Consider the following 70,638-nt stretch of genomic DNA (forward strand, 5'->3'; position numbering starts at 1 on the left):
TGTCGTAATAACGAATTGGCACGTTTTGTGGAAAGTTGACAAACCTCAGTAATTGGCTGTGTCGAGTGCTGGTGGGTTAACGACGCATTTATATTTACATTATCTAACCCCGAACAACCTTTACTCAGAACACGTGTATTAGTTTATTCGTGCCGACACGTGGTACACCATGCTCCGTGTAACCCGGCTGAAGCGACCTCCACTCACTCTCCCAAAGCCGAGTTATTTCTAAGCCATCGCGCCACGATTCCACTCGCGAAGGATGGAGATCGATGTCGAGTAGTGGGGGTGGCCGTGTACGGCGGTCACGCTCAGCGCGAGCCACCAACACAGCACGAGCGGGCGCAGTTGCGATCCGTTACGGTGGTCGCACGAGTTCATGAAGTTTGTGATGCTGGTAGCTTTGGACATTCTGGGTCCGTTGCCAACATCCGCGATGGGGATACAGTAAGTACATCCAAGTAGCGATGGAATCGCTTGACGAGGTGGCCCGTAACTTATGTCCTGTCAGATCAAATAGCCAAAACGATTGCAGATGCATCCATCAAGGGCCATGTGTTTTTTTGTTTTAACCGATCGTGGCGCAAACCTTCAATGTGCATTACTCAATGAGAGAGACGACCATTGCCCGATGGGGATGGCGAGCCCCCCCACGCCTCTGCTGACAACCCCCTTCTCCTGGTCGAGAAGAAGGGAGCCAGCGAGGAGGAGGAGGAGGCGAAGCGACGAGCTGGAAGTCAGGTAGGGAGGAGGGGACTGCGAGATGCAGCAGCAGCAGCAGCGGCGGTGGTGGTGGACACTGTGGTCTGGTCAGGGAGCACCGGTCGTCTGGACGGGCAGTTAGACAATTACTGTAGGTGTGAGGGAGTGTAAGTGTGAGGGAGTGTAAGTGTGCGGGAGTGTAAGGGTGAGGAAGTGTAGGTGTGAGGGAGTGTAAGTGTGAGGGAGTGTAGGTGTGAGGGAGTGTAGGTGTGAGGGAGTGTAAGTGTGAGGGAGTGTAGGTGTGAGGGAGTGTAGGTGTGAGGGAGTGTGAGTGTGAGTGAGTGTAAGTGTGAGGGAGTATAGGTGTGAGAGAGTGTAGGTGTGAGGGAGTGTAAGTGTGAGTGAGTGTAGGTGTGAGGAAGTGTAGGTGTGAGGGAGTGTAGGTGTGAGGGAGTGTAAGTGTGAGGGAGTGTAGGTGTGAGAGAGTGTAGGTGTGCGGGAGTGTAAGTGTGAGTGAGTGTAGGTGTGAGGAAGTGTAGGTGTGAGGGAGTGTAGGTGTGAGGGAGTGTGAGTGTGAGTGAGTGTAAGTGTGAGGGAGTGTAGGTGTGAGGGAGTGTAAGTGTGAGGGAGTGTAAGTGTGAGGGAGTGTACGTGTGAGGGAGTGTAGGTGTGAGGGAGTGTAGGTGTGAGGGAGTGTGAGTGAGTGTAGGTGTGAGGGAGTGTAGGTGTGAGGGAGTGTAAGTGTGAGGGAGTGTAAGGGTGAGGGAGTGTAGGTGTGAGGGAGTGTAGGTGTGAGGGAGTGTAGGTGTGAGGGAGTGTAAGTGTGAGGGAGTGTAGGTGTGAGGGAGTGTAGGTGTGAGGGAGTGTAGGTGTGAGGGAGTGTAAGTGTGAGGGAGTGTAGGTTTGAGGGAGTGTAGGTGTGAGGGAGTGTAGGTGTGAGGAAGTGTAGGTGTGAGTGTGTGAGGGAGTGTAAGTGTGAGGGTGTGTACGTGTGAGGGAGTGTAGGTGTGAGGGAGTGTAGGTGTGAGGGAGTGTGAGTGAGTGTAAGTGTGAGGGAGTGTAGGTGTGAGGGAGTGTAGGTGTGAGGGAGTGTAAGTGTGAGTGAGTGTAGGTGTGAGGAAGAGTCAGTGTGAGGGAGTGCAGGTGTGAGGGAGTGTAAGTGTGAGGGAGTGTAAGTGTGAGGAAGTGTAGGTGTGAGGAAGTGTAAGTGTGAGGGAGTGTAGGTGTGAGGGAGTGTAAGTGTGAGGGAGTGTAAGTGTGAGGGAGTGTAGGTGTGAGGGAGTGTAAGTGTGAGGGCGTGTGAGTGTGAGTGAGTGTAAGTGTGAGGGAGTGTAGGTGTGAGGGAGTGTAAGTGTGAGGAAGTGTAAGTTTGAGGGAGTGTAGGTGTGAGGGAGTGTATGTTTGAGGGCGTGTAGGTCAGGGAGTGTAAGTGTGAGGGAGTGTAGGTGTGAAGGAGTGTAAGTGTGAGGGAGTGTGAGTGTGAGTGAGTGTAGGTGTGAGGAAGTGTAAGTGTGAGGGAGTGTAGGTGTGAGGGAGTGTAAGTGTGAGGGAGTGTAAGTGTGAGGGAGTGTAGGTGTGAGGGAGTGTAAGTGTGAGGGAGTGGAAGTGTGAGGGAGTGTAGGTGTGAGGGAGTGTAAGTGTGAGGGCGTGTAGGTGAGGGAGTGAAAGTGTGAGGGAGTGTAAGTGTGAGGGCGTGTAGGTGAGGGACTGGAAGTGTGAGGGAGTGTAGGTGTGAGGGAGTGTAGGTGTGAGGGAGTGTAGGTGTGAGTGTGTGAGGGAGTGTAAGTGTGAGGGAGTGTAGGTGTGAGGGAGTTTAAGTGTGAGAGAGTGTAGGTGTGAGGGAGTGTAGGTGTGAGGGAGTGTAGGTGTGAGGGGGTGTAGGTGTGAGTGTGTGAGGGAGTGTAGGTGTGAGGGAGTGTAAGTGTGAGGGAGCGTAAGTGTGAGGGAGTGTAGGTGTGAGGGAGTGTAAGTGTGAGGGCGTGTAGGTGAGGGAGTGTAAGTGTGAGGGAGTGTAGGTGTGAGGGAGTGTAGGTGTGAGGGAGTGTAAGTGTGAGGGAGTGTAGGTGTGAGGGAGTGTAGGTGTGAGGGAGTGTAAGTGTGAGGGAGTGTAAGTGTGAGGGAGTGTAAGGGTGAGGGAGTGTAGGTGTGAGGGAGTGTAAGTGTGAGGGAGTGTAGGTGTGAGGGAGTGTAGGTGTGAGGGAGTGTAGGTGTGAGGGAGTGTAAGTGTGAGGGAGTGTAGGTGTGAGGGAGTGTAGGTGTGAGGGAGTGTAGGTGTGAGGAAGTGTAGGTGTGAGTGTGTGAGGGAGTGTAAGTGTGAGGGTGTGTACGTGTGAGGGAGTGTAGGTGTGAGGGAGTGTAGGTGTGAGGGAGTGTAAGTGTGAGTGAGTGTAGGTGTGGGGAAGTGTCAGTGTGAGGGAGTGCAGGTGTGAGGGAGTGTAAGTGTGAGGGAGTGTAAGTGTGAGGAAGTGTAGGTGTGAGGAAGTGTAAGTGTGAGGGAGTGTAGGTGTGAGGGAGTGTAAGTGTGAGGGAGTGTAAGTGTGAGGGAGTGTAGGTGTGAGGGAGTGTAAGTGTGAGGGCGTGTGAGTGTGAGTGAGTGTAAGTGTGAGGGAGTGTAGGTGTGAGGGAGTGTAAGTGTGAGGAAGGGTAAGTTTGAGGGAGTGTAGGTGTGAGGGAGTGTATGTTTGAGGGCGTGTAGGTCAGGAAGTGTAAGTGTGAGGGAGTGTAGGTGTGAGGGAGTGTAAGTGTGAGGGAGTGTAAGTGTGAGGGAGTGTAGGTGTGAGGGAGTGTAAGTGTGAGGGAGTGGAAGTGTGAGGGAGTGTAGGTGTGAGGGAGTGTAAGTGTGAGGGCGTGTAGGTGAGGGAGTGAAAGTGTGAGGGAGTGTAAGTGTGAGGGCGTGTAGGTGAGGGACTGGAAGTGTGAGGGAGTGTAGGTGTGAGGGAGTGTAGGTGTGAGGGAGTGTAGGTGTGAGTGTGTGAGGGAGTGTAAGTGTGAGGGAGTGTAGGTGTGAGGGAGTTTAAGTGTGAGAGAGTGTAGGTGTGAGGGAGTGTAGGTGTGAGGGAGTGTAGGTGTGAGGGGGTGTAGGTGTGAGTGTGTGAGGGAGTGTAGGTGTGAGGGAGTGTAAGTGTGAGAGAGCGTAAGTGTGAGGGAGTGTAGGTGTGAGGGAGTGTAAGTGTGAGGGCGTGTAGGTGAGGGAGTGTAAGTGTGAGGGAGTGTAGGTGTGAGGGAGTGTAGGTGTGAAGGAGTGTAAGTTTGAGGGAGTGTAGGTGTGAGGGAGTGTAGGTGTGAGGGCGTGTAGGTGAGGGAGTGTAGGTGTGAGGGAGTGTAAGTGTGAGGGAGTGTAAGTGTGAGGGAGTGTAGGTGTGAGGGAGTGTAAGTGTGAGGGAGTGGAAGTGTGAGGGAGTGTAGGTGTGAGGGAGTGTAAGTGTGAGGGCGTGTAGGTGAGGGAGTGAAAGTGTGAGGGAGTGTAAGTGTGAGGGCGTGCAGGTGAGGGACTGGAAGTGTGAGGGAGTGTAGGTGTGAGGGAGTGTAGGTGTGAGGGAGTGTAGGTGTGAGTGTGTGAGGGAGTGTAAGTGTGATGGAGTGTAGGTGTGAGGGAGTTTAAGTGTGAGAGAGTGTAGGTGTGAGGGAGTGTAGGTGTGAGGGAGTGTAGGTGTGAGGGGGTGTAGGTGTGAGTGTGTGAGGGAGTGTAGGTGTGAGGGAGTGTAAGTGTGAGGGAGCGTAAGTGTGAGGGAGTGTAGGTGTGAGGGAGTGTAAGTGTGAGGGCGTGTAGGTGAGGGAGTGTAAGTGTGAGGGAGTGTAGGTGTGAGGGAGTGTAGGTGTGAGGGAGTGTAAGTTTGAGGGAGTGTAAGTGTGAGGGAGTGTAGGTTCCAGTGTGCAGGTTCCAGTGTGCAGGTTCCAGTGTGCAGGTTCTAGTGTAAATGGTCCAGTGTACAAGGTTGAGTTCCGAATGGCAATGTCATGCATCAACATCACGGCACAATCAGCACACAGAACACGAGGCGAGATGAACACAATATGTAAATAACTTAAAGTGTGCAAAGAAGAGCACGTACACTTGAAGGGATTGGAGGTCCAAAAGTGATTTAGAGTAGGACAAGTGTGGTAAAGTGTTGTTCCCAAACGTTGCTCGGCTATTTCTAAGATCATGGGTTGCCATACGGAACAGGGGGTGGGAGGGGGGGGGACTGAGCACGAAGAGCGAGGAGCTGCTACGGAAGTGTGCACGGGGATTGTGGTCCTCGTGCTCGGGGATTGTGGTCCTCGTGCACGGGGATTGTGGTCCTCGTGCACGGTGATTGCGGTCCCCCCGTGCACGGGGATTGTGGTCCTCGTGCACGGTGATTGCGGTCCCCCCGTGCACGGGGATTGTGGTCCTCGTGCACGGGGATTGTGGTCCCCGCTGTCAAAGGGACGAGCCACTGGTCTGGACAACAACGGCCATTGCTTAGAAACAGACGCCTAATGTTTACATTCCATTGAAGACGGTGTCATTGACGATTGTATTGAGTCGTGTTTGTCATTAGTTGTCCTTGCTCTCCACTGTCAACGCAGCACGTACAAATAATCTGTTGGAACAGATTTGTGAACAAGAAGGCATCATGTGCAGGTGTACTGCATTGTAACATCAACAGGGTCAGCTGTTGAGCCATGGCACTGCTGCATGGAGTTTTGCACTCAACTCGGACCCATATCTGACAGAGTGGGGCCTTGCTTGTAACATCTGGCACTTTACAAGCATTGATACAAGCGATGAGACTGAGGGTCAAAAAAAATATTTCAAATATAAAATAAATAAAAACAAAAAATTGAAAAAATATATTTTGAAAAAATTAAATAAAAAATAAATATATAAAAGAGGGTCGAAACCTGTCCAGAGAATTACTTGTTGTTCAACCAATGCTGCTGATAGAATCCATTCTTAGAAGGTTGTGTGGCTGATGGGATGCATAAAGCACTTGAATCGTTTATGTGCAGAGACAAATATGTATCGGCTCGTGTCTGCTTCGGTACCTCGTTATTTTATTAATGTATCTGTTGTAGCTTTGTATTTGTCCTGAAGTGGGCGTCACGTGAGCGTGTACCGTGCAGTACTGCACCGGGACTCCAAAGATGTCCCCCAGAGGGCGACTTATAGCCAAACCACTCATCTCTAACCTTCACCTCTAAACCCTTAACCCTAATGACTGTAACCCTTGACCCTAAACCCGAACGATGACCACTAAACGGTGAGTATATAAGAGAGTATTGAATATTTCGATTTAAAGCTTTCGTGACTGCAATGATTCATCTTCTTTGGTTCTTTCGGTAAAGTCACGTAGAATGAGAATAAAATAATAAATTGATAAAATAAAATAACACAATAATATTCTCACGACGTTTCGGCCACAACACAAGCGGCCTTCATCAGGTGAAGGGGGCGAGACTGTCTGGTAGGACAGCGCTGGAGTGAGAGAGCCACGTTCAGATCACGGCTTTTAAGCTGTGTGAGAGGAACAAAGAGCCTTGACAAAGGAATTAGCATAAAATTTAGCATTGAAATGGCTGAATGATTAGCTTGTGACTGGTCACAGAAATAGCTATGTTAAAAGTTAAAGCATACACATCCGCAGAGGCACCCATTGTTAAAAGGAATTAGCATATAATTTAGCATTGAAATAGCTAAGTTAAGGCATACACATCCGCAGAGGCACCCCTTGACAATGGAATTAGCATAGAATTTAGCATTGAAATAGCTGAGTGATTCGCTTGTAACTGCTACAGAAATAGCTACGTTGAAGTCAGAGCATACACATTCACCGAGGCACTTAGTACAAATCAAACAGGAGAATTTTGCATTGAAATAACTAGGCGAATTTAGCATTGAAATAACTGAGTGATTTGCTAGTGACTGGTCACAGAAATGACTACACATCTGAGCTATTCACAGTACTATATAGTGAACCAATAAAAACTAAAATATACATTACCTTCATGTTATCAATAAACTCTATATTCTCCAATCAGCTAAGCTACCAACAATAAGTCGTTATATATCACAATGCTATATGGCGAAAAAATGTGTGGATTCTTACCCTCAAATTTCCGCACCACGGATAGCTACGGGCCCCGTTCAGACGGACGAGTTCGTCCATGGTCGGAACAGAGGAGGGGGAGAGAGACAGCTGCGAGGCCCTAGTATACTCCATGTTGTAAACCATACCATTAACCGTGGTGTGAGAGGTATTAAGAGGCAATGCTGGCGAAAGAGCTGTGGTCTGAAGGTCATCGTAAAAATACAATTAATTAAGAACAGAAATGATTTAACACATCTTTCCAGTGGTTACTAAGCCTGAATCCATCTTCTCGGTTGAAATTGTCTCTGTGCTTGTATATGTGAATGGCCTCATGAACGAATCTCTCATGGTAGCCGGTTGGTTTGCAAAGAACCTCCGTCTTGGAGAAGTCAATGTCATGTGAGCCCACTGAATTGTAACAATGATCTGCCACGGCAGAGGAGTTCGTCCTACCGTGTTTCAAGTCTGCTTTATGTTCGCGGATGCGGTCCGAGATATGTCTTTTGGTTTCTCCAATGTAGCTACTACCACAGAGGCACTTTAGTTTGTAAACGCCCGGGTACTGTATGTCTGGAAGAGCATCTTTTACAGATGGAACTAAATCACGGATTTTGTGTACTGTGTTGAATCGGACCTGGATCTTGTGTTTATTCAGGATTTTGGAGATCTTTTTAGTGAACCCTGCAATGTAGGGTAAGGTGATGGTTTTGAGTGGCTCCACAAGAGGATCCTTCTTCATGACTGGAGTGATGGCTTTGCGGATTGTGTAATCGGAGTAGCCATTAGCCCTGAGAGCCTGGTGTACGTGCTTGAGTTCACTGGTAATGTGTTCCTGGTCGGAAATGCATTGGGCTCTATGGTATAGAGTCTTGATGAGGGAGTTCTTCTGGGATGGATGGTGGTGGGAATCCGGTTTCAAGTAAGCATCTGTATGGGTAGCTTTCCTGTAGACAGAGTGGCTCATTGAACCATCATGTCTCCTTTTAATTAAGACATCCAAAAAGGGTAGTTTGCCATCTTTTTCGACCTCCATGGTAAATCTGATGGCTGGGTGTATGGAATTGATGTGGTCGCGGAATTGGTCTAGAGCAGGCTGGCCATGTGGCCAGATGACAAAGGTGTCATCAACGTACCTCTTCCATAAGGTCGGGCGTAGAGTGGCAGTCTGGATGGCGTCAGTTTCAAATTTTTCCATGAATACGTTGGCTACAACCGGAGATAGGGGGGAGCCCATTGGGGTGCCCTCAGTTTGTTTGTAGAAAGTTCCATTCCAGGTGAAGTATGTGTTGGTTAAGCAATGTCTCACCAGGGGGGGTACATCAGTATGCAGTCCTTGATAAACCAGGTCTTCAATGATAGCGATGGTGTCAGGTACCGGGACTTTGGTGAACAAGGACACCACATCAAAACTGACAAGCAGGTCGTTTGGGGACAGGGAAATGTCTTTGATTGTCGATATCAAGGACTGCATACTGATGTACCCCCCCTGGTGAGACATTGCTTAACCAACACATACTTCACCTGGAATGGAACTTTCTACAAACAAACTGAGGGCACCCCAATGGGCTCCCCCCTATCTCCGGTTGTAGCCAACGTATTCATGGAAACATTTGAAACTGACGCCATCCAGACTGCCACTCTACGCCCGACCTTATGGAAGAGGTACGTTGATGACACCTTTGTCATCTGGCCACATGGCCAGCCTGCTCTAGACCAATTCCGCGACCACATCAATTCCATACACCCAGCCATCAGATTTACCATGGAGGTCGAAAAAGATGGCAAACTACCCTTTTTGGATGTCTTAATTAAAAGGAGACATGATGGTTCAATGAGCCACTCTGTCTACAGGAAAGCTACCCATACAGATGCTTACTTGAAACCGGATTCCCACCACCATCCATCCCAGAAGAACTCCCTCATCAAGACTCTATACCATAGAGCCCAATGCATTTCCGACCAGGAACACATTACCAGTGAACTCAAGCACGTACACCAGGCTCTCAGGGCTAATGGCTACTCCGACTACACAATCCGCAAAGCCATCACTCCAGTCATGAAGAAGGATCCTTTTGTGGAGCCACTCAAAACCATCACCTTACCCTACATTGCAGGGGTCACTAAAAAGATCTCCAAAATCCTGAATAAACACAAGATCCAGGTCCGATTCAACACAGTACACAAAATCCGTGATTTAGTTCCATCTGTAAAAGATGCTCTTCCAGACATACAGTACCCGGGCGTTTACAAACTAAAGTGCCTCTGTGGTAGTAGCTACATTGGAGAAACCAAAAGACATATCTCGGACCGCATCCGCGAACATAAAGCAGACTTGAAACACGGTAGGACGAACTCCTCTGCCGTGGCAGATCATTGTTACAATTCAGTGGGCTCACATGACATTGACTTCTCCAAGACGGAGGTTCTTTGCAAACCAACCGGCTACCATGAGAGATTCGTTCATGAGGCCATTCACATATACAAGCACAGAGACAATTTCAACCGAGAAGATGGATTCAGGCTTAGTAACCACTGGAAAGATGTGTTAAATCATTTCTGTTCTTAATTAATTGTATTTTTACGATGACCTTCAGACCACAGCTCTTTCGCCAGCATTGCCTCTTAATACCTCTCACACCACGGTTAATGGTATGGTTTACAACATGGAGTATACTAGGGCCTCGCAGCTGTCTCTCTCCCCCTCCTCTGTTCCGACCATGGACGAACTCGTCCGTCTGAACGGGGCCCGTAGCTATCCGTGGTGCGGAAATTTGAGGGTAAGAATCCACACATTTTTTCGCCATATAGCATTGTGATATATAACGACTTATTGTTGGTAGCTTAGCTGATTGGAGAATATAGAGTTTATTGATAACATGAAGGTAATTTATATTTTAGTTTTTATTGGTATACTATATAGTACTGTGAATAGCTCAGATGTGTAGTCATTTCTGTGACCAGTCACTAGCAAATCACTCAGTTATTTCAATGCTAAATTCGCCTAGTTATTTCAATGCAAAATTCTCCTGTTTGATTTGTACTAAGTGCCTCGGTGAATGTGTATGCTCTGACTTCAACGTAGCTATTTCTGTAGCAGTTGCAAGCGAATCACTCAGCGATTTCAATGCTAAATTCTATGCTAATTCCATTGTCAAGGGGTGCCTCTGCGGATGTGTATGCCTTAACTTAGCTATTTCAATGCTAAATTATATGCTAATTCCTTTTAACAATGGGTGCCTCTGCGGATGTGTATGCTTTAACTTTTAACATAGCTATTTCTGTGACCAGTCACAAGCTAATCATTCAGCCATTTCAATGCTAAATTTTATGCTAATTCCTTTGTCAAGGCTCTTTGTTCCTCTCACACAGCTTAAAAGCCGTGATCTGAACGTGGCTCTCTCACTCCAGCGCTGTCCTACCAGACAGTCTCGTCCCCTTCACCTGATGAAGGCCGCTTGTGTTGTGGCCGAAACGTCGTGAGAATAATATTGTGTTATTTTATTTTATCAATTTATTATTTTATTCTCATTCTACGTGACTTTACCGAAAGAACCAAAGAAGAGTACTGAATATGTCCACGAGAGGGTGACAGGTAACCACAGCGAACTCCGACCCCTCACCACCGTCATATAAACTTACTCGTTGGTAACTCAACCACAACCACACCACTACCCCCCCAAACCCCTGACCCTAACACCCCTGATATAAACGTTACTCGTGGGCTTGTGGCCACATCTGCGTCATTACATGTTGTTGCCTGCTGCCGGTCTTGTTTGATTCTCCGCTTTAATGTCCCCAAGTCGACACAAGTATATGGTTGAAGCATCACCCTCCTCTCTAGGCCCCTCCTCGTCAATGCACGATAATAATTTACTTATCTATCTATCCAGGAGAGCCACACTGAGAGGGTCCTCCTACATTGGGTTCATATTTTGAAGTTTTATTTTAATAATCCTTACATGAATCATACATTATTATCCCCACTTTTAATTATATTCGTCGGTTTCGCGACTAATATTATTCATCATAAATATTTTTTGACTTAGATCCTATAAATATATCGTTAACCCACCAATACCCGACACACCCATAATTATGGCAAATCGCCTGATGAAGCTGGTTATAATCACCAGCGAAACATCGTACTCAAATTGTCAATGTTGTGGGTTTACTCTCCAACACACAACCTGTTAGTGATGTCGTAGTAACTAATTGGCACGTTTTATGAAGGTGACAAACCTCAGTAATTGGCTGTGTCGAGTGCTGGTGGGTTAACGACGCATTTATATTTACATTATCTAACCCCGAACAACCTTTACTCAGAACACGTGTATTAGTTTATTCGTGCACGAAGACCCTTTGCCGACACGTGGTACACCATGCTCCGTGTAACCCGGCTGAAGCGACCTCCACTCACTCTCCCAAAGCCGAGTTATTTCTAAGCCATCGCGCCACGATTCCACTCGCGAAGGATGGAGATCGATCTCGAGCAGTGGGGGTGGCCGTGAACGGCGGTCACGCTCAGCGCGAGCCACCAACACAGCACGAGCGGGCGCAGTTGCGATCCGTTATGGTGGTCGCACGAGTTCATGAAGTTTGTGATGCTGGTAGCTTTGGACATTCTGGGTCCGTTGCCAGCATCCGCGATGGGGATACAGTAAGTACATCCAAGTAGCAATGGAATCACTTGACGAGGCGGCCCATAACTTGCCTCCTGTCAGATCAAATAGCCAAAACGAATGCAGATGCATCCATCAAGGGCTATGTTTTTTTTATGTAAGTGCCGCAGCAGCTTCTAACCGATCGTGGCACAAACCTTAAATGTGCATTACTTAATGAGAGAGACGACCATTGCCCGATGGGGATGGCGAGCCCCCCCACGCCTCTGCTGACAACCCCCTTCTCCTGGTCGAGAAGAAGGGAGCCAGCGAGGAGGAGGAGGCGAAGCGACGAGCTGGAAGTCAGGTAGGGAGGAGGGGACTGCGAGATGCAGCAGCAGCAGCAGCGGTGGTGGTGGACACTGTGGTCTGGTCAGGGAGCACCGGTCGTCTGGACGGGCAGTTAGACAATTACTGTAGGTGTGAGGGAGTGTAAGTGTGAGGGAGTGTAAGTGTGAGGGAGTGTAATTGTGAGGGAGTGTAAGTGTGAGGGAGTGTAGGTGTGAGGGAGTTTAAGTGTGAGAGAGTGTAGGTGTGAGGGAGTGTAGGTGTGAGGGAGTGTAAGTGTGAGGGAGTGTAGGTGTGAGGGTGTGTAGGTGTGAGTGTGTGAGGGAGTGTAAGTGTGAGGGAGTGTAGGTGTGAGGGAGTGTAGGTGTGAGGGAGTGTAAGTGTGAGGAAGTGTAAGTGTGAGGGAGTGTAAGTGTGAGGGAGTGTAGGTGTGAGGGAGTGTAGGTGTGAGGGAGTGTAAGTGTGAGGGAGTGTAAGTGTGAGGGAGTGTAGGTGTGAGGGAGTGTAAGTGTGAGGGAGTGTAAGTGTGAGGAAGTGTAAGTGTGAGGAAGTGTAAGTGTGAGGGAGTGTAAGTGTGAGGGAGTGTAGGTGTGAGGGAGTGTAGGTGTGAGGGAGTGTAGGTGTTAGGGAGTGTAAGTGTGAGGGAATGTAGGTGTTAGGGAGTGTAAGTGTGAGGGAGTGTAGGTGTGAGGAAGTGTAAGTGTGAGGGAGTGTAGGTGTGAGGGAGTGTAGGTGTTAGGGAGTGTAAGTGTGAGTGAATGTAGGTGTGAGGAAGTGTAAGTGTGAGGGAGTGTAGGTGTGAGGGAGTGTAGGTGTGAGGGAGTGTAAGTATGACGGCGTGTAGGTGAGGGAGTGTAAGTGTGAGGGAGTATAGGTGTGATGGAGTGTAGGTGTGAGTGAGTGTAAGTGTGAGTGAGTGTAGGTGTGAGGGAGTGTAGGTGTGAGGGAGTGTAGGTGTGTGTGAGGGAGTGTAAGTGTGAGGGAGTGTAGGTGTGAGGGAGTGTAAGTGTGAGGGAGTGTAGGTGTGAGGGCGTGTAGGTGAGGGAGTGTAAGTGTGAGGGAGTGTAGGTCTGAGGGAGTGTAGGTGTGAGGGCGTGTGGGTGAGGGAGTGTAAGTGTGAGGGAGTGTAGGTGTGAGAGAGTGTAGGTGTGAGGGAGTGTAGGTGTGAGGAAGTGTAAGTGTGAGGGAGTGTATGTGTGAGGGAGTGTATGTGTGAGGGAGTGTAAGTGTGAGGGAGTGTAGGTGTGAGGGAATGTAAGTGTGAGGGAGTGTAGGTGTGAGGGAGTGTAGGTGTGAGGGAGTGTGAGTGTGAGTGAGTGTAAGTGTGAGGGAGTGTAGGTGTGAGGGAGTGTAGGTGTGAGGGAGTGTAAGTGTGAGATAGTGTAGGTGTGAGGGAGTGTAAGTGTGAGGGAGTGTAGGTGTGAGGGAGTGTAGGTGTGAGGGAGTGTAGGTGTGAGGGAGTTTAAGTGTGAGGGAGTGTAGGTGTGAGGGAGTGTAGATGTGAGGGAGTGTAAATGTGAGTGAGTGTAGGTGTGAGGAAGTGTAGGTGTGAGGAAGTGTAGGTGTGAGGGCGTGTAGGTGAGAGAGTGTAAGTTTGAGGGAGTGTAGGTGTGAGGGAGTGTAGGTGTGAGGGCGTGTAGGTGAGGGAGTGTAGGTGTGAGGGAGTGTAAGTGTGAGGAGGTGTAAGTGCGAGGGAGTGTAGGTGTGAGGGAGTGTAGGTGTGAGGGAGTGTAGGTGTTAGGGAGTGTAAGTGTGAGGGAATGTAGGTGTTAGGGAGTGTAAGTGTGAGGGAGTGTAGGTGTGAGGAAGTGTAAGTGTGAGGGAGTGTAGGTGTGAGGGAGTGTAGGTGTTAGGGAGTGTAAGTGTGAGTGAATGTAGGTGTGAGGAAGTGTAAGTGTGAGGGAGTGTAGGTGTGAGGGAGTGTAAGTATGAGGGCGTGTAGGTGAGGGAGTGTAAGTGTGAGGGAGTATAGGTGTGATGGAGTGTAGGTGTGAGTGAGTGTAAGTGTGAGTGAGTGTAGGTGTGAGGGAGTGTAGGTGTGAGGGAGTGTAGGTGTGTGTGAGGGAGTGTAAGTGTGAGGGAGTGTAGGTGTGAGGGAGTGTAAGTGTGAGGGAGTGTAGGTGTGAGGGCGTGTAGGTGAGGGAGTGTAAGTGTGAGGGAGTGTAGGTCTGAGGGAGTGTAGGTGTGAGGGCGTGTGGGTGAGGGAGTGTAAGTGTGAGGGAGTGTAGGTGTGAGAGAGTGTAGGTGTGAGGGAGTGTAGGTGTGAGGAAGTGTAAGTGTGAGGGAGTGTATGTGTGAGGGAGTGTATGTGTGAGGGAGTGTAAGTGTGAGGGAGTGTAGGTGTGAGGGAGTGTAAGTGTGAGGGAGTGTAGGTGTGAGGGAGTGTAGGTGTGAGGGAGTGTGAGTGAGTGCAAGTGTGAGGGAGTGTAGGTGTGAGGAAGTGTAAGTGTGAGGGAGTGTAGGTGTGAGGGAGTGTAAGTGTGAGATAGTGTAGGTGTGAGGGAGTGTAAGTGTGAGGGAGTGTAGGTGTGAGGGAGTGTAGGTGTGAGGGAGTGTAAGTGTGAGGGAGTGTAGGTGTGAGGGAGTTTAAGTGTGAGGGAGTGTAGGTGTGAGGGAGTGTAGATGTGAGGGAGTGTAAATGTGAGTGAGTGTAAGTGTGAGGAAGTGTAGGTGTGAGGAAGTGTAGGTGTGAGGGCGTGTAGGTGAGGGAGTGTAAGTTTGAGGGAGTGTAGGTGTGAGGGAGTGTAGGTGTGAGGGCGTGTAGGTGAGGGAGTGTAGGTGTGAGGGAGTGTAAATGTGAGGGAGTGTAGGTGTGAGGAAGTGTAGGTGTGAGGGCGTCTAGGTGAGGGAGTGTAAGTGTGAGGGAGTGTAGGTGTGAGGGAGTGTAGGTGTGAGGGAGTGTAGGTGTGAGGGAGTGTAGGTTCCAGTGTGGAGGTTCCGTGTACAGGTTCCAGTGTGCAGGTTCCAGTGTGCAGGTTCCAGTGTGCAGGTTCCAGTGTGCAGGTTCCAGTGTGCAGGTTCCAGTGTACAGGTTCTAGTGTACAGGTTCCAGTGTACAAGGTTTAGTTCCGAATGGCAATGTCATGCATCAACATCACGCGCAATCAGCACACAGAGCACGAGGCGAGATGAACACAATATGTAAGTAAATAACTTAAAGTGTGCAAAGAAGAGCACGTACACTTGAAGGGATTGGAGGTCCAAAAGTGATTTAGAGTAGGACAAGTGTGGTAAAGTGTTGATCCCAAACGTTGCTCGGCTATTTCTAAGATCATGGGTTGCCATACGGAACAGGGGGTGGGAGGGGGGGGACTGAGCACGAAGAGCGAGGAGCTGCTACGGAAGTGTGCACGGGGATTGTGGCCCCCGTGCATGGGGATTGTGGCCCCCGTGCACGGGGATTGTGGTCCTCGTGCACGGGGATTGTGGTCCTCGTGCACGGGGATTGTGGCCACCGTGCACGGGGATTGTGGTCCTCGTGCACGGGGATTGTGGTCCCCGTGCACGGGGATTGTGGTCCTCGTGCACGGGGATTGTGGTCCTCGTGCACGGAGATTGTGGTCCTCGTGCACGGGGATTGTGGTCCTCGTGCACGGGGATTGTGGTCCTCGTGCACGGGGATTTTGGTCCCCGCTGTCAAAGGGACCAGCCACTGGTCTGGACAACAACGGCCATTGCTTAGAAACAGACGCCTAATGTTTACATTCCTTTGAAGACGGTGTCATTGACGATTGTGTTGAGTCGTGTTTGTTGTTAATTGTCCTTGCTCTCCACTGTAAACGCAGCACGTACAAATACTCTGTTGGAACAGATTTGTGAACAAGAAGGCATCATGTGCAGGTGTACTGCATTGTAACATCAACAGGGTCAGGTGTTGAGCCATGGCACTGCTGCATCGAGTTTTGCAATCAACTCGGACCCATATCTGACAGAGTGGGGCGTTGCTTGTAACATCTGGCAGTTTACAAGCATTGATACAAGCGATGAGACTGAGAGTCCAAATTTTCTTGAAATATAAAATAAATAAAAACAAAAATTGAGAAAATTTTATTTTTTTAAAAAATAAAAAAATATATATTTAAAAGAGGGTCAAAATCTGTCCAGAGAATTGCTTGTTGTTCAACCAATGCTGCTGATAGAATGCATTCTTAGAAGGTTGTGTGGCTGATGGGACGCATAAAGCACTTGAATCGTTTATGTGCAGGGACAAATATGTAGCGGCTCGTGTCTGCTTCGGTACTTCGTTATTTTATTAATGTATCTGTTGTAGCTTTCTATTTATCCTGAAGTGGGCGTCACGTGACCGTGTACCGTGCAGTACTGCACCGGGACTCCAAAGATGTCCCCCAGAGGGCGACTTATAGCCAAACCACTCATCTCCAACCTTCACCTCTAAACCCTTAACCCTAATGACTGTAACCCTTGACCCTAAACCCGAACGATGACCACTAAACGGTGAGTATATAAGAGAGTACTAAATATGTCCACGAGAGGGTGACAGGTAACCACAGCGAACTCCGACCCCTCACCACCGTCATATAAACTTACTCGTTGGTAATTCAACCACAACCACACCACTAACCCCCCAAACCCCTGACCCTAACACCCCTGATATAAACGTTACTCGTGGGCTTGTGGCCACATCTGCGTCATTACATGTTGTTGCCTGCTGCCGGTCTTGTTTGATTCTCCGCTTTAATGTCCCCAAGTCGACACAAGTATATGGTTGAAGAATCACCCTCCTCTCTAGGCCCCTCCTCGTCAATGCACGATAATAATTTACTTATTTATCTATCTAGGAGAGCCACACTGAGAGGGTCCTCCTACATTGGGTTCATATTTTGAAGTTTTATTTTAATAATCCTTACATGAATCATACATTATTATCCCCACTTTTAATTATTTTCGTCGGTTTCGCGACTAATATTATTCATCATAAATATTTTTTGACTTAGATCCAATAAATATATCGTTAACCCACCACTACCCGACACACCCATAATTATGGCAAATCGCCTGATGAAGCTGGTTATAATCACCAGCGAAACATCGTACTCAAATTGTCAATGTTGTGGGTTTACTCTCCAACACACAACCTGTTAGTGATGTCGTTGTAACTAATTGGCGCGTTTTATGAAGGTGACAAACCTCAGTAATTGGCTGTGTCGAGTGCTGGTGGGTTAACGACGCATTTATATTTACATTATCTAACCCCGAACAACCTTTACTCAGAACACGTGTATTAGTTTATTCGTGCCGACACGTGGTACACCAATCTCCGTTTAACCCGGCTGAAGCGACCTCCACTCACTCTCCCAAAGCCGAGTTATTTCTAAGCCATCGCGCCACGATTCCACTCGCGAAGGATGGAGATCGATGTCGAGCAGTGGGGGTGGCCGTGTACGGCGGTCACGCTCAGCGCGAGCCACCAACACAGCACGAGCGGGCGCAGTTGCGATCCGTTACGGTGGTCGCACGAGTTCATGAAGTTTGTGATGCTGGTAGCTTTGGACATTCTGGGTCCGTTGCCAACATCCGCGATGGGGATACAGTAAGTACATCCAAGTAGCAATGGAATCACTTGACGAGGTGGCCCGTAACTTATGTCCTGTCAGATCAAATAGCCAAAACGATTGCAGATGCATCCATCAAGGGCTATGTTTTTTTAATGTAACTGCCGCAGCAGCTTCTAACCGATCGTGGCACAAACCTTAAATGTGCATTACTTAATGAGAGAGACGACCATTGCCCGATGGGGATGGCGAGCCCCCCCACGCCTCTGCTGACAACCCCCTTCTCCTGGTCGAGAAGAAGGAAGCCAGCGAGGAGGAGGCGAAGCGACGAGCTGGAAGTCAGGTAGGGAGGAGGGGACTGCGAGATGCAGCAGCAGCAGCAGCGGTGGTGGTGGTGGTGGACACTGTGGTCTGGTCAGGGAGCACGGGTCGTCTGGACAGGCAGTTAGACAATTACTGTAGGTGTGAGGGAGTGTAAGTGTGAGGGAGTGTAAGTGTGAGGGAGTGTAAGTGTGAGGGAGTGTAAGGGTGAGGGAGTGTAGGTGTGAAGGAGTGTAAGTGTGAGGGAGTGTAAGTGTGAGGGAGTGTAAGTGTGAGGGAGTGTAAGGGTGAGGGAGTGTAGGTGTGAGGGAGTGTAAGTGTGAGGGAGTGTAGGTGTGAGCGCGTGTAAGTGTGAGGGAGTGTAAGGGTAAGGGAGTGTAGGTGTGAGGGAGTGTAAGTGTGAGGGAGTGTAGGTGTGAAGGAGTGTAGGTGAGGGAGTGTAAGTGTTAGGGAGTGTAGGTGTGAGGGAGTGTAGGTGTGAGGGAGTGTAGGTGTGAGGGAGTGTAAGTTTGAGGGAGTGTAAGTGTGAAGGAGTGAAGGTGAGGGAGTGTAAGTGTGAGGGAGTGTAGGTGTGAGGGAGTGTAGGTGTGAGGGAGTGTAAGTGTGAGGGAGTGTAAGTGTGAGGGAGTGTAAGTGTGAGGGAGTGTAAGGGTGAGGGAGTGTAGGTGTGAGGGAGTGTAAGTGTGAGGGAGTGTAGGTGTGAGCGCGTGTAAGTGTGAGGGAGTGTAAGGGTGAGGGAGTGTAGGTGTGAGGGAGTGTAAGTGTGAGGGAGTGTAGGTGTGAGGGAGTGTAGGTGAGGGAGTGTAAGTGTTAGGGAGTGTAGGTGTGAGGGAGTGTAGGTGTGAGGGAGTGTAGGTGTGAGGGAGTGTAAGTTTGAGGGAGTGTAAGTGTGAAGGAGTGAAGGTGAGGGAGTGTAAGTGTGAGGGAGTGTAGGTGTGAGGGAGTGTAGGTGTGAGGGAGTGTAGGTGTGAGGGAGTGTAGGCGTGAGGGAGTGTAAGTGTGAGGGAGTGTAGGTGTGAGGGAGTGTAAGTGTGAGGGCGTGTAGGTGTGAGGAAGTGTAAGTGTGAGGGAGTGTAGGTGTGAGGGAGTGTAAGTGTGAGGGAGTGTAAGTGTGAGGGAGTGTAAGTGTGAGGGAGTGTAGGTGTGAGGGAGTGTAAGTGTGAGGGCGTGTGAGTGAGTGTAAGTGTGAGGGAGTGTAGGTGTGAGGGAGTGTAAGTGTGAGGGAGTGTAGGTGTGAGGGAGTGTAAGTGTGAGGGAGTGTAAGTGTGAGGGAGTGTAGGTGTGAAGGAGTGTAGGTGTGAGGGAGTGTAAGTGTGAGGGAGTGTAAGTGTGAGGGAGTGTAAGTGTGAGGGAGTGTAAGTGTGAGGGCGTGTAGGTCAGGGAGTGTAATTGTTAGGGAGTGTAGGTGTGAAGGAGTGTAGGTGTGAGGGAGTGTAGGTGTGAGGGAGTGTAGGTGTGAGGGAGTGTAAGTGTGAGTGAGTGTAGGTGTGAGGAAGTGTAAGTGTGAGGGAGTGTAGGTGTGAGGGAGTGTAAGTGTGAGGGAGTGTAAGTGTGAGGGAGTGTAAGTGTGAGGGAGTGTAAGTGTGAGGGAGTGTAGGTGTGAGGAAGTGTAAGTGTGAGGGCGTGTAGGTGAGGGAGTGTAAGTGTGAGGGAGTGTAGGTGTGAGGGAGTGTAGGTGTGAGGGAGTGTAGGTGTGAGGGAGTGTAGGTGTGAGTGTGTGAGGGAGTGTAAGTGTGAGGGAGTGTAGGTGTGAGGGAGTTTAAGTGTGAGAGAGTGTAGGTGTGAGGGAGTGTAGGTGTGAGGGAGTGTAAGTGTGAGGGAGTGTAGGTGTGAGGGGGTGTAGGTGTGAGTGTGTGAGGGAGTGTAAGTGTGAGGGAGTGTAGGTGTGAGGGAGTGTAGGTGTGAGGGAGTGTAGGTGTGAGGGAGTGTAGGTTTGAGGGAGTGTAAGTGTGAGGGAGTGTAGGTGTGAGGGAGTGTAGGTGTGAGGGAGTGTAAGTGTGAGGAAGTGTAGGTGTGAGGAAGTGTAAGTGTGAGGGGAGTGTAGGTGTGAGGGAGTGTAAGTGTGAGGGAGTGTAATTGTGAGGGAGTGTAGGTGTGAGGGAGTGTAAGTGTGAGGGCGTGTAGGTGAGGGAGTGTAAGTGTGAGGGAGTGTAGGTGTGAGGGAGTGTAAGTGTGAGGGCGTGTAGGTGAGGGAGTGTAAGTTTGAGGGAGTGTAAGTGTGAGGGAGTGTAGGTTCCAGTGTGCAGGTTCTAGTGTAAATGGTCCAGTGTACAAGGTTGAGTTCCGAATGGCAATGTCATGCATCAAGATCACGCGCAATCAGCACACAGAACACGAGGCGAGATGAACACAATATGTAAGTAAATAACTTAAAGTGTGCAAAGAAGAGCACGTACACTTGAAGGGATTGGAGGTCCAAAAGTGATTTAGAGTAGGACAAGTGTGGTAAAGTGTTGTTCCCAAACGTTGCTCGGCTATTTCTAAGATCATGGGTTGCCCTACGGAACAGGGGGTGGGAGGGGGGGGGACTGAGCACGAAAAGCGAGGAGCTGCTACGGAAGTGTGCACGGGGATTGTGGCCCCCGTGCATGGGGATTGTGGCCCCCGTGCACGGGGATTGTGGTCCTCCTGCACGGGGATTGTGGTCCTCGTGCACGGGGATTGTGGTCCTCGTGCACGGGGATTTTGGTCCCCGCTGTCAAAGGGGCCAGCCACTGGTCTGGACAACAACGGCCATTGCTTAGAAACAGACGCTTAATGTTTATATTCCATTGAAGACGGTGTCATTGACGATTGTGTTGAGTCGTGTTTGTTGTTAATTGTCCTTGCTCTCCATTGTAAACGCAGCACGTACAAATAATCTGTTGGAATAGATTTGTGAACAAGAAGGCATCATGTGCAGGTGTACTGCATTGTAACATCAACAGGGTCAGGTGTTGAGCCATGGCACTGCTGCATGGAGTTTTGCACTCAACTCGGACCCATATCTGACAGAGTGGGGCCTTGCTTGTGTAGTGATTGTAGAATCACTACTGTGTACACACGCACAAGCGTGACGTCACTATGCGGGGGAGCGTCATGACCACGCGGGTCTACACACACGCATGACGTCATCCCGGCTGGAGGCGGGAATGACGTCAGGGCCGGTTCTGGGCTCCGGGAGGCCACGAGGGTGGTGTGAGGCCGTGGCACTCTCTGTGACCCCGGCTGGACACGTGACTGGACCCCAGTGGGGGCTGGGGGCCTAGGGGGCACCTCGGAGGGCACGTGGATAGCAGGGGGGCTTCGAGAGGGTTTTCGAAGGGAGGCGTGGCCGGGGTGGGGCCCGGGCACGCCGAGGCCCATATAAGCAGCCTCCTCACAAGGTTCGAGGCTGCCCGTATCAAGAACGAAGATGCATCGTGAAGACGCCAAGAAGAGTCAAGCCTCCAGTCAGCGGACCTGGCAGTAGCCCACCTGGCTGGGTCACGCTAGAGTATTTGATAAGTATGTGTTAGCTAGAGTAGGTTGGTGGTCACCACCTTATGTGCAGTGTTATATTACTTACCGTTCTAATAAATCAGCGTTGCCTCCCAAGGAGTCGTGTGTGCACCTAATTCGAACCCACTACACTTGTAACATCTGGCACTTTACAAGCATTGATACAAGCGATGAGACTGAGGTAAAAAAAAATTAAATATAAAATAAATAAATAAAAACAAAAATTGAAAAATATCTTTTGTAAAAATATGAAAATTGAAAAATAAATATATAAATAGAGGGTCAAAACCTGTCCAGAGTATTGCTTGTTGTTCAACCAATGCTGCTGATAGAATGCATTCTTAGAAGGTTGTGTGGCTGATGGGATGCATAAAGCACTTGAATCGTTTATGTGCAGGGACAAATATGTAGCGGATCGTGTCTGCTTCGGTACTTCGTTATTTTATTAATGTATCTGTTGTAGCTTTGTATTTGTCCTGAAGTGGGCGTCACGTGACCGTGTACCGTGCAGTACTGCACCGGGACTCCAAAGATGTCCCCCAGAGGGCGACTTATAGCCAAACCACTCATCTCTAACCTTCACCTCTAAACCCTTAACCCTAATGACTGTAACCCTTGACCCTAAACCCGAACGATGACCACTAAACGGTGAGTATATAAGAGAGTACTGAATATGTCCACGAGAGGGTGACAGGTAACCACAGCGAACTCCGACCCCTCACCACCGTCATATAAACTTACTCGTTGGTAACTCAACCACAACCACACCACTAACCCCCCAAACCCCTGACCATAACACCCCTGATATAAACGTTACTCGTGGGCTTGTGGCCACATCTGCGTCATTACATGTTGTTGCGTGCTGCCGGTCTTGTTTGATTCTCCGCTTTAATATCCTTAAGTCGACACAAGTATACGGTTGAAGCATCACCCTCCTCTCTAGGCCCCTCCTCGTCAATGCACGATAATAATTTACTTATTTATCTATCTAGGAGAGCCACACTGAGAGGGTCCTCCTACATTGGGTTCATATTTTGAAGTTTTATTTTAATAATCCTTACATGAATCATACATTATTATCCCCACTTTTAATTATATTCGTCGGTTTCGCGACTAATATTATTCATCATAAATATTTTTTGACTTAGATCCTATAAATATATCGTTAACCCACCACTACCCGACACACCCATAATTATGGCAAATCACCTGATGAAGCTGGTTATAATCACCAGCGAAACATCGTACTCAAATTGTCAATGTTGTGTGTTTACTCTCCAACACACAACCGGTTAGTGATGTCGTAATAACGAATTGGTACGTTTTGTGGAAGGTTGACAAACCTCAGTAATTGGCTGTGTCGAGTGCTGGTGGGTTAACGACGCATTTATATTTACATTATCTTACCCCGAACAACCTTTACTCAGAACACGTGTATTAGTTTATTCGTGCCGACACGTGGTACACCATGCTCCGTGTAACCCGGCTGAAGCGACCTCCACTCACTCTCCCAAAGCCGAGTTATTTCTAAGCCATCGCGCCACGATTCCACTCGCGAAGGATGGAGATCGATGTCGAGCAGTGGGGGTGGCCGTGAACGGCGGTCACGCTCAGCGCGAGCCACCAACACAGCACGAGCGGGCGCAGTTGCGATCCGTTACGGTGGTCGCACGAGTTCATGAAGTTTGTGATGCTGGTAACTTTGGACATTCTGGGTCCGTTGCCAACATCCGCGATGGAGATACAGTAAGTACATCCACGTAGCAATGGAATCACTTGACGAGGTGGCCCATAACTTGCCTCCTGTCAGATCAAATAGCCAAAACGAATGCAGATGCATCCATCAAGGGCCATGTTTTTTAATGTAACTGCCGCAGCAGCTTCTAACCGATCGTGGCACAAACCTTCAATGTGCATTACTCAATGAGAGAGACGACCATTGCCCGATGGGGATGGCGAGCCCCCCCCACGCCTCTGCTGACAACCCCCTTCTGGTCGAGAAGAAGGGAGCCAGCGAGGAGGAGGAGGAGGCGAAGCGACGAGCTGGAAGTCAGGTAGGGAGGAGGGGACTGCGAGATGCAGCAGCAGCAGCGGCGGTGGTGGTGGTGGACACTGTGGTCTGGTCAGGGAGCACCGGTCGTCTGGACAGGCAGTTAGACAATTACTGTAGGTGTGAGGGAGTGTAAGTGTGAGGGAGTGTAAGTGTGAGGGAGTGTAAGTGTGAGGGAGTGTAAGGGTGAGGGAGTGTAGGTGTGAAGGAGTGTAAGTGTGAGGGAGTGTAAGTGTGAGGGAGTGTAAGTGTGAGGGAGTGTAAGGGTGAGGGAGTGTAGGTGTGAGGGAGTGTAAGTGTGAGGGAGTGTAGGTGTGAGCGCGTGTAAGTGTGAGGGAGTGTAAGGGTGAGGGAGTGTAGGTGTGAGGGAGTGTAAGTGTGAGGGAGTGTAGGTGTGAGGGAGTGTAGGTGTGAGGGAGTGTAGGTGTGAGGGAATGTAGGTGTGAGGGAGTGTAGGTGTGAGGGAGTGTAGGTGTGAGGGAGTGTAGGTGTGAGTGTGTGAGGGAGTGTAAGTGTGAGAGAGTGTAGGTGTGAGGGAGTGTAGGTGTGAGGGAGTGTAGGTGTGAGGGACTGTAGGTGTGAGGGAGTGTAAGTGTGAGGCAGTGTAGGTGTGAGGGAGTGTAGGTGTGAGTGAGTGTAAGTGTGAGTGAGTGTAGGTGTCAGGGAGTGTAGGTGTGAGGGAGTGTAGGTGTGAGTGAGTGTAAGTGTGAGGGAGTGTAGGTGTGAGGGAGTGTAGGTGTGAGGGAGTGTAGGTGTGAGTGTGAGGGAGTGTAGGTGTGAGGGAGTGTAGGTGTGAGGAAGTGTAAGTGTGAGGGAGTGTAGGTGTGAGGGAGTGTAAGTGTGAGGGCGTGTAGGTGAGGGAGTGTAAGTGTGAGGGAGTGTAGGTGTGAGGGAGTGTAGGTGTGAGGGAGTGTAAGTGTGAGGGAGTGTAGGTGTGAGGGAGTGTAGGTGTGAGGGAGTGTGAGTGTGAGTGAGTGTAAGTGTGAGGGAGTGTAGGTGTGAGGGAGTGTAGGTGTGAGGGAGTGTAAGTGTGAGGGAGTGTAGGTGTGAGGGAGTGTAAGTGTGAGGGAGTGTAAGTGTGAGGGAGTGTAAGTGTGAAGAAGTGTAGGTGTGAGGGAGTGTAAGTGTGAGGGAGTGTAAGTGTGAGGGAGTGTAGGTGTGAGGGAGTGTAGGTGTGAGGGAGTGTGAGTGTGAGTGAGTGTAAGTGTGAGGGAGTGTAGGTGTGAGGGAGTGTAAGTGTGAGTGAGTGTAGGTGTGAGGGAGTGTAGGTGTGAGGAAGTGTAAGTGTGAGGTTGTGTAGGTGTGAGGGAGTGTAAGTGTGAGGGAGTGTAGGTGTGAGGGAGTGTAAGTGTGAGGGCGTGTAGGTGAGGGAGTGTAAGTGTGTGGGAGTGTAGGTGTGAGGGAGTGTAGGTGTGAGGGAGTGTTGGTGTGAGGGAGTGTCAGTGTGAGGGAGTGTAGGTGTGAGGGAGTGTAGGTGTGAGGGAGTGTGAGTGTGATGGAGTGTAGGTGTGAGGGAGTGTAGGTGTGAGGGAGTGTAAGTGTGAGTGAGTGTAGGTGTGAGGAAGTGTAGGTGTGAGTGAGTGTTGGTGTGAGTGAGTGTAGGTGTGAGGGAGTGTAGGTGTGAGGGAGTGTAGGTGTGAGGGAGTGTAAGTTTGAGGGAGTGTGAGTGTGAGGGAGTGTATGTGTGAGGGAGTGTGGGTGTGAGGGAGCGTAAGTGTGAGGGCGTGTAGGTGAGGGAGTGTAAGTGTGAGGGAGTGTAAGTGTGAGGGAGTGTAGGTGTGAGGGAGTGTAGGTGTGAGGGAGTGTGAGTGTGAGTGAGTGTAAGTGTGAGTGAGTGTAGGTGTGAGGAAGTGTTGGTGTGAGGAAGTGTAAGTGTGAGGGCGTGTAAGTGTGAGGGAGTGTAAGTGTGAGGGAGTGTAAGTGTGAGGGAGTGTAGGTGTGAGGGAGTGTAGGTGTGAGGAAGTGTAAGTGTGAGGTTGTGTAGGTGTGAGGGAGTGTAAGTGTGAGGGAGTGTAAGTGTGAGGGAGTGTAGGTGTGAGGGAGTGTAAGTGTGAGGGCGTGTAGGTGAGGGAGTGTAAGTGTGTGGGAGTGTAGGTGTGAGGAAGTGTAGGTGTGAGGGAGTGTTGGTGTGAGGGAGTGTCAGTGTGAGGGAGTGTAGGTGTGAGGGAGTGTAGGTGTGAGGGAGTGTGAGTGTGAGTGAGTGTAAGTGTGATGGAGTGTAGGTGTGAGGGAGTGTAGGTGTGAGGGAGTGTAAGTGTGAGTGAGTGTAGGTGTGAGGAAGTGTAAGTGTGAGGGAGTGTTAGATAATGTAAATATAAATGCGTCGTTAACCCACCAGCACTCGACACAGCCAATTACTGAGGTTTGTCAACCTTCCACGAAACGTGCCAATTAGTTACTACGACATCACTAACAGGTTGTGTGTTGGAGAGTAAACCCACAACATTGACAATTTGAGTACGATGTTTCACTGGTGATTATAACCAGCTTCATCAGGCGATTTGCCAGAATTATGGGTGTGTCGGGTAGTGGTGGGTTAACGATATATTTATAGGATCTAAGTCAAAAAATATTTATGATGAATAATATTAGTCGCGAAACCGACGAATATAATTAAAAGTGGGGATAATAATGTATGATTCATGTAAGGATTATTAAAATAAAACTTCAAAATATGAACCCAATGTAGGAGGACCCTCTCATTGTGGCTCTCCTGGATAGATAAATAAGTAAATTATTATCGTGCATTGACGAGGAGGGGTCTAGAGAGGAGGGTGATGCTTCAACCATATACTTGTGTCGACTTAGGGACATTATAGCGGAGAATCAAACAAGACCGGCAGCAGGCAACAACATGTAATGACGCAGATGTGGCCACAAGCCCACGAGTAACGTTTATATCAGGGGTGTTAGGGTCAGGGGTTTGGGGGGTTAGTGTTGTGGTTGTGGTTGAGTTACCAACGAGTAAGTTTATATGACGGTGGTGAGGGGTCGGAGTTCGCTTTGGTTACCTGTCACCCTCTCGTGGACATATTCAGTACTCTCTTACATACTCACCGTTTAGTGGTCATCGTTCGGGTTTAGGGTCAAGGGTTACAGTCATTAGGGTTAAGGGTTTAGAGGTGAAGGTTAGAGATGAGTGGTTTGGCTATAAGTCGCCCTCTGGGGGACATCTTTGGAGTCCCGATGCAGTACTGCACGGTACACGCTCACGTGACGCCCACTTCAGGACAAATACAAAGCTACAACAGATACATTAATAAAATAACGAAGTACCGAAGCAGACACGAGCCGCTACATATTTGTATCTGCACATAAACGATGCAAGTGCTTTACGCATCCCATCAGCCCCACAACCTTCTAAGAGTGCATTCTATCAGCAGCATTGGTTGAACAACAAGCAATACTCTGGACAGGTTTTGACCCTCTTTTTATATATATTTTTATTTATTTTTTAAAATATATTTTATTTTTTTAGTTTTCCAATTAGTGTTTATTTATTTATTTTTTATTTTTAATATCTTTTTTTGGCCCTCAGTCTCATCGCTTGTATCAATGCTTGTAAAGTGCCAGATGTTACAAGCAAGGCCCCACTGTCAGATATGGGTCCGAGTTGAGTGCAACACTCCATGCAGCAGTGCCATGGCTCAACACCTGACCCTGTTGATGTTACAATGCAGTACACCTGCACATGATGCCTTCTTGTTCACAAATCTGTTCCAACAGATTATTTGTACGTGCTGCGTTGACGGTGGTGAACAAGGACAATTAACAACAAACACGACTCAACACACTCGTCAATGACACCGTCTTCAATGGAATATAAACATTAGGCGTCTGTTTCTAAGCAATGGCCGTTGTTGTCCAGACCAGTGGCTGGTCCCTTTGACAGCGGGGACCACAATCCCCGTGCACGAGGACCACAATCCCCGTGCACGAGGACCACAATCCCCGTGCACGGGGGCCATAATCCCCGTGCACGAGGACCACAATCCCCGTGCACGGGGACCACAATCCCCTTGCACGAGGATCACAATCCCCGTGCACGGGGGCCACAATCCCCGTGCACGAGGACCACAATCCCCGTGCAGGGGGACCACAATCCCCGTGCACGGGGGCCACAATCCCCATGCACGAGGACCACAATCCCCGTGCACGGGGGCCACAATCCCCGTGCAGGGGGACCACAATCCCCGTGCACGGGGGCCACAATCCCCGTGCACGCTTCCGTAGCAGCTCCTCGCTCTTCATGCTCAGTCCCCCCCCTCCCACCCCCTGTTCCGTATGGCAACCCATGATCTTAGAAATAGCCGAGCAACGTTTGGGATCAACACTTTACCACACTTGTCCTACTCTAAATCACTTTTGGACCTCCAATCCCTTCAAGTGTACGTGCTCTTCTTTGCACACTTTAAGTTTTTTACTTACATATTGTGTTCATCTCGCCTCGTGTTCTGTGTGCTGATTGTGCCGTGATGTTGATGCATGACCTTGCCATTCGGAACTCAACCTTGTACACTGGACCATTTACACTAGAACCTGCACACTGGAACCTGCACACTGCACTCTGTACACTGGAACCTGCACAGTGGACCCTGTATACTGGAACCTGCACACTGGAACCTGCACACGGAACCCTGTACACTGGAACCTGCACATTGGACCCTGCACACTGGACCCTGCACACTGGAACCTGTACACTGGAACCTGCACACTGCACTCTGTACACTGGACCCTGCATACTGGAACCTGCACACTGGACCCTGTACACTGGAACCTGTACACTGGAACTTGTACACTGGACCCTGTACACTGGACTCTGCACACTGGAACCTGCACACTGGAACCTGCACACTGGACCCTGTACACTGGAACCTGCACACTGGAACCTGCACACTGGAACCTGCACACTGGAACCTGCACACTGGACCCTGTACACTGGAACCTGTACACTGGAACCTGTACACTGGACCTGCACATTGGACCCTGTACACTGGAACCTGTACACTGGAACCTGCACACGGAACCCTGTACACTGGAACTTGCACACGGAACCCTGTACACTGGAACCTACACACTGGACCTTGTACACTCGACCCTGCACATTGGACCCTGTACACTGGAACCTGTACACTGGAACCTGCACACTGGAACCTGCACACGGAACCCTGTACACTGGAACTTGCACACGGAACCCTGTACACTGGAACCTACACACTGGACCCTGTACACTGGAACCTTTACACTGGAACCTGCACACTGGAACCTGTACACGTGTTTATGGATGGTTTTGTTCGCGTTCTGTTTGCGGCAGTGAGCAGGTGTCTACGGTACAACCAGATCCCCATCGAAAGCGAGCATTTATTGCACATTGGGTTTTACAGGAGCCAAAATAAACCGGTCGCTTGGCGTCACTGCCACTTAGTTGTGAACGGCGGTCATTGGTGGAGGTGGTGGTAGAGTGGAGGTCTGATGGAGGTGGTGGTTTGGTGGAGGTGGGGGTCTGGTGGAGGTGGCGGTGTCTTGAGTGTGGCGGTGTGGTGATGGTAAAGGTGGTAGTGTTGTGGGGATGATGATGTGGTGGAGGTGGTGGCGTGCTGGAGGTGGTGGTGTTTTGTGGAGGTGGTGGTGTAGTGGAGGTGGTGGTGGAGGTGGTGGTGGAGATTGTGGGTGGTGGTGTAGTGGAGGTGTTGGTGGTCGGACGCTGCTAGACTTCTGTGCAGCTCATGGCCTGGTAATCACCAACATTTTGTTCCAGCATCGGCGTAGACACCAGGACCTACCGTGGAGTGTATCTGACTGTTAGCTCGTCATCTGTACGATGCGCTCGCCATTGTTCCACTGCGGTGGTGGCTGACCATCTCGGACCCCATTCAAAGACACAGTCGCCTGGTCTCAGCTCGCTGGTACAAGTTGCAAGCGATCATTTAATCATTGCCAGCAGCTGGGGTTGGCATCCTTCCCCCCCTCATCCTAATGCCGAGGGGGAATGGTTGAGCTTTAGACCTGTGGCTCATGCAGCTGCAATGGCTGCTTTGGTTACGCGTTCCACACTTCCCCAGAGACCCTGGCTGACGGAGGAGGTTCTCTAGCTGGCTGAGAAAACACGAAATGCCCCCTCCCACTGTCTACAGCGTCCCACGTCGACATGAAAACACGAAACGCCCCCTCCCACTGTCTACAGCGTCCCCACGTCGAAATGAGGAGGCTTACTCGTGGTCGCAGGTTGCTGATAAGATGGAGCTGCCTTAGACCCCGGGATTACAAATCACTATTTAATTCCATCAAAAAAGTAACTTGCAACGGCACAGAATTCACAATCCTTACAGGAAAGAAAGGTGATCCGATCTCTAACCCCCAAGGACAGGTGTGCAGGTTTGTTAAACATTTCTGAGGTCTTAGGGAAAGGGAAATCCCTCAACCCAGACAACATCATGGGGGAAAGTGGGGATACCCCTGCTGAGGCTGCCGTGCCTCAAATCTCGGAAGAAGGAGTCGCACCTTGTGAGTGGTTGGCTGTTTCTCTCTCCCACCTGAAGACGATTGCTTGTGGCGATCGAAACGTCGTGATCTAGTATTATTTTTTCTACCTACGTGACTTGACCGAAAGAACCAAAGAGTATGGATTCCTGCAGTCACGAAATCTTCAAATCATGTTTATAGGCAAGGACCCTCTCTGTTAGACGTGGGTCTCAGTTCACGTAACGTGTCACGGTGGCTTACGGCAGTTGTTGTTGGTTGTGGTGACGGTGGTGCTGTTGCTGGGTGGTGGTTTCTGGTATTGGGTAGCGACTGGGGCCTGGATAGCCAGGCGGACAGGGCCGGACACGTCCGACGTTTTGTGATTTGTGCTGAACGCGCGCTCGTGGCCGATAGGTGCCGATGACGACTGATGGTGGAACAGTTTTTGTAAAAATCCGTGCGGTGTGCGGTGTCAAAGCCGTGCCTGAGGGGTGGTGGGGGGGATTCTGCCCCACAAGAAGCCAAACTATTTTTGTTTTTATAATCATTTTTGTGACATAGACGAAAATGTATCTGCAAATATCACTGCGTATCATCTCAACGCAAAGTATTGTCATCTTAAGCATGGAAACTTTTGTATCCGTAGAATCCGAAATAAAAAGTGATAAAGGTGTGACGTGACCGCTGTTGTGTTCTTGGAGTCTGGGCCTAGTAACGTTCTGTGCACTGTAACCCCAACCCATGGCATCAACCGTGGCGAAGGCGACGTTATCTCCCTCGCCTGGCATGGAGGATGTCGTGGGTTCGGTGCTGGAACCTGGCGTTGCCTGTTGTATATTTTGAGCTTGCGTGTTCTATCTCCGTGTGGTGATCACGTGGATTTTTCTCTGGGTCCTCCAGCGTTGCTGATAGATTAGTGAGGCCTATGATCAGTGGGCAGAGTATATTAACGGTTGTTAGTGTAAGCATGGCTATGTAAAGTAGGAGGGGGACAGATAGAGGGGCGACCAATTCACCATGTGTCCTGGTTGAGCCATCCAAACATTTGGTAGCCTTCAGCAAATGACGATGAACACATCGTGGTTAATGCCGCTGTCTCTTCCCATATAAAGGCCCGGTTGGTGTGTCATGCCCAGTGAGTTTTTGTTTTGCTATTCATCTTCGTGTGTATTTGTGCATGTTTTGCAGTTATTTTTTGCTGTTTACACACCAGGAACACACCACTGTAGATATTGCATACAAGCAACCATGACACAATGTAGCAATTCAGGGTTTTTATTTCATTTACGAATAAATGATTTACTGTTTAACACGTAAGCTTTCGCGACTGACGTCATCCATAATACAGGTTTTTTTTGTTAGATCGCGTAAATATGTGTCAAAAAACCCGCCACCACCCGACACTGCCAATTAGTAATGTTTATAATGTAAACAGAACGTGCCAATTCGTTACTAGTAGAGCACACTGCTGTGTTGGTGAGCAAAGCCACAACATTTACAATCTGAGTACGACGTTTCGCCAGTAATAACGAGCTTCATCAGGTGACAGCCAGATTGGTGGAGAAATCCTCCTGTTTTGTTAAATAGAGGGGTAGATGTGATGACATCACTTGTGTGCCGTTCTTGCGCGAAGTGGGGGAGGGATGAATTAATGCATATAAATTACTGTGGGTATCCGTTGCCGTTTGAGTTATATATATATGGTAATCAATGTACATTATGCATGCGCATTATGCAAGGCCATTGTTATTGTACCTGCTGCTGATTGTGTATACTAAAATAGCCATACCAACGGTAATCACTATTGAAGCATGCTGACCTGCATTTAAACATTTTATTATTTGATGGTTGGCTTACAAAGCAGCAATTAGATACATTATTTAAATACATAAATTATATACATTCATTATATACATTATTTATATGCATTATTTATATACATTATTTATATAGATTAATTATATACATTAATTATTTACATTAATTAATTCCCCCCCCACCACGGCACAAGAAGAACACACAAGTGTTGTCATCACATCTACTACCCCTCTAGTTAAGGAACGAAACAGGATTTCTCCACAAATCTGGCTGCAGCCTGAAGAAGCTCATTGTCATTACTGGCGAAACATCGTACACAGATTGTAAATGTTGTGGCTTTGCTCTCCAACAAAGCGGTGTACTGTACTAGTGACGAATTGGCATATTCTGTTTACGTGACAAACCTTACTCATTGCCTGTGTCGGGTGGTGGCGGGGTTAACGACACATTTGTACACTTACGCGATCTAACCTAGAAAACCTGTATTATGGGAGTTACTTGCATAAAACACATATTTACATAATGTACAGGTGTGAAGGGTGATCTTATTAAGCCTTCCAAAATTCTTCTGAGAGATGCCCGCTTGGCAAAGGAATCTCCCGATTAACAAAACAGTCCTGCAGGCAAACACAACATACACAAACACAACACACACAAACACAACACACACAAACAGGGATTAATGTGGATACTCGAGTCCGGGCAGCCCAGCAGCTCCACATGGGTTTTGAAGGGCCAACCAGTGGCAGCGTGCCAATAGAATGCCTCGCTCTGGTGTCTGGAGTGCTGTTAAGGTGAATATTTAATAAGTTATTTTAATGTAGCTGCTGTTTCTTGTGCAGGAAGCGATGCACGCCGGTCAGAGGCTTTTTCAGCCCAAAGCGCACTTTGTGGAGAAGTTCTAGACGCGTACTTGGTTGTGCTATTTGTATGTTTATTGAACAGTCCGACACACGCGTTAAGAGTTTCCTGGCAAATGTCCCGATCCACCATCGAGCTTTTCCCTCAACCCTTCCCTGCCTTTCCCCTTCAACCCTCCTGGCCAATCACCTTTCAACCCATCCTCCTGCTCCTCCCATTCAGGTGTGAGGTAGATGATCCCAATTACCTAACCCACCATCCCTGGTGTAATGCGGTAGGGAATGATGTCATTTGTGAGTTATACACAATCATGGGGTAGGACTGCCGCACATGTCTGATGATGTACTAGAAACCCTGTGTGAAGGGGAGACCTGGTGATTCAGGCAATTGACTATTAACCGTCCCTTCGTGTGTACGCATGCCGGAATGAGAGGAGAATTACTAATTTATTTCTGGGAAGTGTTTCCCAACTTCCCGACACGTAAAAAATTACATTAAGTGACAAAGTGAATACGGGGCTAATTATGTGTTCGAGTGCAAAGCCAGCACCACTCAGATCTTGGGTTTGAATTGAGGTTTCAGCCATCTGTGATTAAACCGGAGTCTCAAGTGTAGCGAGTTTAAGGTATTATCCTGGGCACAGATTACTTCACGAAAAAATACCTTTGTTCAACTCAAATTTTCATCTAATTTGGATTTTCTAACTCTTAATATTTACGATTTCATTGACATGTACTTACAAATGCTTTGACAATAATTACACCCACACACATGGTACTAACTATGCCCCTAATGAATGTAACTTTGGCCGCATTGAGTGTTAACACTCTACTTCAGGATGGCCCTGTATTGGGATGTTTGGCGAATTCCGTAAAGGCAAGTTTGGCGATTGGGAAGAATCCAGAATACCCGGGGAAAAGCCACAACACATTCGGATAAAACACAGCTCTGCACAGTTACGTTCACTCCGCTGCTGTACTGACGTCTCCTGACCAGCTCGCAATGTGCCCACTAAGGATGGCGATTGCTGCGAGCATGGATAAAGGGAGCTACTGAGTGACTTCAGATATCATTATGTGATGTCACCTTCCGCGGCTGTTATGACTTAAGGTAATGCTACACACATTGCTGTGCGGGTTATGACAATGGCACTGGAATAAATGTGTGTGTGTCAAAGTTGTGTCGTCAAAGCCGGTACCTCGAGGAACAGCCTCAGTCTGACCACAGTTCCCATCTGCTGCGGGATGGATACTTTCTCGATTCTGCAGGACAAGAAGAGACGCAGCGAGTTTAGTTGTGCATCCATCGATTCTTACAAACTTCCGGCTCCAGTCCTTAACCGGTGACCATCACCAACCACAGCTTGAAGCTCGTTCAGAGACACACTGTAACGGGAGCCTGCTGTCGACAGCTGACTTCACAGTCACGTCGATCGCATCGCTACCGCCTCCCTGCCAATTGCTGTGGGTGGAAAACTGGGCTGGTCAAGAGTCTTCCAAGAGCCAAAGTTTACGATCCGCAGGGGAAAATTATGGCGGTGCAAGGACCTTTCTGTATGTACAAGTGCAATGTTACTTTGATATTAGCTGGTTACTTGACAAGGTGATTCAGTCTATTGCCACAACATAAAAACAGTAGAAAGCAAATCGACTTCAGGCGTCAATGCAAGGAACACGTGCAAATATAAATGGCTTCGTGAAGGTGAGATGGAGACGAGACTGCCACCGGGCGAGAGGTACCTTGGGATGTATTCTTTCCTTAACCCATCGAGCAGCTCCCAGAGCTGATCGCCGTATGCAATCGCCATTGCATTACCTGCCACCTGCTCACACACACCAGGAGCATGTGAACAAGTCACAGGGCAGCCTCGTCTCTATCACAATGCTTGTGCGCTGTGTTCCCGTGTGTGTACCCGTGTGTTCCTGTGCACGCGCTGTGTGCTCATGCCCGTGTGCTCTCGTGCGTACCTCCAGAAAGCTGAAGAGCACCGTGGGGGTGACATTGGCCATGGGTTCCATATCCAGGACCTGCATGAGCCAGGTCCAGCCGTGACTCATGCCGTGGGGGTGGCTCTGCGATTCACGCACACGGCACGCGTGGGGTAGGGTGGCAGGTGTGGGAGAGATTCGTCAATTTAAAATCCCATTATCGTACTTGCGCTACACAGAGCCAGTGGCTTACGATTTAAGCAGATCGCATGCAAACAATGTTACACGTACACTAGCAGAGCGAACCAAACTGTACGTGACGGAGAGAGTGAGATCCGATTCTTGATGGAGATCGTGACCCCGGATTGGCGGTGCTACCTTGTTGCCACTGGAGGGGGGCACGGGCGCGGAGATGATGGCCGCGTACATGCGCGCCATGCCCGACATTCTCTGGAGAAACAAGTCTTCGTTCTCTACTCTCCCATCCTCGAAGCGGTAACCGAGGATCCTGCGGGTGATGGGGGGAGACACGGGCGTCAAGCACACGCCACACGCACGCACAGCTCTCACCGCTCACTCCTCACCCCCCAACTACCACCGCCCCCCAAGCCAGGTCCCTAGTGCCCTCACCTGAAAGCGTCCTCCTGGCTCTGCCCAGGCGTGGGACGAGGGAAGACGGGGCCCATGTAGGGGCACTTGCTGAGCAGGTGAGCAAGCAGGAGCTCCCCGAGGGCTGGGTGGCGGTGCCACAGTTCCACGGTGACAGCCGCGATGGGGAACACCGCCGCGTGGTTCCACCCCACCTCCTCCTCGCTCTGCTTCTGTAGTGGCAGAGACGCAGGAGGAGAGAGGGTGAGGTGAAGAAACCGGAACCGAAGACAACCAATTTGCTGTACTTATTTAGTTTGTCATAAATAACCTATCTCATTTATCTTTCCCAATTAAACGGGCAATTATGAACTTCACAAACATTGCAAGAGGAGCCCCGCTGAAAAAAAACATTCTTGATGAGACGCATTGTGGCTTTCTGGTATAAGAAGCATCGATGAATGAACCGTGAGAATAAATGAACACACATTCAAGTGAACTGATCCTAGCAGCGAGCACACAGGCGAAGGTGAAATGCAGATGTCGGTGGATGATGGCGATGACGACGGTGGTGCCGTGGAGGTGCGTGCATGCGAGGTGCATTTGACTGCGAGGCAAGACGCGGGGGCTTTGCGAGGGGGCTTGTCGACGTACCACGAGCCTCTCAGCCACCCGGTGCAGGACGTAGAGCAGGCCCTGCGGGTGGTCCGACACGCTGGTGGAGCGCGTGCCCGACACGACGGCCGTGCCGCTCAACAGCAAGTCCAGCTTGCCGGTGATGACGCGCAGGTGAGAACCTGCGCACGAGGACACGTTGGGGGGGGCACGTGTAAAAACGGGGGGACGTGTATTATACAACAGCGCTGCACTACGGCAGTCGTGACAAAGTGACTGCCGCACAAGCTGCCCGATTGTGCGTTTACACCGCGGGAGCTGGGGCAGGCTGAGACTCGACGTTTCACGAGAGAGGGGAGGGGACGGCGCTCACCAGACGTGTTGGAGATCTGGTTGATGGGCATTGACGAGGCCTTGGCCAGCTCGAACTTCATGACCTTGGTCTGCCCATCGCACACACACACACACACAGGTACACTCACACTATTAAAACTAAACTATGACACTAAAACTATTTGTTTTTTATTTTACTAGGTAAGGCCCACTGAGCTATATAGCTCTTTTTCAGAAGAGACTCGGCTACAACTGCTAGCTCCACGAAGTGAAATATCGCATGGATATTTATAGCAGCCAAATACTCTAAAAACACGCGTTTCTAATTGTGGAGGGAAAAACTGGAGGACCTGGAGAAAAATCCACGCAACCATGAGGAGAATACGTACACTGCAAATATACAGTAGTTGTCAGAATCGGGTATTTGAACTCACGACCCCCCCCCCCGCATACCTTCAGGTCCTGGTTGCCGTTGACCTCCTTCAGTCTCTCCACCGTCTCCGCCAAGTGGCGCTGCAGCTCTTGGTGACGGCGCTGCGGGACGCTGCCCTCCGCCCAATCTCCACCCGCTGTGGCAATCAATGCAACACACAGCCCGTTAGAAGCAGGGACCCACACAACACACATTATAACCAGGGTTCCACACACAGCCCGTTAGAACCAGGGACCCACACAACACACATTATAACCAGGGTTCCACAAACAGCCCGTTAGAACCAGGGACCCACACAACACACATTGTAACCAGGGTTCCACACACAGCCCGTTAGAACCAGGGACCCACACAACACACATTATAACCTGGGTTCCACACGCAGCCCGTTAGAACCAGGGACCCACACAACACACATTATAACCAGGGTTCCACAAACAGCCCGTTAGAATCAGGGACCCACACAACACACATTATAACCAGGGTTCCACACGCAGCCCGTTAGAACCAGGGACCCACACAACACACATTATAACCAGGGTTCCACACGCAGCCCGTTAGAACCAGAGACCCACACAACACACATTATAACCAGGGTTCCACACGCAGCCCGTTAGAACCAGGGACCTACACAACACACATTATAACCAGGGTTCCACACGCAGCCCGTTAGAACCAGGGACCCACACAACACACATTATAACCAGGGTTCCACACGTAGCCCGTTAGAACCAGGGACCCACACAACACACATTATAACCAGGGTTCCACATATGGGTCATAATTACCAGGGTCCCACACATGACCCCTTATAACCAAAGACTCACACACGGTCCATTATAACCGGGGATCCACACGCAACCCGTTATAACAGAGGAAACGACGCCTCACCTTGCTCCAGCGGCTCGCACTCGCGTGCCAGACGCGGTGCATCCTCGCCACCATCACCGCTGTTCTGCAGACAGCAAACCGCACCAGACCACGCTGTATTTTATAAGGGTGTGCCGCCAAATGCATTCTCATAGCTGATGAATGTTCCGACTTAAGAAAAAGCACGCGTATCTGTTTCACAGTCTATAAAGAAATTAACATTTTAGTTCATCGGACTATGAGCCTGTGGGTCCAATGTTTTCCATCAGGGAATCTCTGGGCCGGTGTTAATGATCTGAGTCTCGTCAGCAGGGTATGCCTGATTGTCGTGTGGATGGGTGTCAAGGTTGCGTGTTCGGGCTAAGCCGCACGTTTGAAACATCGTTACAAACGTAGAGTCCGTATTCCCTGATATCCCCCTCCAATTAATCTAGCCTTTGCTGGGAATCCAACTGAGGTGGCTGGGTTCACAGCGCAGCGTGCAAACTGCTGTGCCGAACTACCAAAGCAAGTGGCAAAACAAATGTTACGTGACAATTGGTGACCAGGCTGAGACTATAAACTCGCTACACCAAGACTCTTACCGCGATTCCAGAGAAACGCTCCTCAGTGATGATCTCGAGGATAACATTCTCAGAGCTGAACAAAAACAAAACAACAAATGATCACAATAGTGTTCGCTAGTGTCATTCTGCGTACCCTTATGCTAGCTGGAACCAACACCAGTGTACACGAGCTCTAGCTGACACTTACACTCATATATGAGCCTGCACAAAGACTCACATGTACACTACCTCACACCTACACTCCCTCACACTTACACTCACTCACACCTACACTCCCTCACACCTACACTCCCTCACACCTACACTCCCTCACACTTACACTTGCTCACACTTACACTTGCTCACACTTACACTCCCTTAGACTTACACTCCCTCACACTTACACTCCCTCACACCTACACTCCCTCACACCTACACTCCCTGACACTTACACTTGCTCACAATAACACTTGCTCACACCTACACTCCCTCACACTTACACTCCCTCACACTTACACTCGCTCACACTTACACTCCCTCACACCTACACTCCCTCACACCTACACTCCCTCACACCTACACTCCCTCACACTTACACTCCCTCACACCTACAGTAATTGTCTAACTGCCCGTCCAGACGACCAGTGCTCCCTAACCAGACCACAGTGTCCACCGCTGCATCTCGCAGTCCCCTCCCTACCTGACTTCCGGCTCATTGTCGCGTCGCTCCGCCTCCTCCTCGCTGGGTCCCTTCTCCTCGACCAGGAGAAGGGGGTTGTCAGCGGAGGCGTGGGGAGGCTCGCCATCCCCATGGGGCAATGGTCGTCCAGTGATGTCAAGTGGGGAGAGCGGCACAATGACCCGGCCCTCTGCCGGCGCCTCCTGTCGAGGGAATCACGTTCATGGTTTACGCACCAGGTAGAGAGTGCACACGTGCAGTGCAGTGGTAGGGGAACACAAGCTAAAGTGTGCACCAAGACGCGTATAAAGTCACGTTTGAACCATCCAATTGGCCGTTCCGATAAACGGGATTGTGCAGAATACATTGCGAGAACTGATGGACGGGATTGGTAATTGAATGGCAGCCAAAAAGGAAAGAGTACGGCCACCGCAGAGATGGATCAATGAGTTCAGTTCCCGTGCAGGAGTCGGATACATTGTGGCATTGCGTGACTGTGATGGGTGGTGATGATGTGTGTCGGGCCGTCAATCGGGAGCGGATAGAAAATAGCTGGTGATGATATGATGACAGAGGAATCATTCAACAATTGTCACTTATATAATCATCAGCCATAGTTAATCTGATGTTGGATGAAGGCCTCCCCAATCTGTCACTCCCTCTCACAGTCCGAAAATTCAAAATAATCCTCTCACAGTCCGACAATGCAAAAGAGTCTAGCTGGCACCTGCACATAAACTTATTTTATAATTCCATCTCCGTGGTGGATGTGTTCTATGCTGGTTACCATGTGGCTGAATGCACGAGATTGTGTGTTCGTGTGGGACGGTGATGATGATGATTATTACCTTTCCACATGAGGTGTCTGCACCACCTTCCTGCACCACCGGTGACGCCGTGGTGGGAGAGGATGCATCGGCGTGGTCATCAAGGCCATTCTTCACACGGTTATGCCTGCAGCGGTGTTTCTTACAATGCCTGCAATAAGTGATTCGATTTTAATATCAGCATTGAGTTCGTCCAAGCAATGGATCTCAATCTCATAAAACATCTGGCATTTCACCAAAGCCGTAGCCATGGAGTCAACATTGGGGGGGACCAAATCTTCCAGGGGGTCTGGGGATCCCCCCCCCAGAAAAAAAATCTAAATTTGGAAACGAATTTCCTGCCTAAAATATTAAAAAAATTAACTAACACATGGGATGTAGTTATTATTTATTTATTAACAATAATGTCTAATGGTGTATATTGTATTATATTGCTCTGTGTTTTTCTTTTTTTACCTTTTCTTGTTACATTGTATGTAATGGCAGAGATGAGTGATTTCTAAAATACAACCATAACCACAATTATATAAACGGAAATCTATTTTATAGCAATATAATGGGGTCGACATTGTGAGCATATTTGAATATTGGGGGGGATGCGTCCCCCCCCCCCCCCCACAATATTTATTATAATTACGGCCTTGTATGTCACCAGTATTGGGTCAAGCAAGCCCGACTTTGGTGATGAGACACTGTCCAGTAGACAGGACTTGCTTGCTCCAATGCTGATGAAAGTTTGGGTTCTCAGAGGCAGTATTTGTTGTCACTGTGAATGGGCGCGATCAGTGCTTGGATAGGCGACCACTAAATCACAACAGGTGCTAGAGACTGCGGGGCTACAATGTGATTGGTGGACTGTGCTGAACACATCGTTGTACTGCACTTACATACTCCACCATCGCTGTCCCCCGCCTTGACAACCTCGCACTGCCCAGAGTGGTGAAGTATGGTTAAATAACCCCCACGACCCATACGGTGTGGGGAGGTCCTCATCCAGCAGTAGAGTGACTTGAATAAGACGCGAGACCGTGGATAAGTTGTGGCTACGATTATAACAATGGTCACCAACCCCTCACCCAGTGTTTACACTGCGGGGCTTTAGCGTCCGACTCACACGGAGCCCGGCGTGGGGCTTTAGCGTCCGACTCACACGGAGCCCGGCGTGGGGCTTTAGCGTCCGACTCACACGGAGCCCGGCGTGGGGCTTTAACGTCCGACTCACACGGAGCCCGGCGTGGGGCTTTAACGTCCGACTCACCTCTTTTTGCTGGGACGCTCGCGCTTCGGAGTTCGGGAATAGCACGCTCCCATGGCGGGACCGTTCGTCCGCACGGGGACACGAGGGGCGAGTCGAGGCGATCGCCCTTTGGGTACCGACGAAGATCGCCAACGAGGAGGATCAAGATTGAGGAGGAGGAGGATCAAGATTGAGGAGGATCAAGATTGAGGAGGAGGAGGATCAAGATTGAGGAGGAGGAGGATCAAGATTGAGGAGGAGGATCAAGATTGAGGAGGAGGATCGAGCGGACGTAGGCGCGCTGCTGCTTTCCACCTCCCCAGCTCCACGTCGAGTGAGGTCACGCCCACAGGCCACGCCCCGCGCCTCCCATTAGCCACGCCCCGCGCCGCCCACAGGCCACACCCCACGCCGCCCACAGGCCACGCCCGCGCGCGCTTACAGGCCACGCCCCGCGCCGCCCACGTGACCACCACTCGATTAATCGATTCTCAACGAATCGAGTCCTCATCGCCCCCTGATCGACTCAGGTTCGCAGCGCTATTTGGTTGAATTCCCAACTGCGGCTGTCCTATCGATGAGGGTTCGCCATGAGACGTCCCCTGTTTATTTTTCAATTGTTTTGTTTGTAAACGGAGACAGAATGACACATGATTAATAATCGACTCACGTTAACACTAACCGAGAGACATCGATTGCAACTATATGAATCGAATCGCGATCGTGGTGAAGATTGGGGCCAACGGCTCGCGAAAATGTTTTATCTCACCTGACATTGATGCCGATGGAGCGAGCAACAGTGGGCACGCGAGATCGATAGAAGATAAAATACGAAGTAGAGAGAGTGAACGGGGGAGGGGGGGGGGTGTGGAGAGAAATCGATTACCAATTCGAATCGCGACCGTTCATCGCGACGACCCCAGGTGAATGGCCTCGTCGTGTGAGCAGTTTGCAGGCGAACGCGGGGGCCCAGCTGCTACTGCTGCTGCCCGCATGGCTAGGGGGGGTTGGCAGCGCTGCTGCTGCTGCCCGCATGGCTGGGGGGGGTTGGCAGCGCTGCTGCTGCTGCCCGCATGGCTAGGGGGGGTTGGCGGCGCTGCTCTGTGGCCCGGCGTGGATCAGCGCCCAGCCGCCGCTGCTGCTGCTCTGCCGCTCCGAGTGTGGGGAGCCGCCTCTTCGTACGCAAGGCCTCAGGCTCGCCACTCGCTTCACGTTCGGGCATCGTTCGTAAACGACTACAATCTGATCTTTTCAAGTTTAACGAAACGGAGTAGGCTTTCGCGACCAATATTGTCCATAGTAGAGGACTGTGGATTGAATCGCGTGAATAGAAATCTGTCGTTAAGCCCGCCACCACCCGACATCCAATTAGTAAGGTTTGTCACGTAAACAAAACACACCAAATAGCGTGTTGGAGAGTAAACCCACAACATATGCTTGGTTTCGATTTAAAGCTTTCGTGACTGCAAGGATTCATCTTCTTTGGTTCTTTCGGTAAAGTCACGTAGAATGAGAATAAAATAATAAATTGATAAAATAACAATATTCTCACGACGTTTCGGCCACAACACAAGCGGCCTTCATCAGGTGAAGGGACGAGACTGTCTGGAGGACAGCGCTGGAGTGAGAAAGCCACGCTGAGATCACGACCTTTAAGCTGCGTGAGAAGAAACAAAGCGCCTTGACAAAGGAATTAGCATAACAATTAGCATTGAAATGGCTGAGTGATTAGCTTGTGACTGGTCACAGAAAAGGCTATGTTAAAGTTAAAGCATACACATCCGCAAAGGCACCCCTTGACAAAGGAATTAGCATAGAATTTAGCATTAAAATAGCTAAGTTAAAGTATACACATCCACAAAGGCACTCCTTGACAAAGGAATTAGCATAGAATTTAGCATTGAAATAGCTGAGTGATTAGCTTGTAACTGGTCACAGAAATAGCTATGTTAAAGTCAGAGCATATACATTCACCGAGGCACCTAGTACAAATCAAACAGGAGAATTTAGCATTGAAATAACTAGGCGAATTTAGCTTTGAAATAACTGAGTGATTAGCTTGTGACTGATCACAGAAATGGCTATGTTGAAGTTAAGGCCTACACATCTGAGCTATTCACAGTAACTGGGTATACAATATATAATGAATACTATATAGTGAACCAATAAAAAAATACTAAAATATAAATTACCTCAATGTTATCAATAAACTCTATATTCTCCAATCAGCTAAGCTACCAACAATAAGTCGTCATATATCACAATGCTATATGGCGAAAAATGGGGGACAATTTCAACCGAGAAGATGGATTCTGGCTTAGTAACCATTGGAAAGATGTTTTAAACCATTTCCGTTCTTAATTAATTGTATTTTACGATTACCTTCAGACCGCAGCTCTTTCGCTGGCATTGACTCTTAATACCTCTCACACCACGGTTAATGGTATGGTTTACAACATGGAGTATAATAGCGCCTCGCAGCTGTCTCTCTCCCCCTCCTCTGTTCCGACCATGGATGAACTCGTCCGTCTGAACGGGGGCCGTAGCTATCCGTGGTGCTAAAGTTGAGGGTAATAAACTCTATATTCTCCAATCAGCTAAGCTACCAACAATAAGTCGTCATATATCACAATGCTATATGGCGAAAAATGGGGGACAATTTCAACCGAGAAGATGGATTCTGGCTTAGTAACCATTGGAAAGATGTTTTAAACCATTTCCGTTCTTAATTAATTGTATTTTACGATGACCTTCAGACCGCAGCTCTTTCGCTGGCATTGACTCTTAATACCTCTCACACCACGGTTAATGGTATAGTTTACAACATGGAGTATAATAGCGCCTCGCAGCTGTCTCTCTCCCCCTCCTCTGTTCCGACCATGGATGAACTCGTCCGTCTGAACGGGGCCCGTAGCTATCCGTGGTGCTAAAGTTGAGGGTAAGAATCCACCCATTTTTTCGCCATATAGCGTGATATATAACGACTTATTGTTGGTAGCTTAGCTGATTGGAGAATATAGAGTTTATTGATAACATTGAGGTAATTTATATTTTAGTATTTTTTATTGGTTCACTATATAGTATTCATTATATATTGTATTGTATACCCAGTTACTGTGAATAGCTCAGATGTGTAGGCCTTAACTTCAAAATAGCCATTTCTGTGACCAGTCACAAGCTAATCACTCAGTTATTTCAATGCTAAATTCGCCTAGTTATTTCAATGCTAAATTCTCCTGTTTGATTTGTACTAGGTGCCTCGGTGAATGTATATGCTCTGACTTTAACATAGCTATTTCTGTGACCAGTTACAAGCTAATCACTCAGCTATTTCAATGCTAAATTCTATGCTAATTCCTTTGTCAAGGAGTGCCTTTGCGGATGTGTATACTTTAACTTAGCTATTTCAATGCTAAATCCTATGCTAATTCCTTTGTCAAGGGGTGCCTTTGCGGATGTGTATGCTTTAACTTTAACATAACCTTTTCTGTGACCAGTCACAAGCTAATCACTCAAGTCATTTCAATGCTAAATTATATGCTAATTCCTTTGTCAAGGCGCTTTGTTTCTTCTCACACAGCTTAAAGGTCGTGATCTCAGCGTGGCTTTCTCACTCCAGCGCTGTCCTCCAGACAGTCTCGTCCCCTTCACCTGATGAAGGCCGCTTGTGTTGTGGCCGAAACGTCGTGAGAATATTGTGTTATTTTATTTTATCAATTTATTATTTTATTCTCATTCTACGTGACTTTACCGAAAGAACCAAAGAAGATATTCTTGGTTATTTCGGTAAAGTCACGTAGAAGGGAAATAATAAAATAAAACAATAACATTCTCACGACGTTTCGATTGCAACACAAGCAATCATCATCAGGTGTGAAAACCACAGCAAGAATTTATTTTTGAAAAAAGTGGCGTTTTTGTCTTAACGTTAGCACCACGGACAGCGACTAGCGGTTTTTGAGACGGACGAGTCCATCTATGCTCGGAGCGGAGGAGGGGGGAGAGAAGGAGAATGGAATGAGGTCTGAAAGTCGGTCGACTTAAAGGTCGTGATCTCAGCGTGGCTTTCTCACTCCAGCGCTGTCCTCCAGACAGTCTCGTCCCCTTCACCTGATGAAGGCCGCTTGTGTTGTGGCCGAAACGTCGTGAGAATATTGTGTTATTTTATTTTATCAATTTATTATTTTATTCTCATTCTACGTGACTTTACCGAAAGAACCAAAGAAGATATTCTTGGTTATTTCGGTAAAGTCACGTAGAAGGGAAATAATAAAATAAAACAATAACATTCTCACGACGTTTCGATTGCAACACAAGCAATCATCATCAGGTGTGAAAACCACAGCAAGAATTTATTTTTGAAAAAAGTGGCGTTTTTGTCTTAATAACGTTAGCACCACGGACAGCGACTAGCGGTTGTTGAGACGGACGAGTCCATCTATGCTCGGAGCGGAGGAGGGGGGAGAGAAGGAGAATGGAATGAGGTCTGAAAGTCGGTCGACTTAAAGGTCGTGATCTCAGCGTGGCTTTCTCACTCCAGCGCTGTCCTCCAGACAGTCTCGTTCCCTTCACCTGATGAAGGCCGCTTGTGTTGTGGCCGAAACGTCGTGAGAATATTGTGTTATTTTATTTTATCAATTTATTATTTTATTCTCATTCTACGTGACTTTACCGAAAGAACCAAAGAAGATATTCTTGGTTATTTCGGTAAAGTCACGTAGAAGGGAAATAATAAAATAAAACAATAACATCTCACGACGATTCGATTGCAACACAAGCAATCATCATCAGGTGTGAAAACCACAGCAAGAATTTATTTTTGAAAAAAGTGGCGTTTTTGTCTTAACGTTAGCACCACGGACAGCGACTAGCGGTTGTTGAGACGGACGAGTCCATCTATGCTCGGAGCGGAGGAGGGGGGAGAGAAGGAGAATGGAATGAGGTCTGAAAGTCGGTCGACTTAAAGGTCGTGATCTCAGCGTGGCTTTCTCACTCCAGCGCTGTCCTCCAGACAGTCTCGTCCCCTTCACCTGATGAAGGCCGCTTGTGTTGTGGCCGAAACGTCGTGAGAATATTGTGTTATTTTATTTTATCAATTTATTATTTTATTCTCATTCTACGTGACTTTACCGAAAGAACCAAAGAAGATATTCTTGGTTCTTTCGGTAAAGTCACGTAGAAGGGAAATAATAAAATAAAACAATAACATTCTCACGACGTTTCGATTGCAACACAAGCAATCATCATCAGGTGTGAAAACCACAGCAAGAATTTATTTTTGAAAAAAGTGGCGTTTTTGTCTTAACGTTAGCACCACGGACAGCGACTAGCGGTTGTTGAGACGGACGAGTCCATCTATGCTCGGAGCGGAGGAGGGGGGAGAGAAGGAGAATGGAATGAGGTCTGAAAGTCGGTCGAGTTAATCAATTGGCATTGTGCAGAGCAATTACTGCCCCCTTACTGCGGAAACTTGGCAGGACCCTCCAAAGGAAGGAAGATATAGTGAGGCTTTCCACGGTAAACACGTGTAGGAATAATATAATACAAATATATATATTTTTTAAGTCAAAGTAATTTCTGGCTGGAATGAGAGTTACAGAGGTACTCATCTGTGGTTTGCAGCTGAGAACCAGCGGTGGAAATTCCACATTCCTATGGTGGGGGGGGGGGGGGTCTGTCCATAAGGCAACGACATGTTTTCGCTACCCAAGATAGGATTGCATGGTACAATAATATAGGATTATTGTGGACCAGGGATACCTTGTGTTGTAGTGGTAGTGCCTTATACCAATAGTCCCTACTTGCAAGCCAGCCTAGCAGCATTTAGAAAATGAATCCCGGGGTATAAGTCGCTGGGGAGTCGAGTCCGTAATGTCTGTCCTAAGCCGCTCTGCTGGCTCTCTTCTCCATGTCCCTCCCCCACGCGCACTCCTAGGATCCCTCCAGTTCCTCCTGCTCCTCCTCCTCCCGTTCGTTGGGGCGGTGCTGCTCGCTGTGCGGTTCGCACGCGGAACGTGGCACAGAGAGAGGTCCCACGCACGGGGAGGTGAGTGGTGGCGTACTCACCACGACTCCCCACAACTCACCACCACTCCCCACAACTCACCACCACTCCCCACAACTCACCACCACTCCCCACAACTCACCACCACACCCTGCACCGCTCACCATCGCCACCACACCCTGCACCGCTCACCATCGCCACCACACCCTGCACCGCTCACCACCACACCCTGCACCACTCACCACCACCACTCCCTGCACCGCTCACCACCACTACACCCTGCACCACTCACCGCTAGAGCTGCGATATCTGATTATATGTTTTATTTGAGTGATTGATTTCCCTACCGATTACCGGTTCCATTACTCAACCAATCGGATAACAGATTCTCAGGAGTAGTTTTGTCATGTCCGATCCCGTGGGGTCGTTCGCCGTCACAAATGTGCACTGCTCGCTGAAAATATTTCCAAACAGCACAATTCTGGTTATATTTGGCACAATATTTGTTGCATATCAGACATTGAAATCACACGCGGCAACAAATAATTATGCCACAGTTAAATAGACACGAAAACTAAATAATTAAACTGATTCTCTTATCCCCTGCCAGGTGGCATCAGATTACCGGTGACGGAATCGCAGCTCGTCCGCACTTCGACATCAACGCCATCACCGCCATCATCGTCATCACTGTCACCTCCGCCGTCGTCGCCGGCACCGCTACCCCTGGGCAATCACAAGGTCGAAAATTATGTGCGATTTGCACACTTTCATCCAACAAGCTCCACTGCTTGAGCCTAGACGTCAAAAGCTTGGTATTGGGCTTGGTGAGACCAAGATATCTGATCAAGTCGTTGAGGTCTTTTTGGTTGGGGTAGTATGGGTTTCTCTCCTCAGCTCCACCTCTGAAATTGTCATCTGGATCTACAACGTCTTCTTCGCTCTCTGACTTGCTGCTCTCTCTCCGGATGAGTGGGTACGGGTAGCTCATGGCATTGTGGCACCGGGGCGATGGATGAAGGAAAGTGATAGCAGGTGCATTCTTGACAGTCATACGTTTGAAAGGGTCCACCATGCAGAAGTAGCAGTTGCTTCAGTGGTCAGTGGGTTCTTGCCAAATTCTTGGGATAGCGAACTTCATGGCTCTCTTTTCCCCTCTGTACCATCTTACAAAAATATATATATTTCACCCATGACTGTAAGATTCTCGCAACATTTTTCATATGTTATATTTTTTCAACAACATTGAAAATTGTAAAACATTTTCAAATGTAAAACTTTTACAATTCTTTTTTTTTTACAAATTTCATAACATAAAATTACGAGCAACAATTGTCCATCTTACCGTGCAGAGTTTTTTTGAATTGCTCGCAGGTGAAATAAGGTGCCCAGGGTTTGTCTTGATCCTCGACAGGCATGCCGAAATATGGCTTGTAGTCCTCACACATCTTAGCAGATGCTTCCACAGAGTGCTTTTTCGCTCTTGTCTTGATAAATTGGCCACAGACAGAGCAAAATGCGTCTGCCGGATGCTTGCAGCCTCTTGATGCCATCTCGTAAAAATGCAGATATGTATGCACTTAGGCAGCTGGAACTAAAATGAACTGGTGGGCTTAAGGCCCCTGTATTTATACTACTATTTATATTACTGGAAAGTTCTAGAATGTTCTAGAAGTTACTCCAAGTTTACTCAGCACTGAATCTTTCTGGAATGTTCTGGAAAATATGTAAATTACAAAATATCACTGTCCTGGTCACAAAAGCAAAGTTTGTGGATAATGATTTCCATCTTCTCTACTTTTGAGGCATAAGCAATTAGGAAATAACACTTACTACCCAGGAACAAAAAACATTGTTACACAGTGCATTATCAGTGCTGTAGTGACTACATTATCAGTGGTGTAGTAACTACATTATCAGTGGTGTAGTGACTACATTATCAGTGACGTAGTAACTACATTATCAGTGACGTAGTAACTACATTATCAGTGGTGTAGTGACTACATTATCAGTGACGTAGTAACTACATTATCAGTGGTGTAGTGACTACATTATCAGTGCTGTAGTGACTACATTATCAGTGGTGTAGTGACTACATTATCAGTGCTGTAGTAACTACATTATCAGTGGTGTAGTAACTACATTATCAGTGACGTAGTAACTACATTATCAGTGGTGTAGTGACTACATTATCAGTGGTGTAGTAACTACATTATCAGTGGTGTAGTGACTACATTATCAGTGTTGCAGTAACTACATTATCAGTGGTGTAGTGACTACATTATCAGTGGTGTAGTAACTACATTATCAGTGACGTAGTAACTACATTATCAGTGACGTAATAACTTCATTTTCAGTGGTGTAGTGACTACATTATCAGTGGTGTAGTAACTACATTATCAGTGACGTAGTAACTACATTATCAGTGACGCAATAACTTCATTATCAGTGGTGTAGTGACTACATTATCAATGGTGTAGTGACTACATTATCAGTGGTGTAGTAACTACATTATCAGTGACGTAGTAACTACATTATCAGTGACGTAATAACTTCATTATCAATGGTGTAGTGACTACATTATCAGTGGTGTAGTAACTACATTATCAGTGACGTAGTAACTACATTATCAGTGGTGTAGTAACTACATTATCAGTGACGTAGTAACTACATTATCAGTGGTGTAGTGACTACATTATCAGTGACGTAGTGACTACATTATCAGTGGCATAGTAACTACATTATCAGTGGTGTAGTAACTACATTATCAGTGACGTAGTAACTATATTATCGGTGACGTTGTAACTACATTATCAGTGGCATAGTGACTACATTATCAGTGGTGTAGTAACTACATTATCAGTGGTGTAGTGACTACATTATCAGTGACGTAGTAACTACATTATCAGTGACGTAGTAACCACATTATCAGTGACGTAGTAACTACATTATCAGTGACGTAGTGACTACATTATCAGTGACGTAGTGACTACATTATCAGTGACGTAGTGACTACATTATCAGTGACGTAGTAACTACATTATCAGTGGTGTAGTGACTACATTATCAGTGACGTAGTAACTACATTATCAGTGACGTAGTAACCACATTATCAGTGACGTAGTGACTACATTATCAGCTCAGGGGGTGCGGCAAGGTGAGGCCCCAATATTTGATTTGTCTCGCACGGTCGCACCCTAGAGTCTATGAGACATCGCGGCTCCTCTTGCCCTAATCACATCATCCGTACGCTCACGGTCGCAAACATTTAATGCTGTAGGAGGCGCTCCATCTTCACAAAATGCAGCCACCACAGCTCCGTAGTCCTAGTTACCTCTTTGTAACATCACGTTACTGCTCTTAACTGAATTTAAATAAAACGTGGAACGTAAATGGACTCATTTTCATTTTTAAAAAAATTACGTGAACTGCGTTGTCAATAACTTTTTTGTTGTTCTTTGATGCCGTTGTTGAAATCAAATACCATGGTGGTTATCAGGGGGGGGGGGGCAGCTCGTAGCTTTGGCCACCAACGGGGGGAGGGGGTGGCACCTCGTGCCTCCGCGCTTGCTGCCACGGTTGCTAGGAGATGTTAACTACCTCGCCTGGTAGGCAGGATGCCGTGGGTTCGATCCCCACCTTGAACCCTGCTGTATATTTGTAGTTTGCGGCGTCTCTCTCCCCGCGGTCGTGTGGATTTGTTCGTCTCCGGCTTCTCCAGCTTTCCCCCTCCACGTTTTAGAATCAACATCGTGGGGTTTAGAGTATTATTTGTGCTGCAATACATTGACGTGCGATGATATCAGCAGCCACTTCGTCGAGCCATCTGCTTTGTGAGAGCCAGGGCGCTTATCTGGTATACAATAACACTGAAAAAATAATTCTAGATTTGAAGCTTTCGTGACTGCAAGGATCCATACTCTTTGGTTCTATTCGGTAAAGTCACGTAAAAAAAACAACAAAAAATAATAATAATAAATAAAAAATGCCGCGACGTGTCGGCCAGCAAGTGCGGTCGACACTTGCTCCCCCCCTGTACATCGTTCATCATGCTAAGTCCTCCAATTAAATGCTATTTTTTATGCTAATTCCTTTGTCAAGGCGCTCTGCTCCCTCTCACACTGCTTAAAGGTCGCGGTCTGAGCTTGGCTCTGTTTCACTCCAGCGCTGTCCTCTAGACAGTCTGCTCCCTTCACCTGATGAAGGCCACTTGTGTTGTGGCCGAAACGTCGTGAATTTTTTTGTTGTTGTTTTTTTACGTGACTTTACCGAATAGAACCAAAGAGTACTGAAAAAATGATTTCGTTTTGCTACTGGTCGGTCTATGCAAAGCCTACGGCACTCACATTCCCGGCCGGCGATGCCGCCCCTCCGGCTGGCTGACGTCTCATCATCTCCTCCATCCTACTAGAACCCCACACACGCGCGAAGCATTGTAATTTTTACGCAAACATTAAACACCACCCCCGCCCACCCCCGCGCCCTGGCCTTCGCAACACTGATTCACAAGTAATGATCTCACGTCATGTCCCGCTATTCAAGAACCGGGCAGGAGGAGGATTTATCCACAGCTCTGTGGCTGTCCGCCTGATGATGCTGAGTTGTAATTACAGGCGGAACGTCACGGGGCTCATATTGTAAATGCTGCAGTGGGTTTACTCTCCAACACACAACCGCTGTGTGCTGTACTGGTAACGAATTGGCCACGTTTTGTTTACGTGACACACCTTACTAATTGGCTGTGTCGGGTGGTGGTGGGTTTAACGACACATTTATATTCACACGATGTAACCCAACAAAATCTACAGAGACTCCTCTACTTAGGAACTAGTTGGGTTCCATATGTCTGTTCGTATGTCGATTCGTTCGTAAGTCCAACTTTACTCCTGTCGATTCCAAACATGTTGTATGGCGTGTACACTTAACCCGGGAATGGCATTAAAAGTTATATAATCTCATTTAGATGTAGATGCCACTGGTTTTTCACGTTCTGCAGATGTAGATGCCACTAGTTCTTAATGTTCTACAGATGTAGATGCCACTGGTTCTTCACGTTCTGCAAATGTAGATGCCGCTAGTTCTTCATGTTCTACAGATGTAGATGCCACTGGTTTTTCATCTTCTGCAGATGTAGATGCCACTGGTTCTACAGATGTAGATGCCACTGGTTCTTCATGTTCTGTGGATGTAGATGCCACTGGTTCTTCATGTTCGGTTCTTCATGTTCTGTAGATGTCACTACCGCCATCTATTGCATGGCGGTTGAACTCACGACTCTCGGTCCGAACAGGCAACTGGACACATGGACAGGTTTGTTCTTATCTCTGAAAGTTCGTAATTCACATATATTCGTAAGTAGAGGAGTCCGTGTGTTATGGATAATATTCAACCACGCAATATCTCTCTATCCAGTCCACTCGATCCACGCCCGACCGCCTTTGTCTCCCCCAGTAGTGATGCTGACACAGCGCACCATGTCAATGGACGCACTTGAGGCCGAGTCGACCTAGGGGAGGCCCAGGATGGGTTCAGATAATCATTGCCGATGTTGGTCGTGAGCGGGAGTCGAACATCAGGTCGCCAGGGTTCGTGGCGCAGTGCGGAGCTAACCGCTACCACTAACCGCTCCCTATTTTGCCACTCACCCACCCACCCACTCACCCGCTCAAGCACTCACCCACCCACCCACTCGCCCGCACACTTACCCACTCGCTCACCCGCACACTCACCCACTCGCCCGCCCAACTCAACCACACACTTGCCCACTCGCCCACCCACTCACCCACTTCCCCGCACACTCACCCACCCACTCACTCACTCGCCCACCCACTCGACCACACACTCGCACACAGACTCGCCCACTCGCCCACCCAACTCACCCACACACTCGCCCACTCGCCCACCCAACTCACCCACTCACTCACCCACTCGCCCGCAGACTCACCCACTCGCCCACCCACTCGCCCGCCCAACTCACCCACTCGATCGCATACTCACCCACTTACCTGCACACTCACCCACCCACTCGCCCGCCCAACTCGCCCACACACTTGCCCGCAGACTCACCCACTCGCCCACCCACTCGCCTGCACACTCGCCCGCCCACTCGCTCGCTCGCTCACTCGCTCACCCGTCCGCTCACCTGCCCGCTCACCCGCTCACCCACTCGTCCACCCATTGACCCACCCACTCGCCCACCCATTGACCCACCCACTCGCCCACCCACTCGCCCACTCACTCGCCCACCCACTCGCCCACCAACTTGGCCCCCCACTCGGCCCCCCACTCGCCCACCCACTCGGCCAACCACTCAGCCACTCACTCGCCCACTCACTCACCCACTCACCCACCCATTGACCCACCCACTCGCCCACCCATTGACCCACCCACTCGCCCACACACTCACCCACCCACTCGCCCACCCATTGACCCACCCACCCACTCACCCAATCGCCCACCCGCTCGCCCACTTGCTCACTCGCTCACCCACCCGCTCACCCACTCGGCCACCCGCTCGCCCACTCGGCCACCCGCTCACCCACTCGCCCACCCATTGACCCACCCACTCGCCCACCCATTCACCCACCCACTCACTTGCCCACTCACCCGCCCACCATCACCGGTGAAAGTAACCGAGGCCACCACCCAAGGTCGTCAATCATCCCCACCTCCTCTTTTAGTTCCTTGCATTGCTCCATTGTTCCCGTCATCATCAACAGCACCTGGTCTCGCTGCGATATGTACAAATACACGGGACGTGTGTGTGGTGCACAAGTCTACACCTCGCTCCTTCACAGCATCACCCCCCCCTTCCTTCCCCCCTCCCCCCAACAGCCCAGCGATAGACAATGAGAATAATCTATGGATTGTTAGACGCACTCAATAACCCCCCCTGCCCCCCGTCACGCTACGTTAAAGCAAACGTTTGGGAGTGCGTCTTATACTCCGGTAGCTGTGTACGGTGTTAACTTAATTTACACAGGGAAGACACCCGGAGTGGCGTCTTACTTTCCGGATCGTGTCTTATACTCCGGAGAATACGGGGGTAGCGATTATTCATCAATTAATGATCGATTATTTACATCAATTAGTTTTTGGCTCCAGGTACATTGCATAGAGTATTTTCGCGCCCGCGAACGAGTGTCGATTCTTCTCATTACTTTTAACCCGGCACGCGGAGGCACCCGCAGAGTTGCCGGACAATTGGCTCGGGAATCACGAGACGGAACGACACCGCCAACGCAGACGGAACAACACTGCCAACGCAGACGGAACAACACTGCCAACGCAGACAGAAAAACACCACCAACGCAGACAGAACGACACCACCAACGCAGACGGAACGAACGACACCGCCAACGCAGACAGAACGACACCACCAACGCAGACGGAACGAACGACACCGCCAACGCAGACGGAACGACACCACCAACGCAGACGGAACAAACAACACCGCCAACGCAGACGGAACGAACGACACCAACAATCGGACAAAACGACGCAACCGAGACGACACGAAACGAAGGAGGCAGATTCTCACCCCCCCCCTCCCTCCCTGAGATGATAAATCTCGACTCTAGAGTCCCACATCCGCAACCTCCGCCCGAATCTCGGCGTGCGGAGATGGCGAGGTGAACGCACGCAGGGACTGTGCTTAGGGTTGCCACCTGTCCCGGGGTTTCCCCCCGAGATCGACCTCTCGTTATTGAAGAGGCAGCTCTGACGTCCTCCTGGGAGAGCCGAGCCCCCCCCCCCACACCCCCTACCCCCGCTTCTGTCAGTTTGATGAGAACCGTCGTGGTAGTGGTGGTGGTAATGGTAGTGATGGTTGTGGTAGTGATGGTGGTGATAGTGATGGTGGTGATAGTGGTGATGGTGGTGGTGATGGTGGTGGTGATGATGATGGCGGTGGTGATGGCGGTGGTGATGGTGGTGATGGTGACGGCGGTGGTGATGAAGGTGATTATGGTGGTGATGATGATGCACGCGGTGCACCATTTCCCACCAATCGTTGGGAGTCATTTCGGCCACGCCGCATTCACTTCGCCTCTTCGCGTCAGTCTCGTTTTCACAACGCAGCTGACAGGATTATTTCAACACGGGACAAAGAGAGTTGAATTGTACGGGATTATTATCGGGCAGGCTTTGCCACTCCGACGGTTTTCGCCCAACGCCGTGGAACCCCGGACTCCCAAGCCCGCCGAGCAGCGTTCCGAACAGACATCGAGCGAGAGCAACAACAGAAGCTCCGATAAGTAATGAGGCATCAACAACTCCAGAATAATGGGTGCACCTGCGTGGCCGTGTGCGATATCCTCTTGCACACGATACGTCCCGGTTTTTGTGAACTCGGAGGTGGCAACCCCCCGCCCCAAGCACCCCCGGTACAGAGGAGATGCGTTTACATCCATAGCCGGTAGTGTCCCTGAAGAGTTCCATTTGTGGCGATGGTTCCGCCCACCCCTCGGTAGCCAAGCCGCTGTCCCCCGTGTCACCCTCCGCCCCCCCCGGATGTCACATGGAACTGGCCGTTCTTCACTCTGTCGCGTTGCCCGGATTTTTACCACGATGCCGCGGGGGGGGGGGGGGGGGGGTGAATGTTTACGCGTCCTTCATGACGGCGCTGGTGGCTGAACCCACCCACCCACCCACCCCCAACATAAAGCGGAACCGGGCAGAGAAGAAAGTGAAAGGGGAAGCCGTCCAGTTGTGGCCGTGGGCCTCGAGTTGAAGGTTCCTGTTCCTGCTCTTCCGTCTCGGGCGCCGCTTTGCCCATCTCGTCCGCCCCTCCGCCCCACGCTCCCTCCATCTCGTCCGCCCCTCCGCCCCCAATTCACGGTGATTGCCAAACGAAGCCACGGCGTGATGCATGAGACGCGCGATGCTGGTTCGCATTAAGATCGAGATCCTGTACACGTGTGTGTACACGTGGGGCGTGCATGCCCCACGTGACACGGGCGAGCGTCGGTTCAAATCGAGACACCGTGCGAGTCGACGAAGGTCGAGGCAGCCCCCACAATGTCTGTCTGACGCCAGCACCACTGGGCAGGCTCAACGTAAAATCTCTCCTCGCTTCTGGCGCACTCCAGGTGATGTGGTCGTAGGTGTCTGGAGATGGCATCGCGTGAGATCACGTGTCCTGTCATCATCCCCATCGTCGTCATCAATATCATCTTCCTCTCATCAACAAGCAACATCATCATCATCAATACCACGTCCATCACCAATCACCACTCTAAAAACGTTACCATCAAACATCGCCATCATCACCACCCCCGATGCCATCATCACCATTGTCATCAGCAGCATCATCACCATCTTCACCATTGTCAGCAGCATCAATACTATAACCATTGCCATCACCAGCCATCACCATCGTCATCACCACCATTATCATCAGCAGCAGCAGCAACAGCATCATAACGTATTCTTCGTTGGTGGCAAACGCAGGCTCACGAACAGAGTTTGCGACTTCCCGGACCACAGCCATTGCCCCGCTCAGTGGCAGTTGGGGGGTGGGGACCTCCCACAACCCCCTCCTCCGGTGGTGGCTGTGTGGTGGTGGCGGTGGTGGGGGCCACTGTTTAGACGTCCACCTCCCTCCCTGCTCGCCCCCCCCCCCACACTCACGCCACCCGTTGTGTTTACTTTCAGAGAGTTCAGTTTCCGAAGGTCAAAGCCTTCCACCGAGGGGCAGCGGGGGTGGGGGTTGTGTGTCTAGGGGGGTAGAATGCGGGGGTGGGGCGGGTACAGCCGAGGGGGCTCCCCCCACCCAAGGGGGGTGCCTCAGTACATGTCCTTGAAGATCTCATGCAGCAGGGGCGGCATGGCCGTGTCGGCCTCCGTGCGCCGAATGTCGTGCACCATCTGGGCGTGCTCGGCCACCAGCTGGCGCAGGTCGGAGAGCTTCTGCAGCAGCTTGGGGAAGAGGAAGGCGCTCTTGGGGTGGCTGCGCCTCAGCTGCAGGTCGAGCGCCTGCAGCACGCGCTCCTGCATCCGCTCCACGGGGCCCACGTCCAGAAGGCCCGGTCGGTCTGGGCGCGGGCAAGGGAGCGACGATTAGAAAGCGGCGAGGGAAAATTTCGCCCGGCCGAGACTTTCACGTGGCGCGCAACGCGGCAGGGAGGAGGGTGATTCAGGGGTTCGAGAAAATCCACAGGCAAGCGGGAAAGGAAGGCCCAGAGTTGCTCGCCAACAATTGTCCAAGCTCTGCCGTCCTTACAGTGGAACGTTCAACTGGGGATAGTGAGTGGTGTACACACGGCAGAGAAAACCGCGAGTTCCCCGGACAAAACGTGTTGGCCGTGAGCGGGAATCGAACTCGGGTCACTGGGTTCGTAGCGCGGCATGTTTATCGCTATGAAGACAAAGATCCCCCGTGTAGCCTTAGCATACTGCTGGGGAAAGTGCTGTGAGCGAGCACCTACGCAGGCCGGGACGTCACACGAGGGGGTGTGTGGCCAGCACCACACTCGGCCGCCTTTGTCTCCCCAGTGGCGCTTATTTTACCCACCGCACCAGGTTATACGACCACGATGAGACACACGGACATACATACACACAGACACACACACACGCGTGTACACGAAGACAAATATCCCGTAGCCCACTGTTGGCGCAAGTGCTGAAACACAGGGACACAGACGCAGAGGGAAGGCCACCGCGTGGCCTCGGTAGCACCGTGACCGCACTGCCACCTGCTGCCCGCAGCATCGCTCTGCAGCCTGCATCATCTCGTCAAGGAGAATGAAGCCAGCGAGTGTTCTTCGTGTGCTAAGGCCACCGCGAGCCACTGGGGGCCTTCAGTGCGCACCCCCCCCCCCCCCCCCGCCGAACGTGAAAACTGAAAACTCCCCCCAACATCATCATCATCATCGTGCTGTTGTCACAAACCCAACAGTGGTTTCACATGGTGTGGCGGTCCCTCACACTGATGATGTCCGATCGGCCAAAGTGCCCACCCCCCCTCCCCTCCCACGTCGACTCCAGTGGCCATCCTCGCGGCGGCGGCGGCGGTGGCGGTGGCTTCCGGCTGCTGCCATCTCACACAGACGACGGCGGCGGTCACCGCATCGCGTGGCGCTTGCGGACACGCTTTCTGCGGCCGTCTGGAACGCCTCTTCCTTCCCAAAAAAGGAATCAGCTGGGAGCTGTGCACTTTAAAATCGCCATCTAGATTGACAAAACTCACTTCTTTAGAGCTGCGTTTTGTGTTTAGCTTGTTGGGTCCGCGCCTGCACCCGCGATGAGCACGGGTGGCTACATTGGGCACGAAAGAAGTTCAACAAACTTGCTGCTATGCAGCTGTGCAGGCCGTCGAGACGACCGCTGTCAGCGAGCCCCCATTTGGCGTGGTGTGGCTGGGACCACACCCAGTCACCTTTGTCTCCCCGCTGAACTCATCATCGTAGTCAGTCACCTGTGCGTGACTTGTGCTCTTTGGCACCAACCTTGGTTTCAAGATATCACACAGTCATAAACCGCACACACCCCCACAAACACAGATTATACAAACACGGATTACACAAACACATTGCACACACATTTACAAACATATTACACAGGTTACACACAAAGATCCCACGTATAGCCTGTAACCGCGACACTACTGCTCCCCACGGGCACATTACACACACACACAGATTACACACACACGGATTCCACGAACAGATTACACACACACGTTAACACTACAGATTGTACACACACACAGATTACTTGCACATATTACACACAAACATTACAAATACAGATTACACACACACATTGCATACACACAGATTACACACATTACACGGCTTACACATACACGTTACAAGTACAGATTACACACACACAGACTACACGTACAGAGTACACACACAGACTACACACACATACGTACAAAGATTACACTCCAGATTACACACACACAGATGACACATATTGATTAGACAAACAGATGACACACACATTACATACACAGATTACACGTACAGAATCCATATACACAGATTACACACACAGATTGCACATACACATTACACACACAGATTACATACACTGATTATACGTACAGAATCCATATACACAGATTACACATACAGATTACACACACACACATTACATACACAGATTACACATACAGATTACATACACAGATTACACGTACAGAATCCATATACACAGATTACACATACAGATGACACACACAGATTACACGTACAGAATGCATATACACAGATTACACACACAGATTACACACACACATTACACACACAGATTACACGTACAGAATACATATACACAGATTACACATACACATTACACACACACACACATTACATACACAGATTACACGTACAGAATACATATACACAGATTACACATACAGATTACACACACACATTACATACACACATTACACATACAGATTACACGTACAGAATCTATATACACAGATTACACATACACATTACACACACATTACATACACACATTACATACACACATTGCACGTACAGAATCCATATACACAGATTACACATACACATTACACACACACACACATTACACACACAGATTACACATACAGAATACATATACACAGATGACACACACACATTACATACACAGATTACACGTACAGAATACATATACACAGATTACACATACACATTACACACACACATTACATACACAGATTACACGTACAGATGACACACACATTACATACACAGATTACATGTACAGAATCCATATACACAGATTACACATACAGATTACACACACACATTGCACACACAGATTACACGTACAGAATCCATATACCCAGATTACACATACAGATTACACACACATTACACACACAGATTACATGTACAGAATCCATATACACAGATTACACATACAGATGACACACACACACATTACACACACAGATTACACGTACAGATTACACATACACATTACACATACACATTCACACACAGATTACACGTACAGAATACATATACACAGATTACATATACAAATGACACACACACATTACATACACAGATTACACGTACATAATCCATATACACATTACACATACACATTACATACACAGATTACACGTACATAATCCATATACACAGATTACACATACAGATGACACACACATTACACACACAGATTACACGTACAGAATCTTTATGCACAGATTACACATACACAGATTACACGTACAGAATCTATATGCACAGATTACACATACAGATTACACACACAGATTACACATACAGATTACACACACAGATTGCACGTACAGATTACACATACAGAATACATATACACAGATTACACACAGATTACACGTACAGAATCCATATACACAGATTACATATAAACAGATTACATACACAGATTACATATACACAGATTACACATACAGATTACACATACACAGATTACACACACACATTACACAAACACATTACATACACAGATTACACATACACATTACATACACAGATTACACACACACAGATTACACGTGCTGATTATATACACACGGAGGCCGATCTTGATACCGTTGGTACCAGTCATCGGCAAGTACACTCAGCTCCACATCATCTTGTACCGCATCAGCTCCATCTCTTCTCCAGCCCGTTTGGCCCCCTCTAGCAATCCCTTCACTTCAATCCCACTGCCCGTCACCTAACCCTCAACCCTTGCACCCCCCCCCCTCTCCATGACCGCCGTCTAACCCCCCCCCCCATCCCCCGGCTCAGGATGATGGCGCTCTGGGCCTGCACCGTTCAAGAGGTGGACTTGAACATCGCCGGGGGCGATCAATCGATCAGTCAATCGGTGTCTCTCGCACAGGATGATGGCGCTCTGGGCACTATGGTGGCTAGGAGATGTTAACTACCACGCCTGGTATACAGGAGAACGTGAGTTCGATCCCGACCCTGATGCCTGTTGTGTATTTGTAGTTTGCGTGTCTCTCTCTTTCCCTGTGGTCACGTGGATTTTCTCCGGGTGCTCCGGTTTTACACTCAACATTTAGAATCAACGTCACGCGTTTAGAGAATTTGACTGCTACTCATTGGTTTTTTTCGGTAAAGTCACGTATGTAGAAATACAATAAAATTATATTGAAATAAAAACAATAACGACGTTTCGATCACAACACAAGCGATCTTCATCAGGTGTCAAGAACAAATCATGGAGGTAAATACAACAAGATGAGAGAATTCAACAAACCTAAGAAACATTATGTGAAGCACAACCAGTCAGGCCAACAACACAGACACTTCCTGGCGGACCACGAATTTCAGAAGAGTGTTAAATTTCGTGTTCAACCTCTGGATTGCACATACCAGCATAGAATGAAAAAATACGAGGTACACAGTCAGTAGAAATACATATACAAGCTCACAAGAGGCAAGGAGGGAGGAAAGACGGACAGGGAAGCAAGGAGAGAGAGAGAGGGGGGCTGGAGGGATGAACAGAAGCCTTAAATAGGAAATAAGGTTGGGGGGAGGGGCCAGAGAGAGCGCGGCAGCTGAAACAAGCACATCTTGCACATACACAGAAGCTTCACATAATGTTTCTTGGGTTTGTTGAATTCTCTCATCTTCTTGTTGTATTTACCTCCATGATTTGTTCTTGACACCTGATGAAGATCGCTTGTGTTGTGATCGAAACGTCGTTATTGTTTTTGTTTCAATATTATTTTATTGTATTTCTACATACGTGACTTTACCGAAAAAACCTATGAGAAGCAGTCAAATTCTCTAAACACGGTGACGTTGATTCTAAATGTTGAGTGTAAAAACCGGGCGTGTAGGTGAGGGAGTGTAAGTGTGAGGGAGTGTAGTTGTGAGGGAGTGTAGGTGTGAGTGTGTGAGGGAGTGTAAGTGTGAGGGAGTTTAAGTGTGAGAGAGTGTAGGTGTGAGGGAGTGTGTGTGTTGGGAGTGTAAGTGTGAGGAAGTGTAGGTGTGAGGGAGTGTAAGTGTGAGGGAGGTGTAGGTGTGAGGGAGTGTAGGTGTGAGTGAGTGTAAGTGTGAGTGAGTGTAGTGTGAGGGAGTGTAGGTGTGAGTGAGTGTAAGTGTGAGTGAGTGTAGTGTGAGGGAGTGTAGGTGTGTGTGAGGGAGTGTAAGTGTGAGGGAGTGTAGGTGTGAGGGAGTGTAAGTGTGAGGGAGTGTAGGTGTGAGAGAGTGTAGGTGTGAAGGAGTATAGGTGTGCGCAAGTGTGGGTGTGAGGGAGTTTAAGTGTGAGGGAGTGTAGATGTGAGGGAGTGTAAGTGTGAGGGAGTGTAGATGTGAGGGGAGTGTAAGTGTGAGGGAGTGTAGGTGTGAGGGAGTGTGTGAGGGAGTGTAGGTGTGAGGGAGTGTAGGTGTGAGGGAGTGGTGGAGTAAGTGGGAGGGAGTGTAGGTGTGAGAGAATGTCGGTGTGAGGGAGTTTAAGTGTGAGGGAGTGTAGATGTGAGGGAGTGTAAGTGTGAGGGAGTGTAGGTGTGAGGTGAGTGTGTGAGGGGAGTGGGAGTGTGAGGGAGTGTAGGTGTGAGGGAGAGTAAGTGGGAGGGAGTGTAGGTGTGAGAGAATGTCGGTGTGAGGGAGTGTAGATGTGAGGAGCGTAAGTGGGAGGGAGTGTAGGTGTGAGGGAGTGTAAGTGTGAGGAGTGTAGGTGTGAGGAGTGTAGGTGTGAGGGAGTGTAGGAGTGAGGAGTGTGTGAGGGAGTGTAGGTGTGAGTGAGTGTAAGTGTGAGTGAGTGTAGTGTGAGGGAGTGTAGGTGTGTGTGAGGGAGTGTAAGTGTGAGGGAGTGTAGGTGTGAGGGAGTGTAAGTGTGAGGGGAGTGTAGGTGTGAAGAGAGTGTAGGTGTGAAGGAGTATAGGTGTGCGCAAGTGTGGGTGTGAGGGAGTTTAAGTGTGAGGGAGTGTGATGTGAGGGAGTGTAAGTGTGAGGGAGTGTAGATGTGAGGGAGTGTAAGTGTGAGGGAGTGTAGGTGTGAGGGAGTGTGTGAGGGAGTGTAGGTGTGAGGGAGTGTAGGTGTGAGGGAGTGTAAGTGGGAGGGAGTGTAGGTGTGAGAGAATGTCGGTGTGAGGGAGTTTAAGTGTGAGGGAGTGTAGATGTGAGGGAGTGTAAGTGTGAGGAGAGTAGGTGTGAGGGAGTGTGTGCGGGAGTGTAGGTGTGAGGGAGTGTAGGTGTGAGGGAGTGTAAGTGGGAGGGAGTGTAGGTGTGAGAGAATGTCGGTGTGAGGGAGTGTAGATGTGAGGGAGCGTAAGTGGGAGGGAGTGTAGGTGTGAGGGAGTGTAAGTGTGAGGAGTGTAGGTGTGAGGGAGTGTAGGTGTGAGGGAGTGTAGGCGTGAGGGAGTGTGTGAGGGAGTGTAAGTGTGAGGGAGTGTAGGTGTGAGGGAGTGTAGGTGTGAGGTAGTGTAGGTGTGAGGGGTGTGTGAGGGAGTATAAGTGTGAGGGAGTGTTGGTGTGAGGGAGTGTAGGTGTGAGGGAGTGTAGGTGTGAGGTAGTGTAGGTGTGAGGGATTGTAAGTGTGAGGGAGTGTAGGTGTGAGGGAGTATAAGTGTGATGGAGTGTTGGTTTGAGGGAGTGTAGGTGTGAGGGAGCGTAGGTGTGAGGGAGTGTAGGTGTGAGGGAGTGTAAGTGTGAGGGAGTGTAGGTGTGAGGGAGTGTAGGTGTGAGGGAGTGTAGGTGTGAGTGTGTGAGGGAGTGTAAGTGTGAGGGCGTGTAGGTGAGGGAGTGTAAGTGTGAGGGAGTGTAGGTGTGAGTGTGTGAGGGAGTGTAAGTATGAGGGAGTGTAGGTGTGAGGGAGTTTAAGTGTGAGAGAGTGTAGGTGTGAGGGAGTGTAGGTGTGCGGGAGTGTAAGTGTGAGGAAGTGTAGGTGTGAGGGAGTGTAGGTGTGAGTGTAAGTGTGAGTGAGTGTAGGTGTGAGGGAGTGTGGGTGTGAGGGAGTGGAAGTGTGAGGAAGTGTAAGTGTGAGGAAGGTAGGTGTGAGGGAGTGTAAGTGTGAGGGAGTGTAGGTGTGAGGGAGTGTAAGTGCAAGGGAGTGTAGGTGTGAGAGAGTGTAGGTGTGAGGGAGTGTAAGTGTGAGGGAGTGTAGGTGTGAGGGAGTGTAAGTGTGAGGGAGTGTAGGTGTGTGCAAGTGTAGGTGTGAGGGAGTGTAAGTGTGAGGGAGTGTAGGTGTGAGGGAGTGTAGGTGTGAGGGAGTGTAGGTGTGACGGAGTGTAGGTGTGAGGGAGTGTAGGTGTGAGGAAGTGTAGGTGTGAGGTAGTGTAAGTGGGAGGGAGTGTAAGTGTGAGGTAGTGTAAGTGGGAGGGAGTGTAAGTGTGAGGGAGTGTAAGTGTGAAGGAGTGTAGGTGTGCGCAAGTGTAGGTGTGAGGGAGTGTAGATGTGAGGGAGTGTAAGTGTGAGGGAGTGTAGGTGTGAGGGAGTGTGTGAGGGAGTGTAGGTGTGAGGGAGTGTAGGTGTGAGGGAGTGTAGGTGTGAGGGAGTGTAAGTGGGAGGGAGTGTAGGTGTGAGAGAGTGTAGGTGTGAGAGAGTGTAGGTGTGAGGGAGCGTAAGTGGGAGGGAGTGTAGGTGTGAGGGAGTGTAAGTGTGAGGGAGTGTAGGTGTGAGGACGTGTAGGTGTGAGGGAGTGTAGGTGTGAGGGAGTGTTGGTGTGAGGGAGTGTAGGTGTGAGGGAGTGTAGGTGTGAGGTAGTGTAGGTGTGAGGGAGTGTGTGAGGGAGTGTAAGTGTGAGGGAGTGTTGGTGTGAGGGAGTGTAGGTGTGAGGGAGTGTAGGTGTGAGGGAGTGTGTGAGGGAGTGTAAGTGTGAGGGAGTGTAGGTGTGAGGGAGTGTAAGTGTGAGGGAGTGTAGGTGTGACGGAGTGTAGGTGTGAGGAAGTTTAGGTGTGAAGGAGTGTAGGTGTGAGGTAGTGTAAGTGGGAGGGAGTGTAAGTGTGAGGTAGTGTAAGTGGGAGGGAGTATAAGTGTGAGGGAGTGTAAGTGTGAGGGAGTGTAGGTGTGCACAAGTGTAGGTGTGAGGGAGTGTAAGTGTGAGGGAGTGTAGATGTGAGGGAGTGTAAGTGTGAGGGAGTGTAGGTGTGAGGGAGTGTAAGTGGGAGGGAGTGTAGGAGTGAGAGAGTGTAGGTGTGAGGGAGGGGTAGGTATGAGGGGGTGTAAGTGTGAGGGAGTGTAAGTGTGAGGGAGTGTAGGTGTGAGGGAGTGTAGGTGAGAGGGAGTGTAAGTGTGAGGGAGTGTAGGTGTGAGGGAGTGTAGGTGTGAGGGAGTGTAGGTGTGAGGAAGTGTAGGTGTGTGTGAGGAAGTGTGTGAAAGGAGTGTAGGTGTGAGGGAGTTTAAGTGTGAGGGAGTGTAGGTGTGAGGAGTGCAGGTGTGAGGGAGTGTAAGTGTAAGGGAGTGTAGGTGTGAGAGAGTGTAGGTGTGAGGGAGTGTAAGTGTGAGGGAGTGTAGGTGTGAGGGAGTGTAGATGTGAGGGAGTGTAAGTGTGAGGGAGTGTAGGTGTGACGGAGTGTAGATGTGAGGAGTGTAGGTGTGAGGAAGTGTAGGTGTGAGGTAGTGTAAGTGGGAGGGAGTGTAAGTGTGAGGTACTGTAAGTCGGAGGGCGTGTAAGTGTGAGGGAGTGTAAGTGTGAAGGAGTGTAGGTGTGCGCAAGTGTAGGTGTGAGGGAGTGTAAGTGTGAGGGAGTGTAGGTGTGAGGGAGTGTAGGTGTGACGGAGTGTAGGTGTGAGGGAGTGTAGGTGTGACGGAGTGTAGGTGTGAGGGAGTGTAGGTGTGAGGAAGTGTAGGTGTGAGGTAGTGTAAGTGGGAGGGAGTGTAAGTGTGAGGTAGTGTAAGTGGGAGGGAGTGTAAGTGTGAGGGAGTGTAAGTGTGAAGGAGTGTAGGTGTGCGCAAGTGTAGGTGTGAGGGAGTTTAAGTATGAGGGAGTGTAGATGTGAGGGAGTGTAAGTGTGAGGGAGTGTAGGTGTGAGGGAGTGTGTGAGGTAGTGTAGGTGTGAGGGAGTGTAGGTGTGAGGGAGTGTAAGTGGGAGGGAGTGTAGGTGTGAGAGAATGTCGGTGTGAGGGAGTGTAGATGTGAGGGAGCGTAAGTGGGAGGGAGTGTAGGTGTGAGGGAGTGTAAGTGTGAGGGAGTGTAGGTGTGAGGGAGTGTAGGTGTGAGGGAGTGTAGGCGTGAGGGAGTGTGTGAGGGAGTGTAAGTGTGAGGGAGTGTAGGTGTGAGAGAGTGTAGGTGTGAGGTAGTGTAGGTGTGAGGGAGTGTGTGAGGGAGTGTAAGTGTGAGGGAGTGTTGGTGTGAGGGAGTGTAGGTGTGAGGGAGTGTAGGTGTGAGGTTGTGTAGGTGTGAGGGATTGTAAGTGTGAGGGAGTATAAGTGTGATGGAGTGTTGGGTTTGAGGGAGTGTAGGTGTGAGGGAGTGTAAGTGTGAGGGAGTGTAGGTGTGAGGGAGTGTAGGTGTGAGGGAGTGTAGGTGTGAGGGAGTGTAGGTGTGAGTGTGTGAGGGAGTGTAAGTGTGAGGGCGTGTAGGTGAGGGAGTGTAAGTGTGAGGGAGTGTAGTTGTGAGGGAGTGTAGGTGTGAGTGTGTGAGGGAGTGTAAGTGTGAGGGAGTGTAGGTGTGAGGGAGTTTAAGTGTGAGAGAGTGTAGGTGTGAGGGCGTGTAGGTGTGGGGAGTGTAAGTGTGAGGAAGTGTAGGTGTGAGGGAGTGTAGGTGTGAGGGAGTGTAAGGTGTGAGGGAGTGTAGATGTGAGGGAGTGTAGGTGTGAGGGAGTGTAAGTGTAAGGGAGTGTAGGTGTGAGAGAGTGTAGGTGTGAGGGAGTGTAAGTGTGAGGGAGTGTAGGTGTGAGGGAGTGTAAGTGTGAGGGAGTGTAAGTGTGAGGGAGTGTAGGTGTGAGGGAGTGTAGGTGTGACGGAGTGTAGATGTGAGGGAGTGTAGGTGTGAGGAAGTGTAGGTGTGAGGTAGTGTAAGTGGGAGGGAGTGTAAGTGTGAGGTACTGTAAGTGGGAGGGAGTGTAAGTGTGAGGGAGTGTAAGTGTGAAGGAGTGTAGGTGTGCGCAAGTGTAGGTGTGAGGGAGTGTAAGTGTGAGGGAGTGTAGGTGTGAGGGAGTGTAGGTGTGAGGAGTGTAGGTGTGACGGAGTGTAGGTGTGAGGGAGTGTAGGTGTGAGGAAGTGTAGGTGTGAGGTAGTGTAAGTGGGAGGGAGTGTAAGTGTGAGGTAGTGTAAGTGGGAGGGAGTGTAAGTGTGAGGGAGTGTAAGTGTGAAGGAGTGTAGGTGTGCGCAAGTGTAGGTGTGAGGGAGTGTAGATGTGAGGGAGTGTAAGTGTGAGGGAGTGTAGGTGTGAGGGAGTGTGTGAGGGAGTGTAGGTGTGAGGGAGTGTAGGTGTGAGGGAGTGTAGGTGTGAGGGAGTGTAAGTGGGAGGGAGTGTAGGTGTGAGAGAGTGTAGGTGTGAGGGAGTGTAGGTGTGAGGGAGCGTAAGTGGGAGGGAGTGTAGGTGTGAGGGAGTGTAAGTGTGAGCGAGTGTAGGTGTGAGGAAGTGTAGGTGTGAGGGAGTGTAGGCGTGAGGGAGTTTGTGAGGGAGTGTAAGTGTGAGGGAGTGTTGGTGTGAGGGAGTGTAGGTGTGAGGGAGTGTAGGTGTGAGGTAGTGTAGGTGTGAGGGAGTGTGTGAGGGAGTGTAAGTGTGAGGGAGTGTTGGTGTGAGGGAGTGTAGGTGTGAGGGAGTGTAGGTGTGAGGTAGTGTAGGTGTGAGGGATTGTAAGTGTGAGGGATTGTAGGTGTGAGGGAGTATAAGTGTGAGGGAGTGTTGGTTTGAGGGAGTGTAGGTGTGAGGGAGTGTAGGTGTGAGGGAGTGTAAGTGTGAGCGAGTGTAAGTGTGAGGGAGTGTAGGTGTGAGGGAGTGTAGGTGTGAGGGAGTGTAGGTGTGAGGGAGTGTAGGTGTGAGGGAGTGTAGGTGTGAGTGTGTGAGGGAGTGTAAGTGTGAGGGCGTGTAGGTGAGGGAGTGTAAGTGTGAGGGAGTGTAGGTGTGACGGAGTGTAGGTGTGAGGGAGTGTAGGTGTGAGGAAGTGTAGGTGTGAGGTAGTGTAAGTGGGAGGGAGTGTAAGTGTGAGGTAGTGTAAGTGGGAGGGAGTGTAAGTGTGAGGGAGTGTAAGTGTGAAGGAGTGTAGGTGTGCGCAAGTGTAGGTGTGAGGGAGTGTAGATGTGAGGGAGTGTAAGTGTGAGGGAGTGTAGGTGTGAGGGAGTGTGTGAGGGAGTGTAGGTGTGAGGGAGTGTAGGTGTGAGGGAGTGTAGGTGTGAGGGAGTGTAAGTGGGAGGGAGTGTAGGTGTGAGAGAGTGTAGGTGTGAGGGAGTGTAGGTGTGAGGGAGCGTAAGTGGGAGGGAGTGTAGGTGTGAGGGAGTGTAAGTGTGAGCGAGTGTAGGTGTGAGGAAGTGTAGGTGTGAGGGAGTGTAGGCGTGAGGGAGTTTGTGAGGGAGTGTAAGTGTGAGGGAGTGTTGGTGTGAGGGAGTGTAGGTGTGAGGGAGTGTAGGTGTGAGGTAGTGTAGGTGTGAGGGAGTGTGTGAGGGAGTGTAAGTGTGAGGGAGTGTTGGTGTGAGGGAGTGTAGGTGTGAGGGAGTGTAGGTGTGAGGTAGTGTAGGTGTGAGGGATTGTAAGTGTGAGGGATTGTAGGTGTGAGGGAGTATAAGTGTGAGGGAGTGTTGGTTTGAGGGAGTGTAGGTGTGAGGGAGTGTAGGTGTGAGGGAGTGTAAGTGTGAGCGAGTGTAAATGTGAGGGAGTGTAGGTGTGAGGGAGTGTAGGTGTGAGGGAGTGTAGGTGTGAGGGAGTGTAGGTGTGAGGGAGTGTAGGTGTGAGTGTGTGAGGGAGTGTAAGTGTGAGGGCGTGTAGGTGAGGGAGTGTAAGTGTGAGGGAGTGTAGTTGTGAGGGAGTGTAGGTGTGAGTGTGTGAGGGAGTGTAAGTGTGAGGGAGTGTAGGTGTGAGGGAGTGTAGGTGTGTGTGAGGGAGTGTAAGTGTGAGGGAGTGTAGGTGTGAGGGAGTGTAAGTGTGAGGGAGTGTAGGTGTGAGAGAGTGTAGGTGTGAGGGAGTGTAGGTGTGAGGGAGTGTAAGTGTGAGGGAGTGTAGGTGTGAGGGAGTGTAGGTGTGACGGAGTGTAGGTGTGAGGTAGTGTAAGTGGGAGGGAGTGTAAGTGTGAGGTAGTGTAAGTGGGAGGGAGTGTAAGTGTGAGGGAGTGTAGTTGTGAGGGAGTGTAGGTGTGAGTGTGTGAGGGAGTGTAAGTGTGAGGGAGTGTAGGTGTGAGGGAGTGTAGGTGTGTGTGAGGAAGTGTAAGTGTGAGGGAGTGTAGGTGTGAGGGAGTTTAAGTGTGAGGGAGTGTAGGTGTGAGGGAGTGTAGGTGTGTGTGAGGGAGTGTAAGTGTGAGGGAGTGTAGGTGTGAGGGAGTGTAAGTGTGAGGGAGTGTAGGTGTGAGAGAGTGTAGGTGTGAGGGAGTGTAGGTGTGAGGGAGTGTAAGTGTGAGGGAGTGTAGGTGTGAGGGAGTGTAGGTGTGAGGGAGTGTAGGTGTGACGGAGTGTAGGTGTGAGGTAGTGTAAGTGGGAGGGAGTGTAAGTGTGAGGTAGTGTAAGTGGGAGGGAGTGTAAGTGTGAGGGAGTGTAAGTGTGAAGGAGTGTAGGTGTGCGAAAGTGTAGGTGTGAGGGAGTTTAGAGGGAGTGTAAGTGTGAGGGAATGTAGGTGTGAGGGAGGGTGAGGGAGTGTAGGTGTGAGGGAGTGTAGGTGTGAGGGAGTGTAAGTGTGAGTGAGTGTAGGGTGAGGGAGTGTAGGTGTGAGGGAGTGTAAGTGTGAGGGAGTGTGAGAAAGTGTAGGTGTGAGGGAGTGTAGGTGTGAGGGAGTGTAGGTGTGAGGGAGTGTAGGCGTGAGGGAGTGTGTGAGGGAGTGTAAGTGTGAGGTAGTGTAGGTGTGAGGGAGTGTGTGAGGGAGTGTAAGTGTGAGGGAGTGTTGGTGTGAGGGAGTGTAGGTGTGAGGGAGTGTAGGTGTGAGGGAGTGTGTGAGGGAGTGTAAGTGTCAGGGAGTGTAGGTGTGAGGGAGTGTAAGTGTGAGGGGAGCTGTAGGTGTGACGGAGTGTAGGTGTGAGGAAGTGTAGGTGTGAAGGAGTGTAGGTGTGAGGTAGTGTAAGTGGGAGGGAGTGTAAGTGTGAGGTAGTGGTAAGTGGGAGGGAGTATAAGTGTGAGGGAGTGTAAGTGTGAGGGAGTGTAAGTGTGAGGGAGTGTAGATGTGAGGGAGTGTAAGTGTGAGGGAGTGGAGGTGTGAGGGAGTGTGTGAGGGAGTGTAGGTGTGAGGGAGTGTAGGTGTGAGGGAGTGTAGGTGTGAGGGAGTGTAAGTGGGAGGAGTGTAGGTGTGAGAGAGTGTAGGTGTGAGGGAGTGTAGGTATGAGGGAGTGTAAGTGTGAGGGAGTGTAAGTGTGAGGGAGTGTAGGTGTGAGGGAGTGTGTGAGGGAGTGTAGGTGTGAGGGAGTGTAGATGTGAGGGAGTGTAGGTGTGAGGGAGTGTAAGTGTGAGGGAGTGTAGGTGTGAGGAGTGTAGGTGTTAGGGAGTGTAGTTGTGAGGGAGGTGTAGGTGTGAGGGAGTGTAGGTGTGAGTGTGTGAGGAAGTGTAAGTGTGAGGGAGTGTAGGTGTGAGGGGAGTTTAAGTGTGAGAGAGTGTAGGTGTGAGGGAGTGTAAGTGTGAGGGAGTGTAGGTGTGAGGGAGTGTAAGTGTGAGGGAGTGTAGGTGTGAGGGAGTGTAGGTGTGAGGGAGTGTAGGGTGTGTGTGAGGAAGTGTAAGTGTGAGGGAGTGTAGGTGTGAGGGAGTTTAAGTGTGAGGGAGTGTAGGTGTGAGGGAGTGTAGGTGTGAGGGAGTGTAAGCTGTAAGGAGTGTAGGTGTGAGGCAGTGTAGGTGTGAGGGAGTTTAAGTGTGAGAAGTGTAGGTGTGAGGTAGTGTAAGTGGGAGGGAGTGTAAGTGTGAGGTAGTGTAAGTGGAAGGGAGTGTAAGTGTGAGGGAGTGTAAGTGTGAAGGAGTGTAGGTGTAAGTGTGGTGTGTGGGAGTGTAAGTGTGAGGGAGTGTAGATGTGAGGGAGTGTAAGTGTGAGGGAGTGTACGTCTGAGGGAGTGTGTGAGGGAGTGTAGGTGTGAGGGAGTGTAGGTGTGAGGGAGTGTAGGTGTGAGGGAGTGTAAGTGGGAGGGAGTGTAGGTGTGAGAGAGTGTAGGTGTGAGGGAGTGTAGGTGTGAGGGAGTGTAGGTGTGAGGGAGCGTAAGTGGGAGGGAGTGGTAGGTGTGAAGGAGTGTAAGTGTGAGGGAGTGTAGGTGTGAGGGAGTTTAGGTGTGAGGGAGTGTAGGTGTGAGGGAGTGTAGGTGTGAGGGAGTGTGTGAGGGAGTGTAAGTGTGAGG

The 70,638-nt window shown here is 49.6% G+C and overlaps 1 protein-coding gene and 1 long non-coding RNA gene across 4 annotated transcripts; one reads left to right on the forward strand and one right to left on the reverse strand.

The window, feature by feature from the left end:
* Positions 1-30,786: 30,786 nt before the first annotated feature.
* LOC142923893 (mRNA export factor GLE1-like) lies at positions 30,787-40,607 on the reverse strand. The gene is made up of 14 exons (XM_076064871.1): positions 40,283-40,607; positions 39,046-39,175; positions 38,219-38,400; positions 37,558-37,612; positions 36,995-37,058; positions 36,124-36,239; positions 35,711-35,780; positions 35,377-35,519; positions 34,765-34,955; positions 34,513-34,642; positions 34,174-34,278; positions 33,946-34,028; positions 33,405-33,468; positions 30,787-31,962 (listed from the first exon to the last, which is right to left on the reverse strand). Exons 1-14 carry the CDS (start codon positions 40,333-40,335, stop codon positions 31,894-31,896), a joined length of 1,455 nt encoding a protein of 484 aa, XP_075920986.1. The 5' UTR covers positions 40,336-40,607; the 3' UTR covers positions 30,787-31,893.
* A 173-nt stretch (positions 40,608-40,780) lies between these two features.
* Positions 40,781-60,191, forward strand: LOC116949274 (uncharacterized). Of its 3 annotated transcripts, XR_012941003.1 has the most exons (5): positions 40,781-41,184; positions 46,197-46,307; positions 46,876-47,006; positions 51,498-51,575; positions 60,020-60,191. It is a non-coding gene; the product is annotated as an uncharacterized LOC116949274 (long non-coding RNA). The 3 variants fall into 3 exon arrangements; XR_012941002.1 differs by lacking the exon at positions 51,498-51,575 and having other exon boundaries at positions 40,787-41,184; XR_012941001.1 differs by lacking the exons at positions 51,498-51,575; positions 60,020-60,191 and having other exon boundaries at positions 40,789-41,184; positions 46,876-49,658.
* Positions 60,192-70,638: the final 10,447 nt, after the last annotated feature.

The sequence above is a fragment of the Petromyzon marinus genome, unplaced genomic scaffold (assembly GCF_048934315.1).
Source record: "Petromyzon marinus isolate PM22_M1 ecotype Great Lakes invasive population unplaced genomic scaffold, UKy_Petmar_22M1.pri1.0 PM_Scaffold_86, whole genome shotgun sequence".
Lineage (NCBI taxonomy): Eukaryota > Metazoa > Chordata > Hyperoartia > Petromyzontiformes > Petromyzontidae > Petromyzon > Petromyzon marinus.

Excerpts from the sequence above, each read along its gene's own strand:
- LOC142923893 (XM_076064871.1), bottom strand. The coding sequence starts at position 40,335 with ATGGGAGCGTGCTATTCCCGAACTCCGAAGCGCGAGCGTCCCAGCAAA. Across the intron at positions 36,240-36,994 it reads GTGCGAGCCGCTGGAGCAAG|CGGGTGGAGATTGGGCGGAG; the intron begins GTGAGGCGTCGT and ends TGATTGCCACAG. Across the intron at positions 34,643-34,764 it reads AGCCAGGAGGACGCTTTCAG|GATCCTCGGTTACCGCTTCG; the intron begins GTGAGGGCACTA and ends CATCACCCGCAG.